The sequence below is a fragment of the Ceratotherium simum genome, chromosome 14, assembly GCF_057802395.1.
Source record: "Ceratotherium simum simum isolate JZ-2026a chromosome 14, ASM5780239v1, whole genome shotgun sequence".
Classification (NCBI taxonomy): Eukaryota; Metazoa; Chordata; class Mammalia; order Perissodactyla; family Rhinocerotidae; genus Ceratotherium; species Ceratotherium simum.
The window spans coordinates 59,411,693-59,483,781 of NC_141913.1; the positions used below are offsets into that span (position 1 = coordinate 59,411,693).

At 42.1% G+C, this 72,089-nt stretch overlaps 1 protein-coding gene across 1 annotated transcript; it reads right to left on the reverse strand.

Moving 5' to 3' along the window:
- Positions 1 to 10,456: 10,456 nt before the first annotated feature.
- Positions 10,457 to 45,411, reverse strand: CYB5A (cytochrome b5 type A). Its single transcript, XM_004422636.3, has 5 exons — positions 45,178 to 45,411; positions 20,249 to 20,377; positions 18,354 to 18,383; positions 13,606 to 13,640; positions 10,457 to 11,873 (listed from the first exon to the last, which is right to left on the reverse strand). Exons 1-5 carry the CDS (start codon positions 45,304 to 45,306, stop codon positions 11,792 to 11,794), a joined length of 405 nt encoding a protein of 134 aa, XP_004422693.1. The 5' UTR covers positions 45,307 to 45,411; the 3' UTR covers positions 10,457 to 11,791.
- Between the last annotated feature and the right edge of the window lie 26,678 nt (positions 45,412 to 72,089).

The window sequence follows — 72,089 nt, forward strand, 5'->3', positions numbered from 1 at the left end:
AAGAGAATCCTATAAGCATTATGGAGTTAATATTTACAAAGATGTAACACCATCTGACCTGCTTTGTTTTTCTCCTGGCATGACTCAGCAAACTGATAAAGAACCGGCCTCCTGTAATCCATAAGGAGAGAGAGCTTTAAAACTGGGGAGGGGCAGGTGAAGAGAGAGCCACAAGCTACGCATTTTCTGGTGAGGACAGCATCATGAGGAGAGATCTGAAAGGGTATGGAATCCAATTTGAACTTGAAAAATACAGGGAACTAGCCAAGAATGGGCATAATGCTCAGTAGAGAGGATTCTGAAAAATACTAAACAGTGAAGAGCATTGGAAATAAGAGCTAAGATCTATGCCATGATTTCCCTGAAAGGATTTTGTTTTCTCTAATATATGAAAACTTCAGCCAAAAACATTGAGTTGTCCTAAATTGTATCTGCTGGGAATTCTTCCACGAGTTACTTGGCATCTGGGGGTACATCAGTGGCCAGGCTCACACCAGGAGGAGGAGAAAAGTACTTTCTCTAGTTCTTGCTCGGCCTCGGTTAGGAAGTCTAGAATGCTGAAATAATCGCTGTTTTCCCAGGAGGAGAGTGCCACTTGGGGCCCCCCAAACCAACAGGTTTCAGTGAAAAAGAAGGCTCTTAGGTGCTGGGCTTACTGCCAAGTGAACTTTACCAGCTTGGAAGAGACCCAGGCCTGGGGCAGGTTCGCTAAAGTCACGAGATACTGCAGTGCGGCAGAGATAAGGAGTAACTGAGCAGAAGTTAATCAAACTCAGGGCCAAAAGCACAGAACTTCCCTGACCTTCGGGTATGCAGCTGGCCCTGCCCTCCTTCGTGTTTGCTACCGATAACCTTCCACCCTCCCTCGTCCTCGATCTTTGGGACAGGCTCCAAGATCCAGGCACTAACGTGGCCTTCCACAGGGTTTCACCAGCCAACAGGATCTGGCATGCTAAGACTATCAGAGCTTTCTCAGATAACATCTTTCTCCGCCTCTTGCCATGCTGAGAAACTACTGTAATCTAAACGCACCTCTGCTCCAATATACAAAACTCAGTTAGCCTTCTGACCTCAGTTCTTAAAACTCACCGTCCTCAAAGGCTGAGGAGCAGTTTGTCAAGTGCCTTCAGCACTGCCCTGGACTTGGTGCCACCGCCAGGGCTTTTGGGCAAGAGTGGTATCGGAGAGGTGCCTTAGTAACAATAATCTGATGAGGATGGGGATATAAGATCACAAATAGAGATTGGAGGTGGGAGACCAGCTAAGCAACTTTGGTCTTTATTAGTTTAGTTATTCAGTCAACACTCATACCTCTCTTGTGCCAGGAATTGGACAAGGCCCTAAGGATACAGCAGGGAACAGAAATAACAGCACGGACAGATCCAGGTGGGACGAGCCAGGGAGCACTTGTGGCAATAATTCAGAGGAGAAGAGCTGAAGGCCTGAACTAAGGCGATGACATTGGGGGTGGCGAGGGGAGATGGGTATTAGATAGAGACTAGACAGCCCATCAGGGCTATTTCTCCTTTTTAATTGCAAACGTCATACACTTTAATTCAAACAATATATAAGTGGACAAAATATAAAGTGAAAAAGGAAGAGTCCTTCCTCTGTCTTCACATCCCACACCATTAAGAAGGCCACTTTTAAGAGACAGATGATTTTAGGAAGTGATGTTGAGGATGAGTGGGATGTGAAGAACTCCCGTTTCTGGCATGAACTGGGTAGATGCTTCTGAGATAAAACACTGGAGAAGAACTATTTCTTGTGGGTAGAGGATGAGTTTACTTAGATTGTGTTGAATTTTTTTTATAATAGCTTTATTGAAATATAATTCCCATACAATACAGTTCACCCATTTAAAGTTTACTACAATTCTGGGGCCGGCCCGATGGTGTAGCAGTTAAGTTCACCCTCTTTGCCTCGGCAGCCTGGGGTTCGAGAGTTCACATCCCAAGTGCAGACCTACGTATCACTTATCGAGGCATGCTGTGGCAGGCATCCCACATATAAAGTAGAGGAAGATGAGCATGGATGTTAGCCCAGAGCTAATCTTCCTCAGCAAAAAGGGGAGGATTGGCAACAGATGTTAGCTCAGGGCTGGTCTTTCTCACACACACAAAAAAGTTTCCTATATTTCAGTGGTTTTTAGTATATTCACAGATATGTGCAAACATCACCATAATCAATTTTAGAACATTTCCATCACCCCACAACCATTAGCAGTCACTCTCCATTTCCCCTTAACTCTCCTACCCAGCCCTAGGCAACCACATTCTGCCTCCACAGACTTACCTGAACGTTTCATATAAATGGAATCATACAATATATGGTCTTTTGTGACTGGCTTCTTTCACTTAGCCTGTTTTCAAGGTTCAGCCATGTTGTAGCATGTATAGTATTTTTTATTGTCAAATAATGTTTCATTGTATGGAGATAACACATCTTGTTTATCCATTTATCTGTGGATGAACATGTGGGCTGTTTCCACTTTTTGGCTATTATGAGTAATGCTGCTATGAACATTCATGCACAAGTTTTGTCTGAACATCTTTTCAATGTTCTTGAACATACACCTAGCAGTGGAACTGTTGGATGATGCAGTAATTCTATGTCCAAGCTTTTTAAGGAACTACCACACTGTTTTACACACTGGCTGTAACATGTTACATTTACCAGCAATGCACAACGGTTCCAATTTCTCCACATCTTTGTCAACTCTTGTTATCGTCTGACTTTTTGATTATAGCCTTCCTAGTGGATGTAAAGTGGTATCTCATCAAAGTTTTGATTTTCATTTCTCTAATGGCTAATGAGGTTGAACATTTATTTGTGTTCCCATTAACCATTTGTAAATCTTCTTTGCTGATATGTATACCAGATTTTTGCCCATTTTTCAATTGAGTTATTTACCTTTTATTGAGTTGTAAGAGTTCTTTACAAGTCCCTTATTAGATACACGATTTGCAGATATTTTCTCCCACTCAGTGTGTTGTCTTTCCAATGACTTGATGGTGTCCTTTGAAACACAAAAGTTTTTTATTTTGACAAAGTTTGGTGTCATTACCTAAGAAACCATTGCCTAATCTGAAATCATTAAGATCTACGCCTACGTTTGCTTCTAAGATAATTACGGATCTTTTACTTTGTTCTTGAACTGGTAAACTGAGAAAGTGAATATGAAGGTAACACTACTAGTACTTATAGGAATATTACATCTTTCCATCTGACAATTCTCAAATGATTTCTTTGTAACAGCTATTTACATGACAGGCATAATCATAAAGGTGAAATGAATTCAGTTGAGCAATAAAATATTAGAGAAATGAAACAAGAGTTTTCAAAGTTAGTAAATGTTCACCACAGGATAAATGTCACTTAAAATTATCACGTGATGGGCTGGCCTGGTGCATAGTGGTTAAGTTTGCACTCTCTGCTTTGGTGGCCCAGGGTTCGCCAGTTCGGATCCTGGGCGTGGACCTACTCACCGCTCATCAAGCCATTCTGAGGTAGCATCCCACATACAAGAACTAGAAGGACCTACAACTAGGATATACAACTATGTACTGGGGGCTTTAGGGAGAAAAAAGAAAAAGAGGAAGATTGGCAACAGATGTTAGCTCAGGGCCAATCTTCCTCAAAAAAAAAAAAAAGATTTAAAAAAAAATTATCGTGCAAGTTTCAAATTTTTTCTACTAGAACTTCTGTTTACTTATTTCCAGAATTCCCCCATGGCTCCAAGAATATTAAAACAGATCAAATTTTCTAATCTAAAAATGACAACATGCCATTTTAATGGTTTCTTAAGTTATTTGGACTGGAGGTGAAATTCTTGCAATTGCACATTTTGCTTTGTTTTTCTGGAGGACCTATGCTGTAGACACAAGCAAATTTGTTTCACTTGCTTCTCTCTTCTTTAAAGGGAATGGTCATGATGGAGTACACAACAGCTCCACCCCTGGATGTGTACTCGTTTCTCAGCCAACCCCTAAACCTTGAGCCACCTTCAGCATGGTCCTAGAGACTCCAAATACCACCAGATGCCAAGCTGGCTGGGTGAAAAAGAAGACCACCTGTGGGATCAGACACTCTGCTGCCCACCCCCCGCCATAAAACAACTACTCTTTATTTGTCAGAAATTCTACTTCCAAACTTCACGTACACTTTGGTTCATATTGAACTTCATGACTTATTAGATTCTTTGTGTCGTCAGCCTCGGTAAGAAAAAGTTGTGACAGGAAGATACCCGGCCCTGAGGCAAGGGTAGAGAGAGGCAGGAGGACAAGCTTGACCTGTTCCTCCATTTTTTAGGACATCCCCTGACAGATGCGTCCTTCCCACCCACAACGTGGGATATGTTTTCTTTCTTGATGGAAATGTTCACATTCGACAGCCAAAAAACAAGTAAGACTGCGATTTATGTTTCAGATGATTTCACGGTCTCTCAAATTCTCAAACATTCATTGATTGCAAACTATGCCTCCTGATAGAACCCTCTCACCACATTCTTCCCCATAACTATGGGAACACATGGTACCTTTTTCTATTGTTTCTGAGATTGACCTCCCACCTTCTCGCATAAAACATCTTCCTCTCCTGTTGCCCCTCCCCCAGTCTACACCCCCAACCCTCCTCCCCACCCCCCAGGCCCACCCCCCCACCTCTGAGCAGCTGAAAGGGCAGATATAGAAGTCCAGCCCCATCCCCACCATTATGTCTTCATTTCCTTGCCCACTCCTTCCAGGAACACGGTCAGGCTGGCTGAGAGCAGGGTCCATCTCATCCCTCCTGCTCTTAGATGTACGCTTGCTATTGGTAATGCGATGGCGCAGGAGTGGACCCTGATCCCTCAAGGGCGACTGTACTATCCTAAATACCAGAGCTCCAGACCCTGATACAGAGCCAAACGAAACAGTGCCTCCAGATAAGGGGACAGGGTGAACACAGATGCAGTCAGAGAAGAGCGGAGAGGAGTTTGGGGCCTGGGCTGGCCCAGCCTCACAGATTCCTGTACACGGACATGACGTGAGTATTAACTGTAAATATCGCAATTACAATTCCTTTTGCTCAAATTTCATACACCAAATACCTCATCCTAATTTAAAGCAAGCTTCCCCTCCCATGGGGGGCGGGCAGGGGTGAGTCCAAATGGAGGAGCACACACCATAGGGCTGAGTATTTAGTGTCATAAACCTGCTAACAAGTCTGCTATGTGAAATATGGGTCATCCTTCTGCCTTGACAAATGACCTAAAAGGCTAGGCTTGGATTTAGGATTTTCAGATTCCTCAAATTTCTGTGGCAGAAGGTGGTGGCACCAGGAGAACCAGTCCCCAGTGCCCCTTCTCCTTCCACCGCCAGCTCCGCCCTACACTGCGCAGGAGCCCAATGGCATGCATGTGGACACCACCGTGGACCAGCCCCCCCCACCCCCGCCTGCTCACCTGAGTGTCTACTCGCCCTAAAAACCACTACCCTTGGCCACTCTTTGAGCCCAGATGTGTGCACACAGCTTGCTTGGCCCTCAGGAGCGTGGACGTGGGGAGGAGACCCACACGGGGCCCAAGGGCAGGATGGGTCTGTTGTGCAGGTTATTCTGGGGTCACGGTAACCGGTGTGGTTTGGAAGAGGGGCACGGGCTTCAAGTGGGCATGTCTCCTCTGCCCCCAGACCCCTTGCCCCATGAGGAGGGGCACAGCGAGGGTGGTCCACTGGGGCCCCTCTAAGTGGGTGGGGGCCCCTCCTGTTGAGGGCACAGGCAGGACAGCTCATGAATTATGTAAAGGGGAAAGCAAGATTCCTAAAGGGGAAGGAATTTACTCAACGTCATGCAACTAGTAGGTGGCAGAGCCAGGTTTCCAACTGAGGTCTCTGGGACTAAGCTTCCTTTCTCCCTGACCACGACTTAGTGTTTTAGTAGGACACGTCTTCCCGAAAGAGTGGGTGGTTTCCGTTTTTATAGCATCAAAGATGCCTTACCTTTATTTGAAAACAATATTTAAAACAAATCAAACCAAACACTTGTATGTAACCCACAGAAAATATTAAACACAACTCAGAATTTAGTTTCAACGCAGAACCTTGAATACTTCCTATGAGCCAGGCTCTGTGCTGAAGTCTCTTACAGAATCTAATATTTAATATTTTGAAAGAAATAAAAAATTCGGGCAGCCTGACATGAAAATTAAGCACATAGTATGAACTTTGCTCAATATACACCGTCAATATTTTAAAATCATGTTTTGATTTCATATAGTGGCCAAACTGTGGATGTGAGGAGAAGAGGGGCGCTGGGGAGGAAAGAGTGAGCAGTCTGGAGAGAAGGGAGACAAGCACGTGTCACAGGCTGCAGTCGCACGTGCGTTGCTTAAATTACCCCTGCAGAGAATCTGGAAAAAACTTTCAGTTGTCCTTTACAATTTTTCATTATGAGTTAAAATACTTTCAAAGGACACAATGTTGGTATATTTTAAATATTGTCATTTTAAAATAAATCTGAAACATCCCTCTTTTAAATACACTCAGTGGAATTTAAATATCAAAACAATTCGCCGTCATATCAAAACAATTCGCCGTCATTATCCTTCTGTCTAACGTGCTTAGCCACTCGTCCTTCACAGAAGTTTGACGTTGTCTCTCCTTCTCCTTGACCACATATTTCCATTTCTTCTCCCCAGAATTTTATCCTAATGAAAAATACTGTTGTGACTGAAGAAGGTCTTTGTCACCCTATCAAACTTCTCTACAATAGAAATATGTATATACCAGTAAAATAAAACATTTTTATTTTGATTTTCTGTGGACCCATGATAACACCAAAAAAAGATTTCGTACTATTATCTGACAGAAGCCTTCCAGGGCAGACAGTGAAGGTGTGGCAGAAGAGACGTCATTAAATTTAATTTGTTATCACCTCAGTCCAATTATATATTATATCTGAGCCCAGACCATCCCCAAACAGGACAAATTGCCCTGTTCCTGCGCCGCGCCTCGCTGTCAACAGAGAAACATTCCAGAAGAGGACAGCGTTAAGCCTGACCTGAGGTTGCAGTACCTGCTGAAAGGAGGGTCTCGAGCGAAGACAGCCTCCCAGACCCCAATCTTTCCAACCACACTTGACCGTTTTCACACCCTGGGGCAGTGCACAATATTGAGATTCAGGAAGGGTGAGAAAAATGCCTCTTTTCTGAAAAGTGGGAGAAGAGCAATTGTGAGTTAAGAAGAGGCAGCCTGACCACTGGCCCATTCTCATCCAGACCAATTTTAAGATAAAATGTGCGATGACTTGTGTTCCCCAAAAAGATATGCTGAAGGCCCAACCCCCGGCACCTCAGAAGGTGCCTGTATTTGGACACAGAGTCACTTACGATGTAATTAGTTAAGATGAGGTGATCCTGCAGTGGACCTCTAATGCTATGACTGGTGTCCTTACCAGAAGAGACAGGCACAGAGGGAGAAAAATGCCGTGGGACGATGGAGGTGGAGGCCGGAGTGATGCAGCTGCAAGCCGAGGCAGGCCAAGGGTGGACGGCCCCCACAGACACCCGGAGACGCATGGAAAGATCCTACCCACAATCTCAGAGGGAGCACGGCCCTGCTGACACCTTGATTGCGAACTTCTAGCTCTAGAACTGAGATAATACATTTCCGTTGTTTTAACCGACCTCGTTTGTAGTCCTTTGTTACGGCAGCCTTAGACTACAATTCCGTATAGGAGTTGAGGATTCGGAAATCGAGTGCTCTAGCACCATCTGTGTCCGCACACCCCCAGAAGGCTACCCTTCATAAAGGAGTCAGCTCCCAGAACTCCCACTAGACGGTGCCTAGACACCTCCTGAGGGCAGGCCAGTGCCTGTTCCAGGCAGATCTGTTACTGTGGACTCAAACACAGGGACCGGGGCGGACTACACGGGGACCACTGCTGCATCCCATCCAACTCGACGGTTGCTCAAGCTCCTGGGTGATTCTCCTGCTCCCAGAAGTTAAGACCCAATAAACAAGGAGAAATTATAGCTTTGTGAAATCTTCAATCTCTCCTGATGAAAAGCAGCACAGAAAAAAAGTATTGTGTCTTTTCTTACTTGAGATTCTGGCTGCACAAAATATAAATGTTAAAAATATGATATAAACCATTTCTTTCTCCTTTATATCACATTGTTCCCACAACAAATGACGAAAAATTGAGTCAAAGCAGCAAATTGCTGAGTCAGCGATAAAAGTGTCAAAGTACAACTGTTTGTTATGGTTCTTAAAAATAAATGGATGTAATTAGCCTTCTTAAAAATCCGGTACAAATCAATCCTTTCAATACTCTCTAGGACATGATACACCCTCTTCAATTCACTTCAAGGCTGATTTAGGAGCAATGTTTTAAAAAGCACTAAATTTCAAGCTTTCTAGCTATAGATCTTAAAAAAATTAAAATATTTACACAGGGCACTTAAGCGTTATAATTTATTTTGAAATACAAATTAGCTTCTCAACTCCAGTTCTTAGCTCTTTGTTCTCCAATCTTGAGTGTTTCATTCTAATAGCACATTCGTAGCAAGGTAAGGGAAGAGGGAAACGGAAGTGAGGTGAATACAGAGTTGCGGGCGAGGAGACAGCAAGAGATCTGAAGTAGCCCAGCTCTGGTCCCAGAGTCAGATTCCTTCTCTACATCATGGGCCTGGAGGGAACTTGGTGGTGGAGAAACACCTTCTCTGGGATTCCAGAATCCTAGCACTTGGTTTATAGCTTCCTTGCATAACTTCTCTGGCAGTGATTTGTGCAAACGCTTATTTCAGTTTTGAGACGGGAGCCCCCCCGAAGGCATCCACTCCCTGGTGTACCCTGCGGAGGACCTAGCACAGGCCTGCCCTCAGGAGAAGTCAGGAAATACGCACATAAGCCTGCAGGGATTCTTGCAAAGTAAATGTATTTGGGGTCAAACAGACTTAAGTTGAAATCCTAGCTCTGCTATTGCAAAATGGGAATTATGCAGCAATTATGAGGACAAAATGGTGTGATTCATGTATGTCACTTGAGACAGAACCTGGCACCCAGTAAATGCTCAAAAACATCAGTTAACAAAAATTATAGTAATATTACATAAAAGCACAGTAACCATGTAAATTCTAACTGTAGTACATCAAATTATATTCATCTAAATTTTCATTAACAAGAGTAATACAAGAGATTAATAAAGTTACCATCATAATCTCTAGAATTAATGAAGTTCTTGAGTATATACTTTAGTGAACTAAACGAACTTCACAACTAAACTTTTTCTAGATATAAACAAATGGTCAACTAACCAAAAGAAGAAATATCTCACCTGCCATAATTTTAAAACTTGAATATACTCGGGAAAACTTTTCAAGCACCTCACGAGCTTCGCCTCCCTTGCATGGTGATGTGCCATATGCTCTCCATTAGCAATGGTTGGTAGGAGTGGCCACTAAAATATTTCTAGATTACTAATTTAGCAAGCACTAATTTCTTGCCTTAACCCCTTCAGTTATACAGTAGTCCCCCTTAACCGCAGTTTCGCTTTCCAAGCTTTCAGTTACCCAGGCAACTGCAGTCCGAAAATATTAAAGGGAAAATTCCAGAAATAAACAATTCATAAGTTTTAGATTGCACTGCCCTTCTGAGTAGCATGATGAAATCTCGCGTCATCCTGCTTCCTCCAGGCCTGGGACATGAATCATCCCTTTGTCCAGTGTATCCACACTGCATAAGCTACCCGCCTATTAGTCACTTAGGAGCCGTGTAGGTTATCAGATCGACTATCGTGGTATCATCGTGGTATCGCAGTGCTTGTGTTCAAATCAGCCTTACTTTACTTAACAATGGCCCCAAAGTGCAAGAGTAGTGATGCTAGCAATTCAGATATGCCAAAGAGAAGCTGTAAAGGGCTTCAAGTTAAAAGGTGCAAGTTCTCGACTTAAAAAAATCATAAGCTGAGGTTGCTAAGACCAACGGTAAGAACAAGTCTTCTATCCATGAAACTGTAAAGGAAAAAGAAATTCATGCTAACTTTGCCAACACACCTCAGATACGTATGTATAGAAAAAAATATAGTATATTCAGGGTTCAGCATTATCCGTGGTTTCAAGCATCCCTTGGGGGTCTTGGAATGTATCCCCCGCAGATAAGGGGGACTACTGCATTGCTAATTTCCCAGACACACCCTTCATAATGATGCTAAAAAACACTTGAGCAGTTAACCAGCTTCTCTCCCATCCTAGAGGAAAAATTGAGGAACTTTACATGGAAATCCTTGATATGTAAGCATCAAAAAGCAGAATGAGAGTCTCAAAAGCCATTTTTTTGTTAGCTTCTGACCTATCCATGATTAAACAGCCATGAGAGCATGTATACATTAGCGTCTACTGGCCTGTGATGTTTGTGGATGTATCAGAACTCAGAGGTATATGTTTCAGAGCACTTCAAGTCTACTACAAGAGGCATGATTTTGTTCCAGGCACATGTTTATTAAAATTTGACTGCAGGATTCCTCTACAAGATATTTTCCCATGCGACACAGCCTCTCCCCTACCCCACCCCCACAATCACTCTGACTTTAACTTTCAGTGACAAAAAAGGCAAAGGGTCATGTATGTCATTGATTATAAAAATCTATACTCTGGAATAATAAAAAAATTCCTTTCCAATGTGTTTCAGTTATTTTTGAAGAACTCCACTGCTCGTCAGTCAGCCAGCACGCCACTGGAAACGTGCACAATCACAGCTAATTACAAATTAAAGTCTATAAATTCATCCTTCAAGTTTCCACATCTGAAAGAAAAAAAGCACGAGGCAGAGAACAATAAACGAAGACAGGATGACCGAATGAGGGCCCTGGAGCTCCAAGGGGAAAACAAACAGAGCCGCAGAATCCCTCAGGGCCCATCGCCAGCAGCTAAATTTCTTCAAAAATCAGACTCCAGATGTCCCACAATCTCTCAAATTTGTGTTTTTACAAATTAGGGAGTCAATATTTCCTCACAAGAGTACATAAACAGCTTCCCCTCTGAATGAGGAATCTTTAAAACTTCAGAAGCTGTATAATGGAGACCCTCTTTGGAATAACATTTCTAAGTTGAGAGAAGGGACAGTTGTAATGTCCTCTCATGGTTCACAGGTTTTTGTTTCTGCGCTGGTGCTTCTTCATCCAAGAAGAGATGGATCTCTTTTCTAGGTCCTATAGGCCACTTTCTCTTTTCATCATCTATTTCAAGGAGAATAATTATTAGAAATCTTTTAAGCTATAATTTCTGGGCTTTTTTAAATTTCGTTGAAAAAGAAACTACATTGGAAACACGCAATACTGGGTTATTCAGCTGGATGTGAAGAGGCACGAGGAGAGATCCAAAAATGTTCCCCTCCTCCAGGCACAGACGACTTGGATCTGAATAACTAGCACATTAAATGACTCTGCTAAACAAGCAGAGATTCCAAATGTTAAAAACAATTATATACCAAAGAGGTACCCCAGGCAAACGTGGTGGTATATTTTAAAAGCTAGATATATCTTTAAAAGATCATGCTCACATTAAGTAAATTATGTAATGATGAAACATCAAAATTAAGTTGATGAATAAAAAGGCACACTCTAAAAGTTCAGGAGTAGAAAGGATAGGACAGTTCTTTCTGGTTTGTTTTATTTCTAATGTAGGAGGAAAGGCAAACAGGTGTATTAAAATTATTTTTCAGGTGAAGTTTTCTGTCAGTTGAAGCAGTTAATGTGGGCTTCTTTCTCCCTGGTCCAAAGCAGTCTTTTTTTTCATTGGCTTCTGAGAACGCATTTAGTCTTCCACCATGTAGATGCGATACATGAGGGCTACGACCAGTGCTGAGATGGCTGGGATCACCCAGTTGGTCCACCAGCTGGAAAGAAACAGCAATGATGCTTACATGGTGTTGGATGCAGGGGACTCAGAACTTTTGCTCCTTCTGATTACCATGAAAATCAGCATGGCACATTCCTACTACCTCTCTAACCTATCTGGACGAAAAGACAACTCTGAGTTGCCAAAAGCAAAGTGAGTGCCTGGGTATACCAGCAATTCTCTACCCTTCTGGCCTTAAGAGAAAACTAATGACCCTCCAACTCCAATTAAATCTATTCCTACAACTTACACAAAGAGCTATGAATCACTCCCCCACAGATGCCACCTAGGACTCGTGACTCACTTATCTAAAGGACATCAACTCTGGGTTAGCGATCACAAGTTCACAAAAGTGAATATTCCTTACAGGCTTTATTCTAGTTACATACATTAATTAAGGATTTAAAATGACACTAACTTGAGAACCAGAAGACCAAGGTTCTCATTTTGGGAGAGCCATCCGCAAGCTCTAGAGCCAAGGGCAAATCATGTCCCCCCAGCTGTAAAGTTCAGGGGTTGAACTGTATGACTAAGGGTGCTACTAGCACCACAGCTCTCCACTCTGGGATTCTGTCCTGAAAATCTCATCTTGACACGTACGTGGATTTAACATGTTAAGAAACAGCATGCCCAAACTGCTTAATCTGTGGTCCATCGGTATAAATCCCTAACTTACACATTGTTCAGTCCTGATGCATAGAATTTTTGATCTACTATAAATGACAGATTACGAATCAAATCAGGGGACAGAGCTAGGAAGATCTTCCATTTAGATTTGAACCTATAATTTCTTAGAGAACAGAAATTAATATATAGGTTTTAGACTCAGAATAAAGCCAGATAACACCTATGAATACATCTATTTTCTGTCATAAACTTCTTATCCTTTAATATTCTGCACACATCAACCCATTCAAAGACCAAGTTCAAATAAAGATTTAAATTGCAAAAGGATAACAAGTGTAATTTTCATCTTGGCGGGGTTTTCGGTTTCCATTTAGAAGGAAATTGACATGTCAGTAAAAAGTAAGGTGAAGAACTGCCTGCAGGCTGGGAATGTACCAGAACACTGACAGACTGTGGTTAAATTTGACAGGGTGAAATGAAAACAGGCAAAATGTGTGGTTTTGAGCTTGGGTTCAAAAAAAAAATATGATGGCAATTATACAAGTCAATATGGCAGAGCTGCCAAAAATGTTAATATGATCTTGGACTGTAATGAAGAAATCTGGTCCCTAGAACAAGTGATTCATGCTATACTTGGATTACTGGGTTCAATTTTAGGGCCAACTTATAACAAGGACAAAGGAAAGCTGAGCCATGCTTAGGAAGACGTAATCATTACAATTAAGAAACTGACCATACATCAAATGAGGAAGGAAATGGAACGTTTGCCTGGAGATGACAAGATTGCACAGGCCATAGGACTGCACTGAGGGAAAAAGACTCGATTTGTTCTGTATGTTCCTTAGGGCAGAAGCAGCTGGAGGGCGAGATTTGGGGTCACTCTGAAGAGAGTCCACAGCCTGAGCTGTCTGAGAGTTTAGGAGGGAATGCCCCAGGAGTCTGGGTGCCGAGTGGAGATAACCACTGGGCTGTTGGCTGAGAGTGGCACGGTGGGAGCCCGCGCATCAGAGAGGTGCCTCAGATGGGAGGAGAGGCTCCTAGGCCAACTCGGACTCTATGAGCCTTCCAGTGCAATAACACTTTAAAAGAAAACTGCCACATACCTGGAATCAGAATCAACAGTAGTGATAAGAGTTTCCTGAAACACAAGAGAAAAGGTAAGTTAAAGGGATCATCTGAACATTTATTCAACTGACTAAAAACCTGTTTTAAAATAAGATCACAATATTATATTCAATGCATTCTTCAAAAAATGTTGAAAGGGAAAGTTACATCATAAACTTCCTTTAACTAAAATGCCTAATTTCACCATCTTTTCAGACAAAAAAAATTTAAGAATGATCTATATTTAAATTATTTATAGAACATAACCCAGATAACTTGAAAATAATGTTAAAAATTAATAGGCTACATAAAATATCTTACACACAATAGACATCTAAATAGTTTAACGTAGAAACTGAAAACACCATTTATACATACACACAACCCCATTATTACCTTTAAAAAGCGCAGTTTAATTCTTCAAAAGCATGAATGAAACATTCAATAAAAACATCAGTTATTTAATTCAAATCTTATATGAAGTAAGTATCCCCAAATTAAATTACAGACATGTCAACCAAAAAAAAAAAAATCAAGAACCGTCAGTTTGTTTGGTTTTGTTTTTTGTGTTTTTTTTGTGAGGAAGATCAGCCCTGAGCTAATATCTGCCAATCCTCCTCTTTTTGCTGAGGAAGACAGGCCCTGAGCTAACATCCATGCCCATCTTCCTCCACTTTATATGGGACGCCGCCACAGCATGGCTTGACAAACGGTATGTAGGTGCGCGCCCGGGATCCCAACCTGCGAACCCTCGGGCCACCAAAGTGGAGCTCGAGCACTTAACCGCTTGCGTCACCGGGCCGGCCCCAAGAACCGTCATTTAAATTATAACACCCTGGACCACCTCTCCTGGTCTTCTTTAACTCTGACAAGACAGTTCTAGAAAGACTCTGGAGGCCTCAGGGGTGGACTTCATACTGTCACCTGCCAGGAAGCCTCCAAACGAGGAGACCGCGTGCATGGGGGTCTTTCACAGTTATGACCTGTCTTATCTTCCAGAACTGTCCCAGAGAAGCTCTTCTTGTCAGTACCACAAAAGTGAACTAAGGATGGCCCTGGAAAAATGCATACTTCCCCAAACAGCTGAATAACTAAGGGCTAGTGAAACAAACTTTTCAGGCTTGAAAACATGTTAAGAAGCATTCTTTTGATACTCCACACCAGCAAAGTATTAGTGCCTCAAAGGAAGGTAGCCATGAGTCAGGCAGCTTCGTCAGAAGTCCTGTCTCTGCAGCTCCCCAAAGCCAATCGTTAGCAAAGCCATCAGCGGTCTCAGCGAGGCGAAGCTACACTCAGCAAGGCGTGTTACAGAAGCTCCCGTGAAAAGGCAGGAACCTTTCAGGGAAGAGCAAGCAAAGCAGTTACCAGACCCACCAACCTGGAAACACGGCCTTTAAGATTCCTGACACGATAGGGGGGAAAAAATAAGTCATTTAAAAAGAAAACTGCACATTTATTATCTTTTTAAGCAATGTTAGAACTTAGAAACTACAAAAAGTATGCATAACTACTGCAAGATTATTTTTCAAATTTTGCATATATGAATAAAATTAACACGGATTACTAGAAATAATTAGATTATGCAAAAACATTTAGCTATTAGAAGCAAGACATAATCAGTTCTGAAAGTCAAACACAACAGTTCACTAGAGGTGAAATATTATTGCCACACTAGAAAGTTAAGCCTGAACTAGTAAACACAAGGCAAACACGGATCTGTTATTTCGTTATACTGAGCACATGCATTTTACCAAACACGCCGACAGCTCTTTATGGAAACTGGGCTGGCCTGTCCTTGCTGCACCCTTGTCATGGCCATGAGTGCTGACGCTCAACACTGCCAGTGCATCATCGCCACCAGGAACAATGACCTTCTAAAGAGCTGAACTTCACAAGATCATATACACTTTTGATTGCTCATTATTTGTTAGGCTCTTAACCCAGGGATGCTTGAAAGTTAAAGCAAGTTTGAATTACCACTTAGCACTTTGATGAAAAAGGAAACTGTCGTTCCTGTCTAATGCCCTGAGGGACCTAAGTTGGATTTCGATCTAACTAACAAATATGTCAACAATAAACAGGGAGAAAAAACTATGGTTTTTATTAGGGGCTCTGCCACCTGTTCACTTCGTGACCCTGAGGGGTTCAGTTTCAAGCAGGAAAAGGTTAATAATTAAATCAGTACAGGATGAGCTCTATATAAAAGCATGTAAAACCCATCAAGCTTTGGCAAATCAAAGTCATGTCATTTGTAAGTTCATCTAACTTAGCCCATTCCTTAATTGGAAGGCTTTCCTAAAAATACTGACAGAATAATGCCTTTCATGCGAAGTCTAGAGCCTACATAAGTGTAAGAGACTGCCACTGCCATGCCTGAAATGGGTGCTAGCTGTGGTTCTGCAGTGTGTGACCTTGAGCAAGGTCAAAGCTTGGAACAAGGTCTGAGCTTCACTTTCTTCACCTTCCCTGGAAGGTCCATGGATCCCACAGAAATATCGTGAGAATCAAATCAAGTCTTTTATACAGCAATGCTTTGAAAACTACAACCAAGAAAAGGTATTGCCACTACTAACATCCTCCATGTAAACAAATTTGATAGATATGGATTTGTTTAATTAAAAATGCATAATTTCTATGTCTACAAATACCTTAGTTTGGCAACCTAACATCATGTTTTCCTTTGGGCAGGTACAAGCTAATAATCTTTGCTGCATCTTATTTCACAATCCAACTAGATATTTTAAGTAGGCAATGTGCCAAAAATTCAGACCCCAGCATACGTTTATCAGCCTGGGGACAGACGGATGGTTATACAGACACACACAACAAAAGAAACATCTAAGAACACTCTTATTCTGCTAAACTAGAAGCACAAGACAGATAAATCTAGAAGAGTGACCATGTATTTTCTTTCACAGTATTTGCTTACGGCCTCCAAGCAAAACAGCAAGTTCTTGCCCCACATTCCCCCAGTTCTGCTCTAACATAAGCAGTCACATATGTTCTACAAGCAAATAACAGAGAAGAGAGTCTGTCTTTCAAAAATAAAGCCGTTATGGTAGAAGACGCCAGGCCTAATTGGTGTTTTCTGCTTGTGAGCATCGTGGTTTGGGATGTGGTTGGATCTATACTAGATCTAGGTTCATGCAATGAGCCTTATCAAATCCTTGTTTTACTGTAGCTGAATGATTTGCACCAAGACTATTAACATACTGAATACCTAACAAGAAAACATATACTTTTCCTTGACAGATTTTGGAGAAAAAGCAAAAATGTCATGCATCACAAATTTCAGGGGTGCAAAAAGTAGCCTCAAAAAAAGCACTCAAGTATGAACTAACAGCAAGGATTCTAAGCAATTGTTACAGAGGCAATTCGAATTCTGAAGTCCATTTTTCATCTTCCTGACGGACTCAGATCACCAAGGTTGAGCTTAAGCCTTTTTTGAACAGGGAAAGAAGAGGATATAAATGAAATTGCTTTGCACAAAACAGCCTTAGATAAGACTTTTATTGTACTATCTAGGGTGTTGAGGTAAACATGGCCTTTATGCTCTGTCGGGTTAACTGCTTTCATTTTGTTGTAGGTTAAAGATAATGTCCTGTCAGCAACAGTAGTAAAATGAGTTCCCCAGTTCCTAACACAAGCTCTGTGGAGTCTGCTGCTATACTCTCTCTAATAAAACTGAGAGTATAAACCAAAATGAAAAAATTATACTCTTTGTGTCGTTTGTTTCGAACAAAACTTTCTCCCAAGGTCTTTTAACTACAGACCAGCAACTATTCTATTTTTACTTTTTTTTTTTTTTTTTTTGCCGAGGAAGATTAGCCCTGAGCTAACATCTATTGCCAACTTTCCTCTTTTTTGGCTTGAGGAAGATTAGCCCTGAGGTAACATCTGTCGCCAACCTTCCTCTTTTTTTGCTTGAGGAAGATCAGCCCTGAGCTAAGATCTGCGCCAATCCTTCTCCACTTTATATGTGGGTCGCCACCACAATGACCACAGCGTCATGGCTGACAAGTGATGTAGATCTGCGCCCGGGATCCGAACCTGTGAACCCGGGCTGCAGAGGCGGAGCGTGCCGAACTTAACCACTATGCCAGGGGGCCAGCCCCCTACTTGTACTTTTTTGGAACTTTGACTGCTGTCACCAATTCTTACTATGGATTTATCTTCAAATGTAAGTGAGATGATCAGCTCAGAGAGAAGGGCTAGTGAACCAGAGCGTAAAATCAGTAGTACTAGAGTTATTTTCCTTCCCTAAGGAAAATGCACCAAAATGTTATTATTTAATCAACATTAAATTCATCCAACAAATATTTATTGAACACCTACTATGTTCCAGAGACATGGAGATGAAGAAGACATGGGTAGTGTCCTCAAAGGTGTAAGTAATAAGACCTTGACTCAATCAGATTTTAAGTTCTCTGAAAATACAGCTTGTGTCAAATCTTTCAGATCAGAAGCACAATGCTACTTTTATAAAAAGTAGCTCTTCAAAAGGTATCTATTGACAATTATGATGAAAAAATTATTTCAAGTATTGAGAGTCTTATGAAAATAACACACAAGCTATCCTAACAGAACGTAATGACTAGTCTATACAAATAAACTTTGCTGAGCCAACAGGTTACATATTCATCTAACCTAGGAAGGCCTGTGCTGGTCTTTGCCTTCCAGTTTGACAGAAGTGAAATACAGTGAAGACAACTACAGCCCCTGAGACATTTGAGATGGTCACACTTACCGCAGGCCGGGTTATCTTTGATCTGTCATCCTGCAATAAAAAAAATAAGGCACATTATGGAATGAAAAGACATCTACAAAAAGTACCATTTCCAAAGTCCTTGCTTTTACTGAGTTTTTTTTAAAAAACATTAGTACTTAGTAATTCGCATTTTGGGTTCCTCTATCTAGGTTGTTAAACACAAAGTTTGATCCATCTGACCTGACTGCAAAAATTAATAGCAGATTAAGTGTCGAGAGATATTTTCGATCTAGAGTTCCAAAGTTGAGAATAGCATCCATGACAGTCATATTTATATGCTGATGTATATTTACATTGATTAGACTTGGATTGCGATCCTTAATTCAGGGAGCAGCTGAGACCTAATTAGATTCTTCCCTTCCATCCTCTCAAATTCCCTTGGAGGGGTGTGTCTGCATGTATGAGTGTGTGTGCATGTATACACGTGTATATGTGTATCTTATTTGTGTGATATCCTCAGTGAATTCCCACAATCTCCCAATTACAGGGTCATAATCTACTTAAACCTCCAGCCAAAGCAGTCCAAAATAAAGCACATCTAAAGGCTGACCACAGGTAAGCCCAGTGGGCAGGTGAGACAGAAATGCTGCAGTCACGGCCTGCAAACCCACCCGCTCTACCCCACAAGCTTTGGAATGGAAAGAATAAGGATTGAACATTTTAAGCCCAGCCTCTCTGATGACCATAAAACTACTTCACTTTTGAAGTATGAAGAAGAAAATATGTGGGCAAATAAACTTTCCAGACAAATGAAGCTTACTCTCCAAGTATCATCTCCTACCACCAAAAAAAACCCTCCCCACTCAATGGAACTTGTTCTAAAATGAATTTCCTATCATCAGGCCTTCCACAAAGAGTCTGGCTTAACCTTCCCTTGATTCCTGGTCACTACAAGAAGCATGCATCCACCATATACAAGACTTTTCCTACGTTTTTTTGGTTTTTAGTGGTTTCTCAATGTGCTCACTTGGGTTGAGGGTATTTGCCAATGTTTTTCCTTGTTAAAGAGCCCACTTCCAGCAGCACCTCATCCCCCTTCTGGTTGGCTACTGGCAAGGAACCACGAGCTGGGAAAGCAGAAAGGAGGGCGCTGGCTCTGAGGAGAGGTCCAGGTGCACTCCAGAGGTAAAGAGGAGGGCTTAACACACAGCGTGGGACCTGCCTGTCTGCTCAGGATGCTCAGAGAACTCGGCTACTTCTTTCCAAGTGCTCATACATTCCTGATAACTTCAGTTGACGGACTAGCAAAGTTTAACATGGTCATTTAAAACTGCCACAGAAGAGCCTAAGTTTTATAAAAGCTAAATGAGGCCTGTGTTTTTTTAAAGTCAGTCCATAAGCTGGCACCAAAGGTGATGTTCTCAAAGGTCTGGAGAAGTGAGAAGAATGAGGACAATGTGTGGGTTTTACAGAAGGTAGAGTTCATTCATTTAACATGACTGGTTTCTAAAAAAAGAATTTTAAATCATATTTTAGAATTAAAATATCTTCAAACTAATGAAAGAAAAAAGAAGTTTATTAAGGAAAATATTTTGGTCAAAAAAGAAAAAAATATAATTACACTGGCTTGATACGCCCCACCTTCCAAAATTTGCTGCTCCATGACACTTCAGAGTCTGAGACGCACCACCCTCAGGACATGGCCTTGGGACTAGGGGATTCTGACTCCAAGTGCCAGTGAAAAATGCAACCAGAGATATGCAAAGAAATTTCTGGTCAATTTGTTTATGACAAAAATGGTATTCTAAAATCAGGAGACATTGTTTTTGCTTTACTCCTTTTTAAGTTCTGTAATATGCAAGTCTACAGATTTGAATAAGGTCAATCAACAGCTTTAAAGAGAAATAAGGAAAGGCCCCCAAAAATGTACTTACTGGATGAAGTTCCCCAATGATAAATGTTTTGGACAACTCTCTAGCATCTGTAGAATGCCCGACATCTTCAAAGTTTTCAGTAGCATCACCTCCAGCTTGTTCCCTTAAGACTTCTTCCCCACCAGGATGCTGTTCAAACAACAGATAGATATAAAAACATAAATATTTTCTCCCAGGCAAATGAATTAAAAGGAAGCGGCCGGTTTATTTAACCAAATAGGTTACTCCAGAAGTTACAGATGGCAATGTGTGAGTATAAGTAGTCCATAACATGGATGAAAACAACATACTCCTTTGTATTCAATTTCCTTCTTGAAAGAGCAGTGGAACCTTTCTCTAACAGTAAGATGTTCATTTCCCCAGGTTATTCATATGGCAATAAAAGCATTAAGCACTATTTTTAATGCTTCGGGAATGTCCTCTTTGCTTTTCCATAAAGCTCCCATAATTGCTCTTCTAATCTTTACCCAATCTACTTTTTCTTCAGTCCTATACCTTGACCTTTGACTTCTTCGGTCTCAGTGTGGACGTACGCCATTACACCTTAGATGACAATTCATCTGTGAAAAGCATCCTGCATGCCCAGAAAAGTACAGGCAGCGTACAGCCTGTTGGACAGGCAAGCGAGTCCCCTGCCTCCTGCAGAACTTACCTTCCAGTAGGAAGGAAAAGAAAAGCAAGCAGGTGCAAGAGTGACTTGCTCAAGAAGACTACCAATAGGGAACAACAGAGGCAGAGAGAAGAGTTCAGTTCTACAGGGCGGGGCGGAGGGGTGGAAAGAGGCTTTTGTGTAATCAAAGCATTTTTGTGTTCTCAGCTGCTTTAATTGGTAAAACAAGGATGGTCTCGATGCAGGAGTGGAGACTGACAAGTGGGGCGCAGTCACAGGATAGAGGTGAAGAAGTCTAGAGGTTGTCAGGCAAGGGAAGGAGTTCTCCGTCACGTAAAAAGAAAGTGCGCGCTTGGTTATACCACCCCAAATATTTCTGCTGGGAAAAAAACTTCTCAAATTGAGCTTCAGTATTACCTTAGATCAAATCCACCCCGGCCTTGAGCAAATCACCTGTAAACGTCCAGTAACTGACCAATTCTCCCCTGCACAACTGACTGCAGTCTGTTCTTAATTTCCCCCAATAATGGAAGACACAAAAGTACCTAACATTTTAGAAAGCTAGTCAATGATTCTCTTTTGAAACTTGTTTCTCCTCTTTTGCTTAAACCGACCTAGTGTTAAACAAATCTACTTATTTTTTTCTCTACTATTTGTAACAGTTATCCATCTAAATTATAGAAAAATTGGAAAGCACAAAAAGAAAATAAAAATCTCCTAAATCACTCATAATCTTGCCATCCAGACAGAGCTGGATATACATAGATGTATATGTATGAATAAGTTTAAAAAGAAAATTGTGATCATTACCTTATGTAAGCAGACCGCAACACACGGTACAGAGACAGTACTACCGAGCGGTCACTACTACTATGTGACCTTGAGAAAATAATGGTACTTGTCTCATACCGTTTTTGAGGATTAAATGTGTTAATATATGCGTCTGACACATATGACCAATAAATATTATCCAGCATTTTTATTAAATATTTTCTAATGTCTTTATCTTTTCTCAATATGGCTATATAAATGGCTACAAAATATTACATTGTGTAGACACTTCCAAACTTATTTAAATTTCTCCTATTGGGGCCATTGACAAGTCCACTTTAAACAAACATGGAAGCCACGCTCAAGGTATGGGAGGTAAAGGCAGTTGACCGGCTCTCACTCTGAAAGCCAGCCTGAAGCTTCCTGACGCATCTCCCAGTCTGTGGCAATGAAACATGGTTTGTTGCCTCTGGAATAGTCTGCTTATTGTTGGCCACCGACTGAGGAGTACAGATGCAACAATGTGGGAGATATAAAATGACTAACTTACTCAGCACCCACAAATCATGTAAATGCATAGACTGCTGTTCCTTCCGTGTGGGTGGCTTAACTCAGGAGTTCCTTAACTTTTGGTGCCTGGTAAGGATCTGTGAGGACAGACAAACCTCCTTGAGTAAATCATTATTTTTCAGTCATAGCCTATCTTCAAAGGAAAATTTCAAATGAGGTTAAATACATAGATTGGCCTTTTACAAAGAGTCACAAAATTAGATAAGTTTTAAAAATATCGAATTCTGATCTTTAAAGTGCCAAAATGGAGAAAGGGAACATTCTACTTCATAGATAGTAACACAGCATCTGAGCCTGAAACAAAAGGGCTACTTCTCAACTTAATTTCTGACCAAGCACAGGAAACAAAAGGGTATGTGTGTCTGTCTGTATATGTTTTTATGATTTAGACTCTGCCTAAACCATTTGTGAGGCAGTTTCCCAAGAAAAAAGGGAAAGAGAGAATGAGAGAGAAACAACTAGGCTATATTGGTTTCACTGAGCACTATTTAAGAAAAAAACGTATAGAATAAACAAATTGATGCTAAAATACTTTTGCCCTAAGGATTTTTTAAACAGTTAGTAAGAAAAACAAAGCCTAAAAATTAATTTTTTGGAATAAAATAACTCAAATCTTGGTAAGACAGTAAAATATATGGGACTGCCTTATCATAACACCTAATATTTTCCTTGAAATATATTTATGATGTGGGGAGTGAGAGAAACAGACAGACAGAGACACCTTGCCAAGTAAATCAAGTCTAAATCACGATGGTTTGAAACTAGGCAATTCATCTTGTCACCCTCCTCACTCTCACCAGCAGAGTCATGCTGCAGTTTTTTTTGTTTTTGTTTTTGTTTTTCACTTGAATTTCGGCTTTATTGTGGCATAATTGACATATAAAATTGTATTATATTTAAAGTGTACATCGTGGTGATTTGATATGGTATAGATATGAAAGGATTCCCCCCATCGAGTTAACACACCCATCACCTCACAGATTTGTCTTTTTTGGTGAGAACTTTTAAGTTCTACTCTCTCAGCAAATTTCAATTATACAATACAGTGTTTTCAACTATAGTCACCATGTTTTACATTAGATCCTTAGACCTTGTTCATGCTGCAGTTTTAACAAGCACACATCGCATGTGAGGATTAAAGGAAACGCTCTTCCCAACCCATAGGCACTCGTGAAGGACAAAGAAAACTGGGACTGCTGCTGTTGGTGCCATCTTGGTTATTCCCAGAGACGGTGTATGTCAGCAATTTCTGTCCAGAAACTTGTAGAAAACTTACTGCTACCTTTGGGGCAGATTACAGAGTTTGGGGGTGAGCCAAAGAAAAGGCAAGGCTTTGAAAAAGGAAAGCGGTAAAGTAACAGGTGAGCAAAATTATCTGAGTATTTTCTGAAAGATTTAAGGAAAAGACCAAAATGCCTAGTCACTTGTAGGCAAGATCAGAGGTAACAAATGGGGTGAAATTTTCCGTAAGAGCCAAACTTTGATGAAGTCTGTGTCAGAAATCCGTCCTCGTCAAGCACGACTCACTGGGACCCCCACTCATCGCTGCCTGTGTGGCCGTCAGCAGCTGCAGAGCCCAGAGAAAGGAGGGAGGGCAAGTCAGGGGTGACCGTAAGGAGGACCCAGGAAGGAGAGAACCAGGGCAGCGACGGAAAAACAAGCCATTTCCACCAGAGCTGTCCTTCTAACATAAAGTCTCCCATTTTTCCAGAGGACGATTTCATTTTCCATTTGTATTATCATGTGCGAAAGTTGATTCACTCAACGCACACACACCGAGTGTCTCCATGTGCCAGACACAATAGTGAGCACAGAAGGTCACAGCTCCTGCCCTGGGGAATTCACAATCTAACAGTGATCCAACAGGAATGATCCATGACTCTACAACCGCAAGTGAGAATCGAGGTTCTGAAATGAAACAGCACAGCCCCATGAAGAATGGAACCCTGAGGACTGAGGAACGGCTTCACTGAGCTGAGATGTAGAGTGGGAGTCGGAGTTAAAGCGGAGCAGAGACCGAGGGAATAAACGTCTGGCAGAGGAAGGAGCCTGGCGAGTTCAGGAACAGGAAGAAGTTAGTGCAGGGGGAAGGAGAAAGGGCAAGCTGGAGAGGGCAGGCCACACAGGGCTCGCAGGCCCTTTTATCTTCATCCCGGGAGCAATGAGAAGCCATTGAAAGGATCTAAGGCAGGAAGGTGACAAAATCAGATTTAGTTTTAAAAATATAACCCAGTCTTCAGAGTGGAGAACAGATATAAGGGTAGAAGAGGATTTGAGAAGACTATTGTCTAAGGCATTACAGGAACCTAGGCAAAAGGTGACAGTAACCTAGGGCAGGCTGGTAGCAGCCGTGGAGACGAAGAGACAGAACCTGTCAGAGTGAAGATGGTGAACGAAAGACAAGACGCATCATGATGACTCAGATTTTTGGCTTGTACAGTTGAATGGATGATGGTGACAAGTGGTAGGACTGAGATCCTGGAAGGACACAGTGAGTTAATAATTCCATCTGCTTCTGCGAAATCTCCACTTTATAAGTTACCCAAATATACGTTGCTCTGACAGCATATGAGAACCCCCAGGTACAAACCAGAGAATACCAATAAAATAATTGGAAATAGCTTTCACCGTTTGCATCTATATTTTAAGGTAAATATATAGGAAATATATTTGAAAAGGTGGGCACAGTCCAAAATTCAGAAGACATTAACTTCCATCACCCCTCCCCAATCCTAAGGATGCTTTCAGGAAGACACGGTAAATTCTTGGGGTATCAACAGGAGTGCTGGCTACCAGGTCCTGAAATTACAACTGGCTTTCTACTGCTCATGGCACAAACACTGTCAGCAGCTTTGGCATGGTAGATCTCTCCTCCTTGAAGTGCTTTCTTCACGTGGCTTCCAGGACAACAGGCTCTGCTGGTTTCCCTTCAAACTTACTGATTCCTACTTTCCAATCTCCCGTCTTCTCCCAGTTTAGACGGGGGAGCACCCAGGCCTCCGGCAGTGGCCTGCAGCCATTCTCTGTCTGCGCCAGCTCTCCTGGTGATCTTATCTAGTCTCCGACCCAGAATATGTACTACCTGTTCCCTAATGAACACAGTTGAATAATGACCCCTCTAACTTCCCCAGAGCTCCAGACTCCTCCTCGATGCAACAGCCTACTTAACACGTTCACTCAATGTCTAACGCACAGGCGGACGTAACATAACCAAAACCGAATGTTTTACTTTCCCCCACAATGCACTCCTTCCCAGTCTTCCCATTCTCAGTAAGCGTTGCCACCATGCATTCAGTTGCTAGAAGTCAAACACCAGAAGCCAAACTTTACTCCTCTTTCTTTCTCACTCCAATCCATCAGCAAATCCAGTTGGCTACCATCAAAAATATTCAGAATCTAACCACCTCTCCCCACTTCCATGGCTACCACCGTAGGCCAAGCCACCAACATCTCTTGGACAACTACAACCATCTCCTAACTGGTCTCCTGCTTCCTCCCATTTGTTCCCACAATCAACTCCCCTTACATCGTCATGCCGTGAAGAGTTTTAGTTGATGACTATGATGATCTTGGAAAGGGCTTGTGTTAGCTTAGTCCAGGGAGCTGCCTGCAGTGGAAGTGAAGGGAGGTAAAGGGCCAAGTAGAAAAGCAAAACAGACCTGCTTCAGTGACAGATGGAAGATGACGGTCCCCCCCCCCACTTGCAAATATCCAAAGGGCCCAAGAGGAGTCTGTGCTCTCTCGGCTCTACCCACATAGTCTCTGGCAGCCCTCAAACTTGCCAGACTCACACCATCTCAGAACCCTCACATCTGCCTTCTGCTTGGCATGCTCTTCCCAGACCTTCATGTGGTTTCACCCATCACCTCATTTATACTCTGAAGAATGCCAGCTTTTCAGAGTCCTTCACTGATTTCCCCGTCTAAAAGCGCCTGTCCCAGATCCCCACACCATGGTCTCTATCCTTTTCCTATTTTATTTTCCTTCACAGCACTTATTACTACCTGAAGTTATATTTATATAACTTGTTTGTAAGATTCAGGAGGACAGAGACTTTTATCTGTCTTGCTCATCGCTGTTGCCCCATTGCCTGGCAAATGGCAGATACAAAGAAATATTTGTAAGTAATGGTTGGATAAACAAATGAGAAAGCACAGATCATTATACAATGGTTTTGAAACTATTATATACAACTAGTTAAGTGGTTGAGGACAACTTTCTCATTCCAACTATTCCAGTTCATACCACTCTCCTTTTCCTGAACTGGAATAGTTCTAACCATTCAGAGACCAGATAATTTCATATTTAATTGCTGTCTAATTCATTTAGTCAAAATACTTACTGAGTGTCCACTATGTGCAAGGCATTGTGTGGGACACACAAAAGTACATGAAAAGTCACTGCGATTTGATCCTGAAGAAGCGTACAATTAATTTGAGGTTAAAGAAATAACACAGAAAAGACCTTTGGCCTTCATTCATATAGTCTCAGAGTTTTGACTATTCATGAATTACCCAACAGGTCCTAAACATGTAGTAATATATAATACTACTGAGCATGAATTTGAGTCACTTTCCCTGAGAGGACGAGCAAATGAGTCACTTAGCTATTGAGCACAGCCACAGACAACGCAAACCTTCGAGAGAAAGAGAGACAACCTAGGTGAAAAGTTTAAAGGCATTTCATTCGCCATGCAAGAAGTGTACATTTATTATTATGTATGTGTGCATGAATCAAGGTGAGCTCAGCATGTAGAGAAGTGTGCTCCCTTGAGTGGTATGATGCTAGAAGCAGCAGGGACATCAGGCAACCCCACAGTTTTGGTGGTGTACTTCCTGTCAACATGAGAAGGCTCAGAGATGAGGGTCATTGGCTAGAACAAGAGTTCAGCACAAACCAAACTGCTCTGAAAGAAAATGTTTTTGTCAACTGACTCATCTAAGAGGGAGAGGCCAACACAGAAGGTGAAGATAGCCAAGGACCTATGACTCTTCTCTGTGGATATGTAGCAAGTTTTAGGATCCAGTCTGACCTATTTTACCAGTTTGCCAACCCTAGAGCATTAAAGGGTAAGGGTAAGAAGTTCTTATCTGTATAATGACAATGCAATAAAGGCTTGCATGACTCAGTTTATTCTAGTTTATTTATTTATATCAATTAAACATAAATTAACAGTTTTATGAATTTAGTCCTTGTTTTCCAATCACTAAAGGTCTGAAGTGGTCTCATAGGCTTTTCAGTTACACTTTATGTGAGAAATACAGTTGTAATTCTACTTGTGTATTTGAGGACTTATCAAAGTCAAGGGTCCGTCAAATACATACAAGAATGAGAGGAATACAAACACTAAGGTAGAAAACGAAAAGTATTAAATTGAGTATCAATAAACTCAAGGAAAGGATAGTCATTTGGTCGGAGGACAACAACAAAGGAACCCTCAACATGCTGAACGATTGACAGGAAGGGTGAGGCCGCTCCTCCCCCATTAATGGGTCATCCCAGTTAATGGCACTCACTGAGCCTGTACGGTACTCAATGATCTAAAAGGTATACCCCCCGTTTTCTAAAAAATGTAAGAGCTAAAAAAAGAAGAAAATATTACAAACTTGATAAATTTTTCTCCACTGGGCACCAAATATCCATAATGAAATAAGCAATATTTACAGTCCTTTGGACAATGTTAACAAACAGAAACAAGCTCAGATTCTTAGGTCATCTTTAATTAATAGTGCCATGCTGCTATTTTCAGGTAAACACTGTTGAGTTACCTGTTGTGAAAAATCTCCATACTTAAAACCGATGATCAGCTGTTACTCTTCACCTACAGAGCTGGCCTCGCCATGATCCCACCGACCCACCTCTTTGCAAATATACCCTCCTGGTAAGAATCTGCTTTAACCTGAAAACACTCAGTGCAGGTGAAGTTTTGGCGCTCCTGGGACTGCTTCCAGGGTTATCAGGGTTAACCCACACTCACAGCCTCCCCTCGGAGACCCTATGATAAGCTTCATTCATAACCAAAGTTTCAAGAACCTCACTGAGAAGACACGTGGCCTGTTTAAACTACAGAGCTCAACGGTTTACACCCTCGGTCATTACAAAAAAGAACAGGACCCGAGCCTGATGGGCCATCCTCCCAGGCCCCACTGGTGTCACACCAGTGCTGTTCAAGTGGCGAGGGCCAGTCCCTAGGAGACTTCTTCTCACACCTCATCTTCTACCCCCCGATATTCTCTACTTCAGTAATAGCTAGTAGCGAGAGAGATACCACAGACAACATGTAAGTTTTCTCAAATTAAGAGTCCCATTTCGGGCCAGCCCCGTGGCTTAGCTGTTAAGTGCTCGCACTCTGATACTGGCAGCCTGGGTTCGGATCCCGGGCGCGCACCGACGCACTGCTTCTCCAGCCATGCTGAGGCCGCATCCCACATACAGCAACTAGAAGGAAGTGCAGCTATGACATACAACTATCTACTGGGGCTTTGGGGGAAATAATAAATAAAATTAAAAAAAAAAAAATTAAAAAAAATAAATAAATAAAAGTTTCTTTAAAAAAAAAAGAGTCCCATTTCCCATACATAGAAAACAAATGAATATCAGATTAAAACAGGAGAAGACGCTTTACCAGAGCAAAACAGTGCAAAAGTATCAGGGGTCAGGTACAGAATAAGTACAACCAATGAAGGCGTGATCTGGGGTTACTTTCATATGTTAAGAGGCCAAGAATTACAAAATCAACACGATGAGTGATGTCTCAAATCCTTTTTAGAATGAGGCCAAAGAGAAATGCTAAATAAAAGAATAAATGCATTATTAGAGATTCCACAGTATCTAGGATTTTTTAAATTGTAGGAAAATTCTATTTCATATTTAATAGTGTACACTAAAAATGGATCGATAAAAACTGGCAAGATGAAAAAGATAAAGTGAGATGGCACTCCTCATACAGATGATTTCAATAAATACACTCTTAATATGCATGCAATCATCTTAAGGAGAAAGACAGTGTGAATAAAATCAAAGTCATTCTAGATTCAAACATGCAGTCTGCAACAACTATTAATTCAGAAACTGATTACCGAGGGAAAATACTGTCCAGGTCCATTCTTTGTTCTTACTATTTGTTTCTATGGCTGTTTTACAGTTCCTTAGATTCCCTACCCAGAAAATAAAGATGGGTATATATTATATTTTTGGAATTATCTTTGCTAGCTTTGTTCCCCTTAACCACAAATAATTTCATAAATGAGATAGCCTTAGGCTTGATACAGGATAATATTTTTGCTTAGTCTTTGACCTTAATTCCTAGAATTCCTACACTTTAGTGGCTTTGGAAAAACAAGTTACAAAATTTCAAAGTCAAAGGTTAGGTCTTGTTCATGTGGCAGAAAAGTCTTCCATTCTTATAAATAAAACCAGGGAGGGCTTCTCATAGAGTTCATGGCTCCAGCCACCAAACTGGTCTTCCTCTCTCCAATCTCTCACCCATTCTTTTTTTTTTTTTTTTTTTTTTTTTGCTGAGGAAGATTCGCCCTGAGCTAACATCTGTGCCAATCTTCCTCTTTTTGCTGAGGAAGATTCACCCTGAGCTAACATCTACGCCAATCTTCCTCTTTTTGCTGAAGAAGATTAGTCCTGAGCTAACATCTGTGCCAATCTTCCTTATTTTGTATGTAGTTCACCCCCATAGCATAGTTGATGAGTGATGGTGTAGGTCCACACCCAGGAATCGAACCTGGGCCACTGAAGTGGAGCACACCAAACTTAACCACTACGCCACAGGGCCGGGCCCCCTCACTCATTCTTATCCACCTTATATGTCACTGCTTAGAATATTCATTCTCAAATATCATTTTGACCATTTCATGTACCCTACTCAAAAATCTACAGTGGTGAATTTCTACATGCAAATCAATGCCTCCTGAATTTCTCAACAACGAGCTTCAACATCTACACAGCACGGGACATGCCCTCAGCTGAACAACCAAATCATCTGGGGCGAAGACGGCTCATTAGCCCAGTGTGTGTTTCTTCCTTCCCCCCAACACTTAAACTTTTGGCTGGAAAATAGTTAGAGATTTTCCCAGCCTCCCTTGCAGCTGGGTATGCCATGTGATTAAATTCTGGCTAATAGAATGTAAGCAGAAGTGTCAGGAGAACCTTCCAGAAGTCTTCCCTTTAGAGTGGTGCACCCTCTTTGCTCTTTCTCTTCATCTCTTCCTTCACCCTGCTGTCTGGAATGGGAATGCTGCCTTGGAACATGAAGGTGGGGGCCAGACCTCAGGGATGGCTGAGAAGTGAGCTAGAAGCACAGCCCCTGGCGGCTGGATGGAACACAGCTGGCACACCAGCCCTGGACTGCCAAGCTCATTTCTTTATGACAGATGAATAAACTTCTACCTTGTTTAAGCACAGTTATTTGGGGTTCTTCTGAGCTTAATTCTAATTACTACATCAGTCATTTTTTCAAGAAGTACCATGTGCCAGGTATTACACTAAAGTCCCAAAGCACATAAAAGACATGAACAAACATAGTTCCGAGAGTCAAGAAACTTAAAATCAAATTAGGACAACGGTCTTCACATACATTAAACAATTAGAGAAATACTAAGGGACCATCTTAATTGTTGACTGAATAAAGTAGAAGTCTAGAAAGATAGGAGGGAGCCTTTAAAAAATAATCTAGGCTCCTTTAGGAGAGTCAGAATTTGGATAAACAGAGTAGACGTTTAGGCTTACTGGCTGAACTGTGCGTGGCATGCTTCGGGTCAGTGAAGAGATAAGTTTCAATAAAGGAAAACATGTAAGGCTGCATGATGGCCCATTTTATGTGTCAACTTGACTGCACCCAGGGATGCCTAGATTAAACATTATTTCTGGATGCATCTGTGAGGGTGTTTCCAGATGAGATGAGCATTGGAATCGGTGGACTCAGTAAAGGAGATTGCCTTCCCTAATGTGGGTGGGTGTCATCCAATCCATCGAGGGCTTGAATAGAACAAAAGGCAGAGGAAGGAGGAATTTGCCCTTTTTCCTCCCTCACTGATTGGGCTGGGACATCTCATCTTCTCCCTCCCTCAGACTGGGATTTACACCCTTGGCTCCTCTGGTTCTGAGGCCTGCAGACTTGGACTGAATTTCACCACCAGCTTTCCTGGGTCTCCAACTTGCAAATAACAGATCTTGGGACTTCTTGGCTTTCCTCATGATAAATCTCTTCCCATGTATCTATCGTGTGTGTGTGTGTGTGTGTGTGTGTGTGTGTGTGTGTGTGTGTGTGTGTGTGTGTGGTGTGTGTGTGTGTGTGTGTGTGTGTGTGTGTGTGTGTGTGTGTGTGTGTGTGTGTATCTCCTACTGGTTCTTTCTCTGGAGAACTCAGACTAGTACGGGTAGAATGGATCAAATTACCTCAGGCCTTGCGAGCCAGTGTGAAGCAGAAAATACTAAGGAGCACTGTGAGTTCCTGAGGAGTAGAGTGACAGGATGAAACGCTGGGCCTCTCCAGCCCCTCCCTTCCCCTCTACCCATCACAAGCTCCAGCCTTAATCATAAACCACTCTCGGCTCCTGCAAGTCCTGCAGGCCTCCTCCTCTGTGAGCCGGGCATCAAAAGCACAAAGCTGAAATGGAAATCTTGACTCAAAAGGGTAGGCTGAAGGTTAAAATCCCAGAAGTTCAGAGTTTAAAAGAACCTTCAGAGCCCCAAGTCCTTAAACTCGCAGACAGAGAAACTGGGACACAGAGCAATTAAGCCCAACGGCACACTGACAGTTCACGGAAGAGCTGTCTGACTTACAGTCCAACCTCCCCGCTTTTTTTTAACATGTAAATTAAATGACCACTTTTACGTTTCTGAACAAAGTGACTTTAGATAAGATGTCTTAAAAACAAAGTTCATTCGTAAATTTTCCTTTTGGGAATTTGGCAGGAAATCTCTCTCATTTCTAGACTCCAAGAAATTTTGTCATTTGCCCTGCCTTCCTAGGCCTTACCAACTAAGAAAGATGCAGAGGACACACACAGGCCAAGGAGGGGTCACCAAGAAGGGGAGGCTTGGACTCCGCTGTGAAAGGTTCAGCAGCTGTTCACCAAGCCAGCAAGCGGGGGACATTCTAAGCCAAGGAAACGGACATAACAAAGGCCCAGAGGCAGTAACACAATGGCTCCCTGGAGGAACTACAGGTCTCGTAAATAACTGGATTTCATACATATAAAAATGCATCGCTAGGTAGTTTTTTCACTTGTTTTTGTTATTGGATTGGTGGGAGCAACTGAAAAGCAGAATGAAGCATATATCACCTCCCAACTACTTCATAAATAACCCTCTCCCATATCATTTATCAAAATGTTAAATTAGACCCCTCAGTAGTCACGTATTTGGCCCAAGCTCGCTGCAAACCCCTTCACCTTTATGACGCCTCCCTGACCTCTTCAGGGGCTCTAACGTCCACCTCCTTACACTCCTCAGGTTCCCACGTCATGCTCTAGAAGTATTCTAGAAGTTATAATTAGTTCTCCAATTGCAATAGCTTCTATGTCCAGGGAGCACTGTGTTATGGAAAAAGTACAGGTTTGGAGGCAGAGGAACCTGAATTTAAAGTCCAGCTCTGCCACATCTTAGTGGAGTGACCCAGGAAGGTACTGGATCTTTCTGAGCTTCCATGTCCCCATCATTACATACCTCCCCCATCTTGAACTACAGAGAAGAGTAAATGACATAATTAGTGGAACGCCTGGCATGTAATAGGAGTTCAAGTAATATGAACTTAGCTCCCTCTCCTCCCCACCCCCATGTGATATTGCCACAAAGAGCCTTGTACAGACCTGGCACAGTTCCTGGCCCTTTAAATTGTTGAAGGCCAAGTCCAGCACCAAACCCCAAGGGATTTCCTTCTTTCTACCTGCCCTTCACCTTCGAGTGATTTCTATGGATTTTACCAACTGGCCTGATTCTACTAAGCCACAGAAAAAAAGACAAGAGTTAACAGAAACAAGATACCGTAAGGACAACAAGTATTTTCTACATGAGATAACTCTCAGAGGTCATTAGGATGAGGACAGACAGGTAACGCAGCTGTGAGCTGTACTTATCCTGCAGAATGCCCTTATGATTCTCTCTTCTTGAAAAAAGAGAAGCAAAATCCTTCTTGGTTATTTTTAGAGTTAAAATAGTAAACGTTTGCCCTAAAATATACCATGAATCAAAGGTAATTCTGCATTCGATCAGCATGCCCTGATCAATATTTTTAATTCTACCATTCCTAAACTTGTCTCACTAGGAAAATGAAAGCAAGTGAGTTAACTGGAGACACAACTACTCCTCTGATCTCTGAAGGGAACGTAAGCCCTGATTCTGATGTCATGACCCTGGGGTAGAGGGAAGAGGCAGGGTCAGGCCCACTTCTGCGGGACCAGAGCAGGGGACGCTGTGGAAGTGAGGCCAGAAGATGCACTGCAACAGCACACCACTTGCCTTGCAACCCAACTCAACCCAATTTCCTCAGAAGAATAAACAAAGCCACCAAAATGGAGGGCCCAGTGGCAAATGTGTTATGATCTAAGAAGAGCTGTACTCTGTCTATCTATGACCCATCCTGAGTCAGAATGGCCAAATAATGAGATGATAGGAACAGCTGCACTGAGACCGTGGTGGGGGGGACTGATGGTGGCACCAGTTCTGTCTTTTCTTTTTTTCCCTTCTCAATATCAAATAGTTAGGCCTATTTTTCCTTTTATGTCTAGTGTTAAGAATAATAAATTCGGTTGAAACATGCAGCTGGGAGCAAGAGAGAAATAAAACAAGCTGTCGGGAAATTATTCAAGCTCGTCCAACAGCCATCCTGTATCAATTTTATAATATCTTACACTAATAAACTTTTAATTATTCAATCAATCAATAGTGAGTCTTCTTTGTGTGCTAGCACTGTTGTAATTGCTGGGATATGTGAATAGGCTTTTATGTGGACAGAGTTTTCATTTCTCCAGGACAAACGCCCAGGAGTGCAACTTGCTGGGTCACATGGTAAGTGCATGATTAACTTTTTTAAATGAACAGGTTGATTTCCAGAGTGCACCATTTTGCATTCTCACTGGCAATGCATGACAGATTCAATATTTCCACATCCTCGCCAGTGTTTGGTGTTACTAGTATTTTTTTTCATAGCCATTCAAACAAGTGTGTAGTGGTATCTCTTCGTGGTTTTAATTTACATTTCCCTAGCGGCTAATGATGTTGGACATCTCTTCATGTGTTTATTTGCCATCTATGTATCTTTCTGGAAGAAATGTCCATTCAAGTCTTTTGCCCATTTTCCATTTGGCCTGTTTGTTTCCTTATTGTTGAGTTGAGAGAATTCTTTATATATTCTGAATATAAGTCCTTTGTCAGATATGAGATTAGAAAAAATTTGCACTCAGTCAGTGGCTGGACATTTCATTCTCTTAAGAGTCTTTTAAAGAACAAAAGTTTTTAATTTTTATAAAGTCCAATTTATCCATTTTTTCTTATACCCATTATGCTTTCACTGTCATATCTAAGAACTCTTTGCCTAATGTCAAGTCTCCTCAAAATACTTTACATTTTACATTTAGATCTATGATCTGTTTTGGGTTAATTTCTGTATACAGTGTGAGGTTTAGGTCAAGATTTTTTTTTTTGACTATTGATGTCCAATCATTCCAGAACCATTTGTTGAAAAGGTTGTCCTTCCTCCATTAAATTGCTTTTGCATCTTTGTCAAAAACCAATTGGAAGTGTTTGCCTGGGTCTATTTCTGGGTTCTCTACTCTGTTCCACTAATCTATGTATATGTCTCTCTGCCACGACCACACTTTCTTGATTACCACAGCTATATCCGAAGTATTAAAATCAGGTGGTGTATTAGCCATTGAAGGGTTTAAACAGGAAAGTAACATGATCTGACTCAAATTTTAAAATGTCTCTCTACTCTGCTCAGAGTACACTGTCAGGGGCAAGGGATACCAGATGAGAGGTGATGGTACTCAGAGCAGGGAGACAGCAGAGGTGGTGGGAAAAATTAGTCAGATTCTGACTACATTATAAAAGTTGAGCCAATAGAATGTCCTGGTAGATTCAGTGTGGGACATGAGACAAAGAGAAGGGTCAAGTGTGACCCCAGGGTTTTTGACCTGAGCAACTGGATGGATGGAATTGTCATCAACTGAGATGGGGAAGGATGACAATGGAGCAACTTTTGTGAGGGAAGATCAGTTTGGTTTTTAATATGTTAGGTTTGAGAAGGCTCTTAGACATCTAAGTGGAGACGTGAAGTAGACTGTAGACACAAGAATCCGAAGTCTAGGAGATGGGTCTTTTTGACCTGGAGTTAAAAATTCAGGAGTTGTCAGCACATTTAAAGTCATGACACTGGATGTGATGGCCGAGGGAAAGTGGAACACTGGGCCCGAGGGCATGCCAACATCGAGGTCAGAGAGAAAGGGACAGAAGGATGACGGATGAGGTAGGAGAAGAACCAGGAGAGGAAGGCATCCTGGAAACTAGTACAAAAAGTATTTCCCAGAGAGGTGATCATCCGTGCGGCGTGGTGCTGATCAATCTGGCAGAGGAGCGTTGAGAACTGGCAAGTGGCATCAATGCAGACCTTACAGAGCAGTTTTGGTAAATCGGTGGGGTTCAAGAGAGGATGGAGAAGACGAACTAGAGACAGTAGGCTCAACACCCTTCCAGAGGGTTTACTCCACAGGGGAGCAGAAAACGAGGAGTATGTGAAGGGGAAGAGGAGTCAAGAGAGGTTGTGTGATAGAGAGAGTGAGAGAGAGGGTGTGTGTGTGTCTGTGTGAGAGAGAGAGAGAGAGAGAGAAAGAGAGAGTGTGTGTGCGTGCATACCTGCTGTAAGTCAGGAGAAATAACAGCATGCTTGAATACTGATGAGAGTAACCCAGTGGGTGAGAGTGAGGGGCTTGTGGTTGGAGAAGAACCAACAGTGAGTGGCTGAAGAAACGTCTGAGTGAGAACAAGGACACAGGAGCAGGTAAAGCGGAGGCACGGCATTGGGCAGGGCCACACTGGGAAACACAACAAGAGTCCTTCCCTCACCTTGACCCTCCTTTTCTTTCCATTACTTCACAGGAGCCTTGCTCAATGGCTTCTTCGTTCCAGCTCTGAGGCTACGTTATAATCTGAATTGTCATAATAAAATCCCACTAGTTCCTCAGTGTTAAATCCTCTGGGACAGAATCTCAGGCAAATGTCTATGGACCAAGAAGAAATCACATCATAATAATAATAGTATGTGCCATTTGTGTGAAAAAAGGAGAAAATAAATAAGACGGTAACAGAGGATGGGTTTGTGATAGTAACAGAGGGAGGTTTGTGTCCTCCTCCATGGGACTCTCTCCTCTGCCACCCACGTAAGGAATATTTACCGAGCACTGACCATGCGCCAGGGCACGCAGCAGGGAGTATGCCGGACGAGAGCCTCGCTGTCTGGTGGAGGAAGGGGGCAAACAAATGAGAAAAATGGCAGGTATGGACTGAAGAAAGTGCTAGTAGAGAAGGAAAACAGGACGATGTGACAGAAAATTCCCCGTTCTGGGAAAAGACAATGAGCTCTGCCCTGAAGAGGGTGGTGATCAAGGAAATGTACACCAAGCAGAGGGGGAACCAGTACAAAAGTTTTAAGCAGAAACAAGCCAGACTTGTTTGAGTAACAGAGGCCAAGCCGCTGGGCCTGGAGGGCGAGGGAATGTTGTAACTAGCTGCCGTGGGAGAGGAAGGGGCCAGATCACGCAGAGCTCTTTTTAAACCAGGACAGAGATGGGATTTATTCCAAATGCAACAGGAAGCCACTGAAAGAAACTAAGCAGAGAAATGACAATCTGTTTCCACAAGATGAAGTTTTTTGTTTTTCTTCTAGAAATTACAATCTTTAATGTAATAATAACATACATTACTCAAACTGAAAATTCATAAAGCAACTACCAATTTGATGGAACCAGTGAAATCCTGAAGACCATGTCAGGACATGTGCTCTGAAGAGAAAGATGGTCTAACAACTGCAATCGCGTGACACATGCAACAAGAAAAGAGAGAGGGACTCTTCCTGAGGGGGCTCCCCAGAAGGGGATGCTAAGTGGAATGGGGGTATTGGCAGACAAGGAAAGACAGGGAGTCCCCTGCACCTAGTGCAGCTCAGAGGATGAGGACCTGCAATCAGAGAGGGAGTGGGAAGGGGCAGGAAGGAATTAGCTGAACCCAGGAGGGATTTTATCAGAGTGGCAACCTCATCGGATTTCATTCAGAAAATCCCTCCCAGCGCAGCATTTAAGAGGCCTTTCCAAACAGCATCTAACCTCCTCACACATGCCTAACATGTATGTAAACAATCTCTTTCTTAAACAAATCGACACTGATTCTTAAGATCATCCAGATGCCATCTGTGTTAGGAACAAAATGAGTCCTTGAAGACTCTCCAGGACTCTCTGTACTTAAAAATTCCCCCATGAGAAACTGGAATGGCCATTTCCTTCACTTTCCAGAAGGCAATACGGTAAAATGACAACAGAGGGAAAGAAAAGCACATTTTTGCCCTCTTACCTCCAAGCGGTTTCTTTTGTGACTAGGGCATGCCTAGTCACAGAGTTCACAGAAGAACTTGGGCTGGGGAGTCCTACGTCCTGGATTCAAATCCTAGCTTTGCTTCTCACTGGCTATGTGACTTGAGCAAGTCACTGAACCTCCTAAGCCACATTTTTCTCACCTTTAAAAAGAATACCACCACCACTGACCTGAAAGGATTGTTCTGAGGACTAAAAGTACAAATGCAAAGGGGAGTTTTATGCACGAAGAGCATTTAGTGTCCTATCTCGCACACACTGAACATCAGTCAATGTGCAGTAAGTGCCGACTGCTATCACTTTTACTGTTGGCCCACTGGAGATGCCATGCCCACTGGAGATTTCCACACAGGCAGGGAGCATGAATGACGTTTATTTAACACTTTCTGAAGAAGAGGGAGAGAGGGGAAAGCAGACTGGATATATTTTGTGTCCTGGTCAATCTTTGACACAGCTGTGCAAAGTTCAGTAGGCAGCCTGCCAGTGATAAGCAACAGCAGCACTGAGAGAAACAGGTGGAAACTGACACGCCCAAGGCCTTCACTACAGAAGAGCAACAGGCTGCCAGCCCCAGTGAGCCAGGCACAGAAGACACCAACTGAGCCCAGAGGCAGTTAATGCCGCCCTCGCCCTCCTCCCCACATCCACTCTACTTCCAGGTCCCCCCCAGCATCAGTGCCGGTTCAATGCCATCATTCTGGACATCATGAACCCATGGCCCAGACTAGAGACACAATTCTACGGCTGTAAGAAAGTGACCTCCTGCTGTCATCCACGAGACATTGGCTCTCACTAACCAGAGGTCACCTACCAACAGGCTGCACAGGCCAAGTGCTGCTCACCCAGTGTGAACCGAGTCTCAATCTTCAACTCACTCCCAGGTCCCCACACAGGACTTAGTAAAAGGGACAAGTAGCCAGTTAATAAATACATGCAAGCAGATGTTCCCAAGACAATCAAGTTCAAAGGCAATAAGGAAAAAAGGATATTTATTAAGACGTAGAGAACAGCTTTGAGCCCTGCTATTCAAATCCTCATTTAGTCTGCTGCTACCTCAGGCCACTGTTCTGTGCTTTGAAATGGACTAGTGCCGACTACTAGGGCTAATTTTAGGATAAACAAGGTCTTACTTGCTACAGCTGCACTGGTAAGAGAATTTACATGCTAAAGGGGCTAAGCAATGTCTCCATACATTTCCCCTTCTGACAAAAATACACACAGATAATTCAGGAGAGGCAGTGGGTCTCTCAGCTACTAAAGAGAACAAGACCTGGGGAAACACTCGCCAGTGTGTGAGAGCCCTTGAGGGGTCACAGCGCTACCACCATGGGCACTTGGGAGTCCTCATCAAAAGGTGAAAAGTGCATACAGCATTTCATCCAACAATCCCACTTGTAAAGATTTACCTAGGACATAACCACAGGTAGGACATTAAACCACAAAGTGTGCAAGAAGAGAGGAGTGGTTACACATATTATAATACATCTATATAATAAGGAGGCACCCAGGAAAAAAATGATTTACTGAAATAGAATGGCGCCTTCCACATATAAAGGGGGGTGGGGACAGACTGTAAAACGGCCGCTAGAGTATTTTACCGTTTACGTATAACAAATCCATGTATGAGAGGGGATGTGTACAGAGCTGTCTGGAGAACGCTCATCAAAACGTTCACAGTGGTCACCTCCAGGCAGTGGAATTCTGGGCAGCTTTGATTTTCCTCTTTGCACTTTTCCACAATGTCTGATTCCTTACAATAATTGTGTATTCTTTTGCCCCAAAACAGTAAAGCTGTATTTTTAAAAGCTCCAGAAAAGAGATGATATCCCATTATGCATAGCACATATTCCTGAAAAATTATACTTCAAGGGAATATCTGTATTTTGAACCATTTTTGTTCACTGGCTAACATTAAATATTGGACCTACTAAATAAATATTGGACCTACCCAATAACAAAAAATAATTATAACAATTTACAAGAAAACTTGAACTTAATCAAAATATTGACATACTTTTCCAAGTGTTTTCACACATATTATTCTTCAGGATTGTTCACAAACCTGAAGTAGATACAGGTGACAGAATATTCCCCCTTTACAAATGAAAAAAATGATTTAGAGAATTTACCTGACTTGCCGAGGTCATCTCAACAATAAGTCTAGTTCTAGATCTAGTTTTCCTAATCACCATCCAATTCTTTCCCACAAATGTCTAATGGGACCAGGGTTGTTCAGATTCCATTACATTAAAAGTATTTATTGGTTATCTTCTGTGGTTTTGGAGGACTTTTAAAACAATAGACGTCTGCATTAAGTAGAAAGGAGGATTATTTATTCCTTGATTCACCCAAGCTGGCTTGCCTAATCTGTTCCCTCTTCCTTCTTTAGAATTTCCATCCACCTTAAAGATAAACAATAAAGAAAAGTTAATCTCGAGTGGTTTCATTTTTTTCTGTTTCAAAACAAAGTAGCCTCAAGCACTCTTGGAACCTCTTCTCAAAACTAGCAAAGGTTACGAAAAAAAAATCTGCAGAAATATATAAAAGAGGTCCTGCCCACGGGCTCACATTTCCCGGGTGGCCTTGTGAGATGTGGCTCTGCCACCTGTTTACCCAAGACGCCTGAGCCACCTTGACCACCACGGATGCCTTTGTATTTTCCTCCTATGGATTTCACATTTTCTAAGTTTTATTTACCAAACTACATATGTTAATAATTAATAATGTTCCCATTTTACATTCCTCAAAGACATATTTGCAACCACAGCTTTTAGTAGTATGAGATTTGGAATATTATCAAACTTCCTTGAAAAAAGCAAACACATTTAGGATTTTAGCCCTAAATATGGCAGCCCTATCAAGGGTCAAGATACATGGTCCTCTGTGTTTTTCAGAATTAAGACACTGAGTTTCAAGCACCCACACTCTCTTCCCGGATCCCCAGGGCACTGAGGTTCCCCAGGCTTGGAACCACTGGTCTCTACAAAGTAGGCAGTCATGTTCAAGGAAAATAAAAAGTAAGTCCCTACAACAAAACCTGCTATAAAGAACACTGCCTAAGACTCTAAAAGCAAAAGTGAGTCAGGAGCCAATAGCTTGGAGAGGCAGAATGCTGTTAACGAGCATCCAAGACACAGATACAGAGCATCAGGATCCCAGGATCATCAGAAAATGTTCTACAGAAACAAGTTTCCATTCTGATCGTGGAAAGCAGTGGAGCAACGTGACACAAAGGCATCCTGCTTCATAACATTTTTCAGGAAGATTATCTATTTCATGAGTTAAACATCCACTGACTCTGAAAGCAAGTTATATGATTGTCATCAATTATGTGATACTTCCTTCTCGCCTTCCACAGCTCTTTTAAAAACTGAATAAATGCTGCCACCCAAATCACAGAAAGGGAAAAGCAAATCACTTTTCTTCCTGGCCCCAAATGTTTACATTTTCATTTCAAATAACTGTACCTCAATGTTCTATAATCAATAACCCTACTAATAATATAATCAGATATGACAAGACTCAACTTCACAAATATAAATTCAAAAACTAGAACTCAGGATTGAAAAGCAAAAAAAATCGAGTTCAAAATATGTAGGCAACAAGGCTCATAATCTTGTAGGTCAGTATCAGAGTAACTAAACACCTGGTGCTCCTTAGCTTGCCGTTAATAATGAGCCAGCCTTCCCTCTCAGGTGTCAAACTTCCTCTTGAATAACAAAACAGCTTTATAAGGCCATTATTTCAGGACATGGAGCTCATTGCACAACTTACAAACTTCACCTGTGTTGACTGGAGGCTATAATTTTTATAATACTCTTTTGTTTCAATATCATCTGTCAAATTTACACCTCTACCTAAAATCTCATATTAGCACTCAGCTACATACGATGCTATAGAAAGAAAGCCACCACCCCACCCGGCCCCATACTAGTGTAGGAGTTTGCATTTACTGTGCATGGACCATATGGCTGCCATCATGTTATGTGTTTAACCAGCATTATTTGGTTTATTATAATAACCCCGTGAAGTAGGCACTATTAACCTCCTCCCATTTTACCTTAAATAAGGCATTTGAGGCGTAAAGTGTCAGTGGCAGACCAGGACCCTCTTCCACCCATCACAGTATATATTTTCTCAACATGAATGCAGACATGCATATAAATCTCTGATATACTGAAAGAAGCCATGAAAAATCATGTTGTCCATATGGATGAGTGAATTCCTGGTATAATGAGATCTAGCCCAGAATAACTGAAGGTTCTTTTGAGAGGTAAGAAGACCAAAAAAAAAAAAAGTTCATACTCTGGTAAATTAGGGAAAGTAGACCATTGTTCAGTTAACATGCAATTTAACTAATTTCCGGAGCTTTGGCAAGGGAGGAAGAGAGACCTTCTGGGCTCCTTTGTGTTTCAAAAGTAGGGATGAGACAAACAGCACCAGCCTAACACAGTAACGGGAACAGGAGGGATCTAGGACAGAGTAAAACCTCTGACACAGCATCCCGCAGAAGCTCTCTGAATGAGAAGGTTTGTGTTTGTTTAAGATGCAGGAAGTCGCCTGTAGGGAATCCTGGGATGGCCCTGCTGGGGGAGGGAAACCCAAGACCAGGACACTCCGTTAGCAGAGATGGTCGCAGAAAGTAAAAACGGCTAATGGAAAACATGTCCCAAAAGAGTGGAATCAGGATGTTCTGAGAAGGCTGACCAGCTAGAGCAACCGGTTGGCAAGCCTGCTCCTCACTGCATGCTGTCAGCCTTCTAGTCGGTCAGTTCAAAGTTGCAGCCACCCTCCTCTTCTACCTTAATCCCCGCCCCACTCTGCGAGCAAAGCAGGTCCCATCCTTTCCACTCCTGCCATCGCTGACTTCAGGCTCTATTTACCGGAGTCCACGCCTGACGCCTCACACTGCCCTCTGGTCCACTCCTGACTGCTGAACTAGACTCCATTCAGACTCACAGCTTCCTGTGTCATCCTTCCTGCCCACAGCATAGCTTTCTGTCTTATTCCTGCTTCCTCTAACGGAAGCTTCTGCGAATAGAAATGTCTCTTCCTCTCGGGTTCCACAGTCCTCACTACAAGGAGAGCTCAACAGATACTGGATGGACTGATCAAAAGGAAGGGCGTGAATACCAGAGAGCAGGGAGGCCCCACACTCAAGTCACAGGTCGGCTGTTACAGGAGCATTTTACCAAGTACAAACAGAAAAGTAAAGCTTACAGGAGCTGCTGTAAACATTTTATTTCTCACTATAAATAGTAGTTTTTAGTTATCTCGCTATAAGTATTAGTTATCAAATATTAATGAGGAACTCATTTCATCTCATTTTACGTGAGAGGAGTTCTCCCCATGCTATTTTCAAAGAGAAAGTATTTAAAACTGAGAAAGACTGAGGGAAACTGTCGTTAGCTAACTTACCCACTGCACAGATTGTTTCCCATCTCTTCCAGCTTTACTTAGAAAACTGTGCAATTCCCCTTTTCCTGCCTCTTAAGAAAGAAACGTAAAAGTACATGGTTTATAGTAAAGTTTAACAATCTTCTCTTCCTTATTATCTCTTTGGGAAAAATTTACCCTTAAAAGTTATGCAGAATACATTTTAGGACAGTGATTCTCAACTAGGAGTGATTTTTGTCCCACAGGGGACATTTGCAATATCTGAAGACCTTTTTGGTTGTCACAACTGGGGGGCCAGTGCTACTGACATCTGGTGGGGGGAAGCCAGGGAGGCCTCCTGTACAACAAAATGCATAGGACAGACCCACAAAAAAACGAAAAAAGGAAATATGCTTTATAATATAAAATGTCCTATTATTCTTTTATAAATACTGTTTTTTGTTAAAGACGCAAATAAAGCACACACTGGATCTTAAAATTCCAGAATCACATATACCATAGGGGGAGGGAAGGAAGAGTTACAAGCAGAAATTTGGTGTCAATTAGACCTGATGTTATGATGCAGTGTTGTTGGTTCAAAAAACTCTAACGGTAAATAAGTTCAGCAGAAGGGACAGGACAGATCAGATCTGACTTCCTACTACAAACCACTCCTAACTAAATCAGGACACTATTTTATCTTCTGGCGCTCCACCAAATGACAGTTTCATAGTAAAATATCTTACTAATAATACTAACAAGCATCAACTCCAACCTTTTTAAAAAAAAAATTCTCTGCAAAACAAAAGTCCCTTGACATAAATTGTGGTCTAGCTAAGACCAGGCCTCTAATTTTCGTTTTCCCCTCAAACTATATAAAGAATTCCCATCACTAAACATGCTCATTTATTGTCTGGAGGATGAAGGAGGGTAAGTGTTGTATTAAGATTTATGATTCAAACTCCCCCACAGGGATAAAACACATCCAGAGATAGCAAAGAAAAGGCCCTAGAACTTCAAAAGTTATAACCTAACGCAAAGAATCTTATCAAAGGAATGTTTCCCTTTAAGTCAAGCAAAGTTATTTTACAAGTCCCAAAGTTGCTTAAGGATCAAGTCCCACTGGCACTTTTTACTATTCTATCCCTCTTCCCTCCTACTTCATCAAAGCCTCACTCACATCGCGGGGTTGACTTCTCAATCCCAAGAGTCCAGCACTGACCCTCGCTACGAAGTCCTTCCTGGATGCGGTCAACCACCACCGTGCTCCTTCTAGGTGAACAGAGGAGAGCGCGTGTGGATCACACCCCAACCTCCGAACCCAGAGTCCCCTCTCGTGGGATCCCATAGGAATCCACTCCCGGAATAACAGAAGTAGGACAACCCTTATCCTAGGCGGAGACCTCGTCTATGCAAACTCAAGGATAAAGGAGATCTTTCAAAATCCTTCCGTAGCTGAGCCCTCTCCCAGGAAAGCAGCTCCAGACGCGATGTGCTTCCCAGTAAGTGCTAGGCAATGCTGTCCCACACGCCCCTCGCAGGGTCTCTGGAGGCAGCTCCCGCCCTACCGGCACGCCGCGGGCTGCAAAAATGGCTCACCCAGCCGCTATGCTGGCCGGGGCGCTCCCAGGTGTGCATGCACTGGTGTGCGGACTCCGGGGGGGCACGCGCAGGAGCGCAGACGTGGGAGCGCTCTCAGGTGTGCGTACGTACACGTACACACACACACACACCCACGGGTGCGAACTCAGGGGGAGCTCCCAGGTGTGCACGCACAGGTGTAGACTCGGGGAGCACACGCAGACACAGGCGTGCAGACGCGGAGATTGCTCCTAGGTGTGCAGACAGGTGCGCACACAGGGGTGTGCAGACGCAGGGAGCGCTCCCAGGTGTGCCGGGCGGGGTGCGCACACAGAGCCGCGCACGTCAGCCCCGCCGCGCTGCGAACGGCAGGTCACAGCAAGGAACCCCCAAACCCCGGCAGGCGTCGCGCCTCACCACCTCACCTCCTCCAAAAACTTGGTCAAATCGTACACCTTGTGATGCAGGATCAGCCAGGTGCTCTTGCTGTGGTTGTGCTTCTGGATCTCTTCCAGGGTGTAGTACTTCACGGCCTTGTCCGACTGCTCGGCCATTTCGGAACGCGGCGAGCCTCAGGCCCTGCAGACACCAGCCGACCCGGACAGAGCACACCGCTGGTCTCAGCGAGCCCGGCCCGGGACATTCCCCGAGTCCGGGCCCCACGCCGGGGGCAGGGCGGCCGGCGCCGCGGAGGGGGCGGCCGGCGCAGGGCCTCCGATGATTGGCCAGAATTCGTGTCACTCTAGAGGCGCGCCCCTGGCCGACACCATCCGCCAGTCCCAGCGCGCCCCGCCCAGCGCGCGGGTGTTAATTGGCTGCAGAAGATGCCTTTCATAATCCCGGCTGTGGGAGTGCGCGGAGGGCGGGGCGGGGCTTGCGTCTGCGCAGAAAGCGGCGGGGCGCTGGGGCGCCGGGGGTGTCGGGTGTGCGTGAGAAGGGTAGGCGCGGTGGGGGCGCGGTCAAAGGTGAGTCCCTTGAGGCCGGCGCAGAAGTCCACCTGTGCGGGACAGCGACCGTAACATCAAAATCGCGATTGCGCAACAAGGGGGGTCAGCCAGCCCTGGACGTTAATTTGTAACAAAGTCGTTCCGCTGCGAGTCTCGGGTAAACAGCGTGACACGGGGCCTCAACGAGCCACGTGGACGCTGCACGCGCAGCGCCGTCCCTTAGCCTCGAGGGTGCCGCCCAGAGCACACTGTCTAGTTCTGCTTGACTACCCCCACCCACCCCGGATCGCCCAGTTCTCACAGAGGACACAAACCCGGGGAAATGATGTGTTCTGTAAAAAGCAAAAACTCGATTCCCGTAACCTGAAGTACTTCTCTGCTGAGGCGAGTCCTTGTATTAGTGTCTTCTCTATCTTTTCTCAACACTGTGTTGTTTAAGGTAAATCCTAAATGACTGACGGCACTTGGAATAGAGCCTGCGAGAGTACCTACCCAGCTAGGCACTCATAGGAAGATTTACAAATGTTTGAAGGAAAAAAAAAAACGGGAAAATTCCAGCCTATTAAAAAGTCATCCGAGGGCCGGCCTGTGGCTTAGCGGTTAAGTGCGCCTGCTCCACCACTGGCGGCCCAGGTTCGGATCCCGGCTGCGCACAAGGCACTGCTTCTCTGGCCATGCTGAGGCTGTGTCCCACATACAGCAACTAGAAGGATGTGCAACTACACATGCAACTATCTACTGGGGCTTTGGGTGGGGTGGGGGGAAGGAGGAGGATTGGCAATAGATGTTAGCTCAGAGCTAGTCTTCCTCAGCAAAAAGAGGAGGATTAGCATGGATGTTAGCTCAGGGCTGATCTTCCTTACAAAAAAGTAAAAATAAAAAATAAAAATAAAAAGTCATCTGATATTAATTAAGGCCCTTTTCAGCAATGGTAGGTAATTCCAAAAAGGACTACACAGCAGGTTGCACGTGTAGGTCATCCTCCCAGGGAGTCAGCAGGGTTCTTCCTCATCAGGTGCTCCATAGGTGTTAGTCGTGTCTGTCCCCCGCCCCCATAGGGATGCATGGCCATCAAAAACATTTTTCTAAGCATTCCAAATATCCTGTAGCCTTTTCATATGATGGAATACACTGATTGATTTTCAAATATTGACCCAGCCTTGCATTTCTGAAATAAACCCTATTTGTTTATGGTGTATAATTCTTTTTACATATGGCTGAATTCTATTTTAAGAGTTTTTGTATCCACACGAGAGATATTGGTGTGTAGTTTTCTTTTTATGCATTATAGTTGTCTGGTTTGAGTATCTGAGTAATACTGCCTTCATAGACTGAATTGGAAAGTGTTCTCTTTTATTTTTCTGGAAAAGATTGTACAGAATTGGTGTTATTCTTTAAAAGTTTGGTAGAATTCACAAGTGAAGCCATATGGGCCTGCAGAATTCTTTTTCTGGAAGTTTTAAACTATGAATTTAATTTTCATAACAGTTATAGGACTATTCAAATTATCTGTTTCACACTGTGTGAGTTGTGGTGGTTTGTACTCTTCAAGGAATTGGTCCATTTCATCTAAATTGTCAAATCTATGTGTGTAGAGTTGTTCATAGTAGTCCCTCATTTTCCTTTTGATGTCTGCAGGGTCTGTAGTGATATCCTCTGTTCAATTCCTGATATTAGTAATTTGTGACTTCTCTCATTTTTTTGTTGTCAGCTTTGCTAGAGGTTGGTCAGTTTTATTGATCTTTTCAAAGAGCCAGCTTTTTGTCTCTTTAATTTTCTCTGTTTTTCTTTTTTTTCAATGTCATTGATTTCTGCTCTTTATTAGTTCCTTCCTTCTGCTTGCTCTGGGTTTATTTTTCTCTCTCTCTCTTTTTTTCTCATTTCTTGAGGTTGGAGTTTAGTGTGTTGATTTGAGACTTCCTCTTTTCAAATGTATGCATTTAGTGTTATATAACTTTCCTATACATTTTGAAAATGGTAAACCAGATTATACTATTTCCCCAACAGTTCTCAGGACTGCTGAATCTCCCCATGACTTCCAGCAGAGCCATGAGTCTCTTGAGTGCGTGGCCACCTCTATAATCCAATGTCAAGACTGTTTCAGATTTCAGTCCCAGTTCCAAATAACTCTAGAACTGGTTAAAAACAAAACTTGGATGCCAATGACCTGGATTCTATCCCTGGGTTAGTGACTTAGCAGATGCATGGCTATGAGCTAGTCAGTTAACTGTTCTAAGCCACTGCTTATAAGATGCTTAGCACAGGGTCTAGCACATAGAAAGCAGTAATAGATTCTAGCTGGTGCTGTTACTATTATTCAACAAGACTTCCTTATTCTGAAACACAGGTATAAGGAAATATCCTATCTGTCAGGTGTTCCAAGGTGATATAAATCTAGACAAATTTAGAAACAAACAAACCAGAGGAATTAAAGGAACACAAATATTTACAAACTCCTTCTGACTTCTCCTCCACCAAAGAAATTGTTAGAAACTTTTTTAGAAAACCAACTCTACTCCTAAAGGTCCTCAGGTAAAAATATGCTGTAAAAAGCACTCAGTCTTCTCTTCCACTATAGGGCAAAAATAAGCAAAAATTATTACATTTTTTATTCCTTTTCTAATTCCTTCTGCCACTTGTGCTTGAGATGCACTTGAGCAGCTCTTTCCTGCCCATTGGTGAATAGTTATATTTGCCATTATATAGTTATAACTGTAGAGAGCTGGTTCCCTCAACAAATGGGCACTTCTACAAAGATGGACTCTAATTCAAATATCTACACGGGTAATTTGTATTATATTCATGTCTTTTAAATATCATGTTAGCATAGGTTAACTTTTCCCTTCCAAAAATATCTATATCTCTAGTATATATAGCCTATTTAGTTCATTTCTAAACAATTCCCTATCTATTAGCAATAATTTCCAAAATTTTCTAAATTCTAAACATTTTTATTCATATTAAAATAAAGCATTTATGACTTGAAGTTGTTTTTACCCATGTATATTTATAACACACCAGAATGTGAGTTGAGAATCTCTGATCAATTGGATTGCAGAGGCACAAATGAGGAGTAGAGAGCAATGGATATTATCTGACCACAAAGCTAATACAAATGTCTTAAATTCATTGCTGAGGTGGGGCAATTTTCCTCAGTAACTTCAAACAGTGACAAATTAATTATATGTAGGACATCTTATTGTAAATACATTCTTAGGCACATTTTCCTTGTTTGTCCATCTTGAAGCAGGAGCAGGCAAATAAGGAGAGTAAATGTTTGGTTATAGGACATGGTTGCAGTATTAAATTTATTTTTTAAAAATCTTTTTTTGTCTCCAGCAAAAATAAATGGAACAAGACTAAAATGGTATAGATAAGGAAAATTCCACATATCCTATTTAACTTTGTAAAGGGTTCAGGGTTCTAGACAGTTCTATGAAATACAGCTGATGGTGTTATCATCATAAAGTCACCCAAGTCAGAAGCTTGGGAATCATCTGGGTCATCTTCAAAATTGAATGCATCACCAAGTCCTACAGATTTTTCCTCCTAAATATCTCTGATCAGTGCTCTCCTCTTTATCCCTATACCATTGTCCCAGATCTGCCTTTCATGATTACCTGCCTACCTGCTTACAGTAACTTCCTAACAGGTTCTTCTTGCCTCTAGTCTTGAGCTCCTCAGACCCATCTTCCATAGAGGAATGGATCCAAAATTAAAATCTTATCACATCACTACTTGCCTAAGACCTTCCCATGTCTCCCAATAACTAGAGTTCAAATTCTTTACAGAGCATCCAAGATCATTCAAAATCTGCCTCTCTTTCTTAGATTCCTCCTTTGTCTTTTCTACGTCAAACTTTATAGCCTAGCAACAGTGAGCTATTTCTAGATCTCAGGAGACTCAGCATTCTGTCCTCACTTCCATACCCTTGCTCAAGCCCTCTCCTCTGCCAGAGTACTCTCCTTACCTGCCTTCTCCCACTTCTGTATCCTGACCAAGGACTCAAGACCCTTTTTGACTTAGCTTAGGAGTCAGCTCTGGAGGAGGCATGTGCTCACCACACTCTTCCCCTCCCACTACTGCCCTCTCAGTGCTCCTTGATTCCCTGATCACGTCTATCACGCACTCACTAAACCATCGGTCTACATGTCTGTCTGTCTCACTGCACCGAGAGTTCCTCAAGGGCAGGGACAGTTAGTCACATCTGTATCTGCAGCACCTAGCACAGTGCCTGGCTCAGCACATGCTTGATAAATGTTTTTGAATGAATAAGGGTATAAATGTGATATAGAGTATGACACGTAAGTAATTGGGAAAAAATCATAATTATACTATAACCAGGCTGAGAAATGTGGTTTAATTTATTTATCTGTCACTAGCAAGAGTACTGGCCAAGTTTTTTAACTTTTCCTGGTACTTCTACAAAAGTAAAACTGTTTTCTTTCTTTCCCAGCCTAGGAAACAGGGGGAAAGAGAGGCTAAATGCAGGAGCAGCATGCAAATAGTTTAAAATGAACAAGTGTGCGGATCTAAGACCAGTCCAAGATGCTCGATGCAGCCACATAAGCATACAAGGAATGTGAGCTATGGAGAGGGCAGCGGAGTTCTCACAAGCTGGGGAGCTGGGAGCCCCATGTCTGAAACACAGCTACCAACCCGAATAAAAACAGCATCTAGGACCTCTATGGTGACGCTAGAAGGAAGTTAGTCTCTGGGTGTGCAACTGCATCCCCCACACCCTTCTTTCCCTGATTACTGATAGCACTCCCTGCCACCCACCACCACCCTACTCTCTTCAGCACTCTGGCGTTAAGTGTGGATAAATAGCTCTTTCTTTGCTTTCTTACAGCAGGACCAGAATATTCATTTGAGGGGCAGACTATTCATTTGCTAAAGGATAGAAAAAAGAATTTTCCACCACATACAATGATCCTAGGGCCTGACAACGTTTATTCACTTTAATAAATGAAGCAGCGATGCCAATTCAATAAGTTGGTCTGATTATCAAATCTCCTTAAGTGATGGGAGGTGCATACCTGGTGAGGATCCTTTTTAGGGACCTCTCCTTCGGAGTCTCAGTCTCCCTGTGTATGTCTGAGGACAGCTGTTTGGCCACACGCTCAGTTGGGTGAGCAGTGTGGGATAGGCTGCAAAGAGACCAAAGAAAAGACCCAGAGATGAGACATATAGGTTTATTGGGAGTTACTTACAAGGAGGTCCAGTGGCAGCCAGCTGGACAGCAATGTGTACCTGCAACCTCGGGTGGGGAGGGGTTGCTTATATAGGCAGGGGACACAAAGGCTATATGCTTGCCAAGGGGCTGTCCCTGGTATGACCAGTATTCCCAGGAACAGTAGCTCACGTGGAGGGGCTCTGTGTCCCTTTAAGACATGATGTCCTTTTTTTTTTTTTTTTTTTTTGAGAGGAAGACCAGCCCTGAGTTAACATCCGTTGCCAATCCTCCTCTTTTTTTTTTGGCTGAGGAAGATTGGCCCTGGGCTAACATCTGTGCCCACATTCCTCTACTTTATATGGGACGCCGCCACAGCATGGCTTGACAAGCAGTGCGTTGGTCGGTGCCCAGGATCCAAACCTGAAAACCCCAGGCTGCGGAAGCAGAGCCCGCGAACTTCACTGCTACGCCACTGGGCCGGCCCCATGATGTTCTTTTGAGTGAGATAAAGTAGGATCTGGGCTGGCCAAGCCCTGGATTGTTACAGACCCCAGCAGCTGGGCATCTTGCCCAGAAGGGAGCCAGAAGGACACATGGTTGTAATGGGCTTATGGGCTCTTGCTGAGCAAGCAAGGCCCAGGCCCTACACTCCACCCCCACATGTGTCCGAATGGCCCTCACAAGCTTATCACGTCATTCTTCTGCAGAATCCCTTGAGCCAGACAGGGAGAGGAGCGTTGTAACCAGATACCACAACAGCGATAGAGAGCACAGCAAGAGAACAAAATCAATAAGAAGAAGGCAAGAATGCCAAAGAACACGTTTTGCCAGGTTGAGGGGAGGGGAGTAGAAATGGGAAAGTGGATGGCATTCCTTCACTCTCACAGGGCTCTCAAGTCAGAGATGTTGGCAGCTTGAAGATGCCATGATAATGTTAGCGCTGCTTAAACAGCTATGATAGATATGTAGTCACAGGTTAGCATAAGTTGGCATAAGGGAAGCCATCTTGTAGAAGGGAATCATGTTGGAGCTATAAATAACCCTGATCCACAAGGCACCCCTTTGTTGAGTCTGCAATGCTTTAGTTTGCACGTAGCCTGGATAAGTCCACCCCTGCTTGTGAGCAATACGCATGCTCTGCTACTTTCTCAGCCTTAGCTTATGCATAGACCTCCCTGTTGTGATAAGACAGTAACTTTTTGTTCTTTAAGTTTTCCTGGGAATGTAATGACCTTCAGAAAGCAGCTCCCTATGCTGGTATCCATTGCAGGTGACAAGAAAAAGGGGTGATCCAGCGCCTCAAGGACTACAACACCAGATGGTCACATTGCGAACCCACCCCCTTCAGCCAATTTGCCCTATATAACTGCTTCAAAAGTTTGTAGTTTTAAGATGGATGGCCTTTATGGACACTAGTCTGCCATCTTCCCCCTTGCTAGCAAGCTGTAATAATAATAAAGACCCTTTCTCTCCTGCCACCTTGCCTCTGGACTGTTGGCTTGTCTTTGCAGTGAGTAGAGGACCCCTATTTGGCAGTGACAGTAACCCTGTGGTTGAAGAGAGGGCAGCTCGTTGCACACCCAGCAGTTGCAGCGATTTTGTATGTCAGCAACAGTGCGTGCCCAAGCAGCAAAGAGGTTGGCAGACGTTGTCCTAAGGACGAAAGTAAAATATTTAAAGGGGACTAAAACAGGGAAGTCATGTCCGTCCAACAAGACACACGCAGTTGCAGTGGTATAGGATAAGAAAGGAACAATGACGCACCAGAGGGAAAGGATGAAAAGGCCTTGGGGAGTTGGAGGCCCTGGATTAGTGAGTTTGGAGGTTTTGGGTGGCCTCCCCACAATGAAGGATGTTACTGTGGTATCCTTTTCTAAGCCTGTTCCCCAAGGGGCTAAGAGACCACACCAGCGGGGCCCCACCTGCCAGTCCCAGGGCCAAGTGACCATGTGGGTCCTGGTAGAGAGTTCTTGTGGCAGAGGCAAAAGCAAGTTGTTCTGAGTGCCCACCTGTGGTTGTAGTGTCTCTCCTTGATTAGCCCTTGTCGGTAGATGCGCTGTCGTATCAGGTCCTTGTGTCAACATCTGATATGCACTGGGTCGGGTGCGCCTCTCTTATTCATTCAGTTGATGTATTGCAGTTGTCGGGCATCTTGTCCAGTGGGCTAGGGTCCTGACTTCTGTCCTCAGTTGTTTCAGCAAGCCATTCGTTCGTTCCATCAGCTCTGAAGCCATGGGGTTGTATGGCAGGTGGAAATGCCAATGTATATCCATTTGATCAGCCCACGTCTGTACCTGGTGGCCAGTAAAGGCATACCTTGGTCCTTGTTGATGTCCATGGGAACACCGTATATGGCACAGAGGTGTTCCAGGCCTCCTTTGGTGGTCTTTTGTGTGGCCCTTTTGCTAGGGTATGCCTGTGGCAGTCCTGTATATGTGGGCATACCAGCAGCCATCAGAAAGAGGCAAGGGCCCGATGTAGTTCACCTGCCAGCGTTGAGCAGGCTGGTTGCCTCTGGCGATTTGGCCTGTGTCCCAGAGAATGGCCCGGGGTCTCTGCAAGGAACAAGAAAAGCATGCCTGACAGACCTGCACCACATCAGCATACCATAGGGGGAGGCCCCAGGCCTTGGTAATAGCCCATAGGGTCCATTTTCCTTTGTGTCCAGTCTTTTTGTGTAGCCATTCTATCACTCTTTCGGCTGGCATGTCTTCCGGGAGATGGATCCGAGCTAACTTGTCTGCTTGTTGATTTCCTGGTGACACGGTGGCCTGATGTGCAGACACATGGTGTCCTGTTATCATCATTCTCTGGACCCGCAGCCAGATACCACCCCAGAGTTCTGCCCCCAACAATGGGTAACCATTAACAGTCCACTTTTGTCGTGCCCATTGTGCCATCCACAGGGTGAGCCCCTTACAGACTGTCCAACTGTCCACGTACAGACATACTGGATCAGGCTCACGAGTCAACACCATCCAGGCGGCCCACAATTCAGCTTACTGACTACTGTACCCAGAGCTAGAGTCCAACCACATGCTGTCGGTCGAAGGCTGGATGGCCACTGCTGTCCACTTGTGGGGGGTGGGGGACCCTTTTGGAGCCATCCGTATACCTGGCCTCTGCCGGGATTAGTCCTTCTCCTTCCCGTACATCTGGCAGGGTTTCAGGCATGAGCACTTTGTCTAACGGGGTTGTTTCTTCTGTGCTGTATGTCACTGGTCCCAGGATGGCATGCAATTCTGCACTTAGGGGACTACTGGTAAGGGTCCCTCATTGTTGTAAGTATGTATGCCACTTTGCCAATGTCTGTGTTTCGGCTGTTCCCAAGTGGGGCTTTGGGAATGCGTCCCACAGCCACCCCACAATGGGCAGATGAGTATGGACTGTGATTGGCAGGGAATGGGTTATGGGCTCCACTTGCTGGAGGGCCAGGTACGCAACACACAACTGTTGTTCCAGGGTGCTATACTGGTTTTCAGCCCCTTTCCACAATTGGGACCAGAAGGCAAGAGGCACTCATTTCTCGCCTTGCCTCTGCCAGAGACCCCATCCAAACCCCTCTGGGTAACTGGAAACATCCAATTCACATGGTTGTCCTTCTGTTAAAACACCTAATTACTGGATTTGTTGCACTGCTACTTTGGCTTAGGTGAAGGCCTCCTGCTCCATGGTCCCCCAGTCCCAGATGATACCCTTTTGCACCAATTTATAAAGAGGACAGACAAGCTGTGTCTTATCTACAACAGCAGCAGGAACCACTTTTGCCTTACCTGACCAGACAGCACCCAAGTATTTGACAGACAACCCAGACCCTTGCACTTTGTTGTCGTTCACTGTGACAAGGGAGTGGGCGGCTTCCTGGAGGTCTGCAAGAGACTCAGAGGTTAACATGACGTCATCAATATAACGGAACAAGGCAACACCAGGGAGTTTTGTCCACCAGGTGGCATTATAGAGGTGTCACTGCAGGGTGGGAGGAGAAGTGACGGAGGCCATTTTGCTCATTTCCATCCTCCACAGCAAAATGCCTTCTGCTCCAGTATCCAGGAGATGCAAAAGCCACCCCCAGATGCTTTCCCTCCCCTTCTGTCTGAATTTGTTTCCCATTTCTACCAGTCATCCCTTGATTTTAGCAAAACGACAGGCTAGGATCCTTATTTTCTCATCAGACTCCCACAGGTGTGTCGACAGCACCTTGGTTGTTCTGGCTGGAACCAGTGGAGCCTCTCTTTCTAACTTCAGTTCCTCTTATAGCTGCCTCACCTTGGCTCTTGCTTCCATCTCAGCTTTTGTTACGAGCCTTACCGAAGTGAGGAGGGGCCCCCCGACAATTGCAGCTCCCGCCTGGGCTCCTGATTTCTTTTCCTCATCATTTATCATGCCCAGGACTTCCCTGAGGCCCTCTGGCATTTTCAGGGCATCCCCGTACTCATGCAGTGGACTCCATCCATCAAGGATGATGGTGACCGGCCCCCACAGGGAGGACATCAGCCAACCCGGGATTTCCCGCACGGATTTCCCCTTCCCATCCCCCATAGTCTCAGCGCTCACGGAGGTTTCTCTGGTCTCCTGGCTGGCTCACCAATTGTCTGGCCATATGCCCAGTTGCGTGAGCAGTATGGGATAAGTTGTGGTGAGACCAAAGAAAAGACCCGGAGACGAGACATACAGGTTTATTGGAAGTTACTTACAGGGAGGTCCAGTGGCAGCCGGCTGGACAGCAATGTGCACCCACAAACGTGGGTGGGGAGGGGTTGCTTATATTGGCAGGGGATACAAAGGCTATATGCTTGCCAGGAGGGGCTGTCCCTGGTATGACCAGTGTTCCCAGGAACAGTAGCTCACATTGAGGGGCATTCTGTATCCCTCTGAGACATGATGTTCTTTTGAGTGAGATAAAGTAGGATCCGGGCTGGCCAGGCTCTGGATTGTTACAAACCCCAGCAGCTGGGCATCTTGCCCAGAAGAGAGCCAGAAGGACACACGGTTGCAACAGGCTTGTGGGCTCTTGATAAGCAAGAAAGAACCAGGCCCTACAACAGCTGATTACACTCTACCCATAAATACAATCTTAGACATCCAAACTCTTCCAAGTCTGGGCCAAGGTGCACTCTGAACCCACCCCTGACCCCACCTCAGGCTTATCATCATACTCCCAGTTTCCTGTCTAAAGATCTGACTCTTCCCCAGGTAATCTTTCTTAGAAATGACCTTCATTTTCATGTGGTACTTGCCTAATCTTTGCATGTCTGGATAGTTTAAACATGATTTAACACAATACAACATCTTAATCTTCATAAAAGAGATACATACAGTCAAACTGGTGGGTGGAATCCCTAAGAGGATTCTCTCCCATCTTGAATGTCTGTGAGGGAGGTAAAGAGAAACATAAGTAACTCATACACCTGGTAAAGTGAATAAGCCTTCCCACAAGCCTGTCATCAAAATGTATCTTATTTCTCCCTGGTTGAAAATTCTGGAACGCCCTATGACATTTTGTGTTTTTTGGTTAATTAAAAATTATAATATAACGTTGTATACATATAAATGGATGTGCATATATGTTTTGAGGCATAATAATATAAATGAACACCAATGAACCGTTCACTTGCCTTTGGGGACTGTGGGTTCCTCCCATATCCCATCCTTCTGCCTCCCCAAAGTCATTATTGTCCTAAATTGTGTCTATCATTTCCTTGCCTATAAAAAAAATAGTTTTGCACATATGGATATATCAACAAATAATTTATTGTTCAGCTTTTCTTGGAGAACTACTGAACTTTATAAAAATGCGATAATACTGTATATAGTCTTCTGGGACATTTTTCTCCATTCAAAATTATGTTTTTAAAATTCATCCATGTTGAATAGAAGGAAATACAAAATAAATGAATGAGAATGCTCTTAGCAGCATTCTTTATAATAATCCCAAACTGGAAGCAATCTAATTGTCCATCAACCTTAGAAAGGATAAATAAATTGAAGTATATACATACCATGGAATACTCTCCAGGAATAAAAATACTGATACCTTCAAAAACATGGATGAATCTCATGAACGTAATGTTTACAAAAGAAGCTATACACAAAAGAGTTCATGTTGTATGATTCCATTAATAAAAATTCTCAAAACAAGTAAATTAACTTTTGGTGTTAGCAGTTGGGACAGTGGTTACCTTGGAGGAAGTGAGTAAATGGCTGGGAGAGGGCATGAGGGGGATTCTGAAGATGCAGGTAATGTTCGATTTTTACATCTGGGTGATGGATATACAAGGATGGTCATTTTTGAAAAACCATCAAACTGTCGATAGTACTTATAATTTGTTCATGTTTTAATTTAAAAAGATTCATCCATGTTGTTGCATATAGCTGTAGCTCATTACTTTTTTCTTTGCTATATAATATCCAATTATGTAAATATAATTCATTTATCTGTTCCCCTATCACTGAACATTTGAGTTTTTGTTTTTTGCAGTTATTTATTTTATTTGACGAACAATGCTGCTACATATTCTTGGTGCACGTATACAAGAGTTTCTTTAGGGTAAAGGTATATAAAGAATAAGGAATTGCTAAGTCTAAGGGTACGTGAATATTCAATTTCAGAAGATATCACATTATTTTCCAATTTACATTCTTACATCCCAACAGTGTATGAGAGATCCTATTCTTCATCCTTACTAAACTTGGTATTTTGCCAATATTATGGCATCTCATTGTAGTCTTAATTTAGATTTGACAATTAATTAGGAAGAGCATCTTTTCACATGCTTATAGGTTATCCTTTTCCTTTTTTTTGCAAAATGCCTGTTCATGACTTTTGTGCTTTTTTCTATAACTGTCTTACTCTAACTGATTTGTAAGAGTTCTTTATATAAATCTGGAAACTAATCATTTGTGGACTATTTTTGTGAAAATATCTTCTCCCAGTTTGTGTCCCGTATTTTCACTTTATTTTACTTAAAAAAAATTTTTTTTATTATAGAAAAGTTCAAACATATACAAAAGTAGAAAGAATAGTATAGTACATAAAAGTACAGATAATTATATGAACCTTCACTCATTTTCAACAACTATCAAAACATGGCCAATTTTTTTTCCTTTTTATCACCACCCTCATCTCCCACAGGATCATTGTAAAGCAAATCCCAGATATATAATTTCACCCATAAATATTTCAATATATTTGTCTACGAGATAAGGATCTTATAAACATCAAAGTAGTATTCCCATCTAGAAAATAAATAATTCCTAGCACAATTAAATATAGTCAGTATGCAAATTTGTTTCATACATAGTTTTTATAGTTTATTCAAATCCAAATCCAAATCAGGTCCATATATTTCACCTTTTATGTGAACAGACCTGGACTATTTAGTACTTGGGTGTTTGGTGATGTGGGGATAATTAAAAACTTCAAATATCTTTAATTCTGCCTTGTGAAAATTGTTGAAGCCAGAGGCCATAAGTTCAGTGGCAGAGATACTGAGAATATGAAGTGTTGACACGTGTGCTTTTCAGAATGAAGAACACTTGGCTTTACCTTTATTTAAATAAGAAAGGCTAGTGGATATCTACAGTTATCCTAAAATTTAGGTTGAATCTATATTTTTTACCTTGTCTTCAGTATTTCCCCCCCTGCGTATACAGCAAGTAGGATAAAAAGCTTTTCTGTAATCTTTGAAGGTTTGTTTTAATACTTCCAATGACTGCTGACATAAACCCTTCAGACTATACATGTTAAGTTTAGGACATTATATTTGTTAGAATGTTTGTTTCAGAAGATTGTATTTTGATCACTTAATGTTGTCAACTACGTTTGTCTTCAGAGGCTGATTTTGCTCGCCAACCTTGTGATAATAATCATTTACTATGACCGCACAGCTGTGGCTATAAGTAACCAAACAGTAAGTATTGAGTCAACTGCTCACCCTCCTGCCTGGGACCTTTGTCCTCGCTGCCCCCTCTCTTGCAGCATTCTCCCGACATCCGCATGGTCGCCCATCCCCTGGCCCTCCTGTCACCTCCTTCATGAGGCCTCCTGACCGTGTAACGGCGCTCCCGACACTCCCTGACTCCCTGTCCCGCTTTATTTTCTCCAACGCGCCTGTCACCATCCACCATACTAATATTTTGCTCATTTATCTTATCATCTGTCCCCCGACCTCCAAGGAAAATGTAAGCTCCACAAGGGCAGGGGATGTTGTTTGCTTAATGCTCCATCTCTAGCTCCTAGGAAAGCTCCGAGCACGCAACAGGCGTTTAACAAATACTTGTCAAACGAACGCGAGGCGCCTGTAACGCACGTGCACCGGGCTTCTGCTCACGCCACGCTGCAAGGCGTTCCGGTCACGACTCGGCCGCTGCAGGGCTCTGAGCGGACGCACAGGGTGCACCTGCGTAGTCGAGGCCGGACGGCCCGCCAGCGCGGTCCGCGCAGGCTCCGGCGCCTGCGGCTCGCCAGCGGCTGTATGGCGCGGGCAGCTTTCCTCTCTCTCCAAGACCCCACGGGCCTGGTGCCCCGTGCCCACTGGCGCCAACCCCGGCTGGCTCTCAGGGAATCGCGGGGGTCGCCCAGCAGCACCGACTTCAGCAGCGTTGGCGGGAAAAGCTGGGACGCGAGTGGGATGCCGGGAGTGCGCGGGGCATGCTGGGGGCACTCGGGGTATGCTGGGAGCGGCGCCTGAGGCGGGAGAAGAGGGTGCTGAGGAGCGTGGGGCAGCGGGCGGGAGAGGCCGCGGTCGCACATAGGCGGCCGACCGCGGGGGACACCTGCCTGAGGCGCGCGGGAGGCCGTGGCAGGCCCTGCCGCGCGGCGCGGCGCGGCGCTTCCTCACCACGAGGGAAAGCCTGGTGCGTCCGCCTCAGGAGGCGACAGCTTGGAAAGCACTGCTCTTGCAGTTTTTAAGAACGTGTTACGAGGGCTGGGTAGCACCGTCCGGCAGCAGTCCGAGGGGGGAGGGCCGAGCGGGCCCCCCGCCCGCGCCAGGGGACCCGGCGGTCCCCGCGGAGGGCTGTGAGGAGAGCGGGGGGCGGACGGCGGACGCCGAGTTCTCGCGCGTGGGAAGCGCGCGGGTTCTGGCGCTGGGAACGGAAAAATGCCTGTATTCACTAAGGAAGGCCCGCGGGTCCGATTTTAGGGCATCTTAGTTTATCAGTCAGTTCTAGAGTCGCCTTTTAAAAACGTATTTCTGCTAAATAAAGACCTGGGAGATGTTTCCACGCAATGCCATGGCCGCAAGTAAGAAAACGCACCCGTCCGTGGGGCCGGCGCGAGCGCTGCCCTGCAGTCGGGGTTTCTGGCTAACCCAGGAGCTCCGGGTGGGCTGCACGTCGGTCAGTGGCGTTGGGGCTTGGGCGCCCACAGCGGGTTTGCTCCTCCGGTTCCCCGAGGCCGCAGATGTAGTCTCGTCGTGCCTGTTGCCTGTGGTGACGCTTATCGCCGGGCCAGGGATGTGTGAGCGTCCTCTGCACGCGTGTTCACGGTTGATCCCTACCGACGGTAGGGCCTGGGCTCCAGGCGCGAGCTCCACCATAACAGTTCTTAGACAGTCGGGGAGAAGACAGCAAACTTCCTTTTTTTTTTTTTTTTTTGTGGGGAAGATCAGCCCTGAGCTGACAGCTGTGCTAATCCTCCTCTTTTTGCTGAGGAAGAGCAGCTCTGAGCTAACATCTGTTGCCAATCCCCCCCACCCCGCAAAGCCCCAGTAGATAGTTGTATGTCATAGCTGCACATCCTTCTAGTTGCCGTATGTGGGACGCGGCCTCAGCATGGCCAGAGAAGCAGTGCGTCTGTGCGCGCCTGAGATCCGAACCTGGGCTGCCAGTAGCAGAGCGCACACACTTAACCGCTAAGCCAGGGCCCGGCCTGACAGCAGACATCTTATCTGCAAGTGCAGCCCGTTATGAACTCGAGACAGTGTTCAAGGTTATTCTGCGTCATATCGATAAATCAGTTCTTGCCTGTTCCTGAACGGATCAGTGTTGTTTACACACCATTTTCTGATCAGGCCTTGAAGATTAACTAAAGAAGGAGAGGACTGCTCACAGGAATTTCTTGGTGACTCTGCTGTAAGTTGTTTAAAGGAAAGATGAGGTCGAAAGTAATTTTAGTGGGAAGTGTGTTCTAGAAATGAAAGTTAACAAATCGCAGACTTTCACCCATGTCTTTGACCTATTTTCTTTAAAATATGCACAGTTGTACCTCTGGGCCCAAGCCATAATCAGTTCTTTGCTTCATATTTTACCTCATTCATTCTTGATGCCCTTTACTGAAGTGCTTCAGAGGAAGTCAATTTTAGGCAAAATTGTGAAGTACGTTGTGTTTGACTTGGAAACATTTATTTCTACATATTTTTTTTTTAACTTGCACAACAGTAAGTATTTACATAGGAGAGAGCAGAAAAGCAGAGAGAAGGAAGGAACATTTTTAATGATATCAGAAATCATCTTCATTAGGTCATTAACACCTTATGTGAATTTGTGTTAACCATTTTAAGAGTACTTCCACTTTTAAAAGGACCGAGTGTTCTCTAATGATGAAAATTTCAAACACTGTGATTTTTGAGTGAGGAAGATGTGTGGGGGCCAAAAAGGCGTTGCCAGCGTTCCTCAGATGGCACCACAAAGGCATTTGGTTACTGAGGTCAGACTTAAGACGGGTCACACTGCAGATTTCTGGGCTAATATGTGATTACTTTTCTTCTTAAAGGGAAAATATGTTGATGTTAAAAAGTTTGAAGTACTCGAGTCTCAGTTACCTTCCCCTGATGTGTTTGTGCACATTAGAGAAGTTGAACTTAAATCACATTCCAGGTTTTTTTTTTTCCTGTAATACATATGATAGACTTCAGAGGTATGCCCTGTGAATTATTGACTGTAAAATGTTTCCCAAATAGAAGTTTTGAATCCGGATAATTAGTGTAAAAGGAAACGAGGTAACAATTTAGAGATCTCAGTAGACATTTTCTTGCATGTAAAATGATGAAAAATATATTCTCCACTTTGAAGTGCTTTACAGAGATAACCTGAAACAGCAAAAAACTTTGATATACATTTTGATTTTTAAAAAATTAGTATTGTCTTAGGAAAGATTTTGTTTCCTGAAAACAAAATGAAACTTAAGAATAGCCAGGAACCTTAGAAGGAATTAATTAAAGACAATATGGTAGAAACACATCTGGTACCTAGAGCAGAGGAGGCATTTAATAAATAGTGCTGGGTTTTTGTATTATTTGTATTCAAATTATTCTGTTTGTGGTATAGAACTGCAGGTTTAAAATTCTAGATTATCCTTTTGGGATGATGAAAGTGTAATAAAATGTATTCTGATGGTTGCATAACTGCAAATATAGTAAAAACCATTGAATTGTACACTTTAAATGGGTGAATCATATGTTATGTGCATTACATCTTAAAAAAACTTGTACCAAAAAAATTCTAATTATCGTTAGAAAACCTTAAAGGTAAAATATCAGTGATGTTCAACTACTGAAGTTTGAAAACTAATTTGTTTTTATTATCTTATTCCATCACAATATCAAATATTCTGTGATGAGTTGGTGTTGAAACCCTATTGATAAGATAGTTTACTACCTTTTTATTTCTGTTTGTTTTTAAAGGTCTGATTGCTGAGACATTCAGTCAACAAGAAAATATGAATGATTCTAGACAGCAGTCACTGTTCTTCATCACACTTCCAGACTTACACAAACTCTGTGCTGTGAGGATAATATTGAGTCATGGGATGGCAGATACTGAGATTAGGAGTACACAAATGAAGATGTGCAGGTAAAAAATACATTTTATAAAATAACTAAGACTTTCTAAACTTTTTGAGATTTATAAGAGCTGTTTTGGAAGTATCTCCTTTAAAGCAAAATACTCATTCACTCAATTTGTATACATGATTTTAAAATAAAGGAATTCAATTTTGTTCAGACTATGTATATTAGATTATGTTTAGGGTAGGACTTAAAGTACCTGAAATATAATATCTCACTGTTGAGTTTTTGTATTTGTGACTTCTTGTGTGATCCTTTTGATTTAAAATTTTTACAGACATTGATGAATTAAATCAGGCTCCCAAAATCTTAAGAGATAGTAATTAATAAATATTTACTGAGTACCTACTGTTTATGAGGCACTTTAGGAGATATTGTAAACATTTTAGATTAATATAATTGTTTAATTTACAGATCAATCTAAGAGTATTTCTGAAGAGTGTTTGTCCAAGAACTATTTTGACATATCTGACCCAGGATAGTCTTTGAAAAGCAGCTCAGTCGAAGCCTAAATTATAACTCCGTGATTACTGAGGACTCGTCATGTATTAGTCCCTTAAATTGTTTGAGGCACTCAAAGAAGGACTCTTAGAATACATGACAAGGTTACATCTGTACCTGAATTTCTTGGAGAAGAACAAACACTTATAAGATTGCTTAAGGGCCAGAAATAAAGACACTCTTGGGGTGTCCTCCATTTTGCTCTCATTTATAAAACTTTTTTTCTTCCTGTTGTATATTTTCCCACCCAAGTGGGTCCAGGAGCCTAAGTTGTAACTTGCTAAGTTGTAATTTGATACCTATTGAGTATTTACCTGTGACCCCTTTGGGAAACAGGTAGAAAACCTTAAATGAGGTTTTCTGCTGTTTGCCTTCAAATGGATGGTGGCCATGCCCGTAGAGTGAGGTGTTTGACTCATCATCCCGGTAACTGATGGAGAGGCTGGAACAGATTGAGCAGAGATCTGGCTGTCAGTCAGAGGCAGGACTTGCAAAACCAAGTACCTGCTGCACCAGGGTTCTGACAAAGATGAGGGCACCAGAAACAGGTTGGCCCATCTTACTTTTCGAGGTACCCCCAACCCCCCCCCACAGTCATGGTTTTTTAAATTTGTTTCCTTGATGATTAGTAATTTTGAAAATTTTCATGTTTCCAGTTCTATTTGCTTTTGTGTTTTTCCCGCCTTTTCCTTGACCTTGGAAACAAAGTTATCAATGGTAATTTGAGTTGTGACGACTTTTGTTGTAAGTTCATTTGACTGTTGAATACTAAACTAAAACCACTACCCACTTCATTCTGGCTTGGAAAAAAATCCCTTTTTGAAGGAAAAGAAACTAGTCCATAGTTTTAACATTGAAATAGTTGATAACTTCACGGATGGGTGAATCCTTGGACTCTTGCCTCCAGTGGCCCCAGACCACCACTTAAAAAAAAAAAGGAAAGTGGAAGAAATAGAAGTTAAAAGAGCTGGATTTTTCACAGGGTTTAGACTTCTTCAAATCTATACTTAGGACAGAAATGGAGTTTTAAAAGAGAAATTGAGGGGGCCGGCCCGGTGGCGCAAGCAGTTGGGTGCGCACGCTCCTCTGCAGCGGCCTGGGGTTCGCCAGTTCGGGTCCCCGGCACGCACCGACACACCGCTTGTCAACCATGCTGTGGTGGCACCCCATATAAAGTGGAGGAAGATGGGCATGGATGTTAGCCCAGAGCCAGTCTTCCTCAGCAAAAAAGAGGAGGATTGGCAGATGTTAGCTCAGGGCCGATCTTCCTCACAAAAAAAAAAAAAAGAGGAATTGAGGTTCACAGATGAAAGCAGTTGGGAAACCCAGATGCAGGGACAAGTTTTCATATTCATATCAATATCTAAACTTTATAATTCTTTTAATTCAAATCTTGGCTCAGTGCCTACAATGTTCAGGGTACCATGTTAAGAGATACAGAAATCTATAACACAATCCTTGCCTACAAAAACCTTAAACTTTTGATTGGAACTAAGTGATTTTTAAATGCTCCCATAAAGTAAAAAGACAGTGGGCAAGTCCACTTAAAAATTAATACATTTCATCTTGATACATTTCATCTCCACAGGAAATTGCTGTTTTTGCACGAAGATATTCTTACATCACCTGTGCCTGGAATATTTAGCCAAATTTGGGTAGTAATGGCGGTTAGTATGTTAACATTTTATAAAGTATTATTACTAATTATTGGGAGCAATATTGATAAACAATAATTAAGGTATTAATTATAGTTCAAATTGAAGATGGTTTGTAAAGACAAATTACACTGTGTTGTAGTTTGATTGAACCACTAACAGATTTTAACTTTGATATACCTGATGTTTAAAATCTATTTTTGTGGTTCTAATTTCATGCTTAGTTTTCTCTGTCATAAATGTTAACATAAAGACTATCAATGAATAAATTTTTTAAGATAGCACAGGCTTAATCCTTTTCTCATATTTTATCCTTCAGAATTACACTTAATATAAAGGAAGAAGTTTCTTATTCCAACAAATCTCCAGTAGTTTTTAAAGAACTTAAGTCAACATTTTTTTAAATTTGGAAATTTTATTAAAAAGAAATTTTTTTACACTTAGTAAAATTAGAACAGGAAACATACTTCCTAGTGCTGTATATAACTGGGAATGATAATGAAGTGCCAAAAATCTTTATAAAAATCATATTACCCTGAGTTTTTGTCAGAAGCTTTCTGAAGATCCTCTTATTCTGAGATTTTAATTCCCCAGAATCCAGTTAAATCAACATGTATTGACAATGCTGATAAGCCATCCAAAATCTTTGGGTCTTTTATTTTTCTTCTATGTTATATGGTTATATGTACATCTTGTATCTTCTCATCCTTAATACAATTTTTAAGAAAAACAAGATGTTGGTGAACAAGTAGATACTAATGTCTATTATTTGTGTTCTTTTCTACCTGAAAAATTTATGGAACAAGGAGGATATTGTTTTAGAGTTCTCAAAAATTCAAGTATCTTAATCTTAGTTAGAATAATAAGAGGAACTTAGCCATCTAAAAATATATTTTGCTTTTTTAAAAAGATATTACATGCTGTAAAAAAATTTACAAAAATATTTAACGTAGAAAATGGGATTATTATACATACTATTTTGAAACTTGCCTTTCATTTCCCCTTTACCAGCCTCCCCTGGATATTGTTCTGTGTCAGTACATATATCTTTCTGATTTTAAGGCTGTGAAATATTTCACTGTATAGGTGTATAGTAATTTAACTATTTCTAATGCACATCTAAGTTTCTAGTTTTGTGCTATTACAAACAGTGCTTCAGAAAGCATCATTGAAATTATATGATTTTTATTTGGTAGTTCCTATGGGTTAAATTCTTAGAAGTGAGATTGCAGCACATTTAACTATAATCTAGATACTGCTGAATTGCTCTCTGAAAAGCTTGTATTAGATTACATTTTAACAAATAGTGTATGAGAGAGCCTATATTTCCACATCCTCACTAACACTGGATATTAGCAGCCATTACATATCTGCCACTCTGTTAGGTTAAAAATAACCTCTTTTAATTTGTGTTTCTTTCATTGGTGGGTTGAAGCACCTTGGCCTTTTGAACTTTCTCTTGATCTTCCACTTTTGTCCATTTTCCTTGTTCATGTCTAAGAACTTTTATATTAAGAAAGGTGTTAAATATTTATTATATGAAATTTATTGGCCTCTTCCTTTATATGGTTTCTGGGTTCATGTCACTCCCAGAAAGGCTTTCTTCACTTTGAGATTGTACCCCCAGATTCTGTTTCAGGGAGAGAATGATCATCACTTGCTTCTCCAAGGCATGGAAGTTGTTAGAATGACAACCTGAATCTGTGCATTCTGCTATATAATGTTTAAATTCTTTACGTATTGCATTATTTAGTAATATATTTATGTTAAGTCCTTTTTATAAATGTGGATTTTTGTTATAGATACCATTTTATAAAGCTGGAAAACTTAATGCATATATTGAAAAATATGGAGCTAAGGTAAGTTTTAAAAAGAATAATAATTCCAGATACTGTTTATATTGATTTTGTGTTCAACTTCTTTTGTCAGCAAACAAAAATTGTACTATCTTTCGCTTAAGTTATTGCTATGCATGTGAAAAAACCGAACAATTTTTTTCCCAAACAATTACTTTGTGAACATTTAGTAGAGAAACGGGAAAAGGCTTAATTTTTGCTGGGTACTTTCTTGTAGGCATTTTATGTGGCATAATCTCATTTACCATATATATCTTCCAAGAAGTGAATATCCCCATTTTTAAATTAAAACCAAAGAGATAAAAATATCATCCATAATCATATAGCTAATAAGTGGAGGAACTAAACAGTATAGATTGTATTCTACATGGTGATGAGTTTCTGGATCTTAGCCAGGAAAATATGGATACATAGGGTTGAGCACCTCTCTTGTCTCAGTTACTCAGGTGATGAGGTCTTGACTGGAGCTCCCTTCATGTCTCTGTATGTATCTCTGAGGCACTGTATCCGTGGTTATTCTAGCACCCTGTCCAGGCATCGCTGCTAGCCTCTGTTTCTAGATCTTGTGGCATTCAGGATAATGAGGTTTCTGGTCATCTCCAAGATGAGATACTTTCCTTAGGTTCTAGGAGGATGATAAAGTCTCAACAATAACCAGAGGTGCTTTGCAGTTCCTTGAGAAATCTTTGAATAACCCAAAAGTTGGTTTTGGCCATCAGTCACAATCTGTGGAAAAGCAATATTCTTTAGGAGCAACGAGGAAGGATTTTAGTTAAACCTTTTTGCTGAGACAAGCTTTTGGTCATCTAAGGATTCAGGTTATCCTGAAAAGGCTATGTGTGAACTATGAGAACCAAAGTTACAGTATATCATTCACCTAGAACTAGAACCTAGGTCTTCCAGAAAGCCCAACAAAATTCTGTCCTTTTTTGTGGAAAGTATCTCATGGTTTAGTGGAGACCCGTTTGCTGTCTTACTGGCCTGCTTTTGGAGAATTTAATCTTCTTTTGTTTTTGTTTTTGCTGAGGAAGATTTGCCCTGAGCTAACATCTGCTGCCAATCTTCCTCTTTTTGTATTTGAGCTGCTGCCACAGCATGGGCACTGACAGACGAGTCATGTAGGTCCTTGCCCAGGAAGCGAACCCAGGCTCCTGAAGCGGAGCACGCCAAGCTTAACCACGAGGCCACCAGGGCTGGCCCTAATCTTATTAATATATTGACTTCAAGGTCAAAATTGTGTTGTTTTGTGACAAATCTATTAGCAAAAGAATAGATACAGTATGATTTTAGAGATAAATTCTAAAGATCAAAAGACTTATTTTCTGAGCATAAGAACAGATAGCATTTTAGCATTGATTTAATAAAAGAATATTTATACCAAGTACCATCATTTTATATATATAGCTTAAGATTATAATAAAAAGTGAAACATTAAGAAACATATTGCCCATAATCCTCATACACTAGTAAAAACGCTTACTTTGTGGTCTATTTTCTTCCAGCCTTTTAATTCACATCTTTGACTTTATTACTGTAAAGTGTCCCATGTCCAAAATGTTTAAAATCTTTTTGTTTATAATCTTATCGTTTTTCCACTTATCCCAGTTCCTCATTCATACTAACTTGTTCTGTCCTCTCCCAGACCTCAAATTGTTTGTTATTCATAAGCTTTCTTCCAGCGTGATTTGCTTTTCTACCCTTGTTGAGCCTTCATGATTATGCTCAATTTTTTTATATCGGTACTTTCTATGTAATAGTAATCAGAGCAGATATTTATTGAACATCTGTAATACACTGAGCACACTATTTGTTTCTGAAAATAAAGCAATGAACCAGGTAAAACTCCTTGCCCTCAGGAATCTTATAATAGGAAAACATTCCCTCCTTTTAAAGTTTTTGAAGTTTGTATAGAATTTTTATTATTTCTTCTATAAATGTTTGGTAAATTTCACCAATCAAATTATCTGTGCTTGGATTTTTTGTTGTGGGAAGGTTTTTAACTACAATTTTAATTTCTTTAATACATAGTAGAGCTATTCAAGTTATCTATGTCAAGGAATATGTCCACTTTATCTAAGTTATCAAATTTATTGGCATAAAGTTACTTATCCTATTCCATAGTTTTCTTTTGCTGTAGAATCTGTAGTGATGTCACCTCTGTCGTTCCTGACATTGGTAATATGTGTCTTTTTTTTCCTCCCAGTCTTGTTAGAGGCTTAGCAATCTTATTTATCCCAAAGAACAAGCTTTTGGTTTCACTGATTTTCTGTTGTTTTACTGTTTTGTATTTTTTTAATTTTCATTTTGGACTTTATTATTTCCTTTCTTATGCTTATTTGGGGTTTGTTTGATTTTCTTTTTCTAGTTTCTTAAGGTGGAAACTGAGGCCATTGATTTGAGAACTTTCTTCTTTTCTAATGTAGAGATATTTAGTGCTACAAATTTCCTCCAAAGTATATGTTTTGTTTTGATATTCCTCAGTTCAAAATACTTTCTAATTCCCCTTTGGTTTCTTCTTTGATCTGTGAGTTAGTTAGAAGTGTGTTATGTAGTGACCACATATTTGGGGATTTTCCAGGGATCTTTCTGTCATTGCTTTCTAATTTAATTGTGGCTACAGAACACGTTTTTTATAACTTGAATCTTTTTAAATTTATTGAGACTTGTTTTATGGCCCAAAATATGGTCTATCTTAGTAAATATTCCTTGTCCAGTTGAGAAGAATGTGTCTTCTGCTGTTGTTGTGTTAAGTAGTCTATAAATATTAATCCAGTCACATTGGTTGATAGTGTTGTTAAGCTACTATATTCTCATCTATTTTCTGTCTGTTGTATCAATTATTGAGAAAGTATGGTACAGAATTTGACCCTGACCTTAGTTGAAGTGATCAGTGACACCATCTTCATCCTGGAAGGCGTCCAAGTCACCAGTCAGGATGGTTATGGATGGTAGAATTGCCCCAGACTTCCTCCTTGCATGCCAAGGCTGAGTGTGTGCTGATACTTCCTGCTGTATCTGGGTTAATGCCTCAGGCCAAGAAAGAAAATCAATACAGAGTCAAGGAGAAAGCCATTTGGCTTTCTAAGGTAGATTCTGATAGTTTATGGGATTTATTCAGCTGGTTGTGTCTGGGACCCTGGGGGCATGTTTGAGGTCAGCATTGCAGGTTGGCTTGTCCTGTTGCTTAGAGTCCTATTGATAATAGCCTTAATTAAATTCTCTATGAGGCAAATTGAGCAGATCTGGTCCCGTCCTCTGCCAGCAGATTAATTACTTGCGTCCTTAGAAAATTCACCAGAAGCCAAAATAGTTCAAAAACGGGGGGGCGGGGGGGCTAATATTGGGAGACAGTTCTTGTCTCTCTCACTTTTCTGCATGTCTTGCTAGCAGAGGCAATGGCAGCATTTTCTTCTGGACTATTATTTGCAAGGATGTTTGTATAGCAAACAGCGTTGGTTCTTTTCCCAGTCCTGGGTGGTTTCCTCATGTGCGTGTCTAATCCATACTCAGCTGAATAGTCAAGAGGGACTCTGCTGATCTCAGAGTTTGCTCTCTTTGCAGCTCTCTCCTCTTCAATACTTTGCCCCCAAAAATCTAGCTTCCTTGGCCTCCCCGGACTCTCAGCTCTATCTCCTCAACCTGGGGAGCTCACTGGCTCTTCCAGGATTCGCCCTCCCTGCACCACAGCCTGGAAACCCTCTTTACTCAATATGCTGGGGTAATCATAGTTTTCACATCTCTTAGTGGTTGCTCTTCTTTGTTGCTTGATGTCCAATGTCTTGTGAACCATTGTTCCATATAACTTGCCTAGTTTTTAGTTATTTCAAGTGGGAGGATAAATCTGGATCCTGTTACTTCTTATCAGATCAGAAGTGAAAGTCCTGATTTTTGAGAATTTTTTACAAGTAGAGATACTCTGCTGGTTGCATGTGTGCCCATGTAAGTCTTTAATTGTTTTCTGATGTTGAGCTAGAGTGAACAATAATGAAAAATATTACAATATAGTTCTGGTCTGGTTTCCTCTGTGTAGAGCAGAATACAAAGTAGAGTTTAAGGTTCTGGCACAGAAGCTCTAAAAGTTTAGGCTTATTGGGCCAGGATAAGCAGGTAGAATTTGGCCGTTATAGCGTGACAGTAGTCATGGTTTCAAAGTGAATATATTTTAACACCTCTCTAACTTTAGAACCAGATAGGATTGGCTGTAGTGATGACTATAACTTATAACCACAGTAACCCAGTTTGTTGGCTGGTAATCTAAACACAGACATTTTCTGTGAGTTTACAGAGACATACCAATTGTTGTAAATTTACCCACATTTTGCTCTTTAATATTTTTAGGTGGAGGCTCCACAGAGAGTAATTCCTGTAATTCTTCAAAACTGCCTTTCATATTCACTCACAACTAGACTTGCTCCAGCCTGGAATAAAACTGGCCATCTCTTGGTGCAAGGTGACTTTATCTCTTTTAGTCTTTGGGACTTTCTGAACTAGATTACTTTTATTATATGCATCTGTTTTTAATTTCAAGATATGTTATTTTTAGGAAATAGTTTTTAAAGCGTAGCCCCAACCAGGCATTCTCAAGCAAGCCAACAACATAAATGCCATCTCCTTACTCTGGGATTATGTCCAGAGGCCTGCTGAGGTTTCTTTAAAGAAAATTTTATTATGTAATACTTGATGTTTAGAAAGGAATAAATATACGTTTAGAGCATTGTGATAAAATGAACACAAATTACCGATACTGTTGGAACCAAAAGGCTACTCTGCATTTTGTGTTGAGGTCTGACCATTTTCTAAGTATTTTATACCAGGAAATAAGTATTTGAGGGAAGAATTGGGTATTTCTGTTCTTTTAATTGAAGAGATACTTTTTGAGGGACTATATTTTTTTCTCTGAGCTGTCATCAAATATTCCTTTGTATAAAATCGCATATTAAAGCATTTCCCTTAGTTTTGGTAATTTCACATAAAAAAGTTATATATCAAGCATGATTTATTAGTTACAATAATATGTATATTCTGTGAATTTTTTAAGGAAGAGAATTTCTTTCTCAGATGGGAAAGCAAAATGCTGTTGGTAAGTAAAATGCATGTCAATAAATAAAACATTAATATAAGTACCAGTTGTTAAAAAAAAATGTTACAGATTGTTGGGTTGTTATAATTTTGATGATTATGTTATATCAGAATTTAATCAAATGTTATTATAATCACAGTTTCACCCAGGAAATCACCTCTGGTTCAAAATATATATTCTACCTATATGAGAAAAATTTCACTTCTCTTAATTGGAATAAAAGCTATATTTTTAATTTCTCTACTTACAGAAAATTATGACTATGAAAGAGTTTAATTCTGCAGGCATTTATAATATGTAGTTTCCAGAATCATATCATCAAAAATTCTTTTCTCC

Excerpts from the sequence above, each read along its gene's own strand:
- CYB5A (XM_004422636.3), bottom strand. The coding sequence starts at position 45,306 with ATGGCCGAGCAGTCGGACAAGGCCGTGAAGTACTACACCCTGGAAGAG. Across the intron at positions 20,378-45,177 it reads TGACCAAGTTTTTGGAGGAG|CATCCTGGTGGGGAAGAAGT; the intron begins GTGAGGTGGTGA and ends TTGTTTGAACAG. Across the intron at positions 11,874-13,605 it reads ACTGTTGATTCTGATTCCAG|CTGGTGGACCAACTGGGTGA; the intron begins GTATGTGGCAGT and ends GTTTCTTTCCAG.